Source organism: Lycium barbarum, chromosome 1 (assembly GCF_019175385.1).
Source record: "Lycium barbarum isolate Lr01 chromosome 1, ASM1917538v2, whole genome shotgun sequence".
In the NCBI taxonomy this organism is placed as follows: Eukaryota; Viridiplantae; Streptophyta; class Magnoliopsida; order Solanales; family Solanaceae; genus Lycium; species Lycium barbarum.
Genome location: NC_083337.1, coordinates 140,281,933 through 140,353,644, shown reverse-complemented (window position 1 = coordinate 140,353,644; position 71,712 = coordinate 140,281,933). Strand labels below are relative to the sequence as shown.

At 36.1% G+C, this 71,712-nt stretch overlaps 7 protein-coding genes and 1 pseudogene across 9 annotated transcripts; 4 read left to right on the top strand and 4 right to left on the bottom strand.

Annotated features, from left to right (window-relative positions):
- The first annotated feature begins 654 nt into the window (after positions 1-654).
- On the top strand, positions 655-9,672 carry LOC132640136 (phosphomevalonate kinase, peroxisomal-like). The gene is made up of 11 exons (XM_060356600.1): positions 655-804; positions 1,675-1,734; positions 1,826-1,976; positions 2,129-2,226; positions 2,429-2,538; positions 2,667-2,719; positions 3,695-4,081; positions 6,150-6,254; positions 6,904-7,131; positions 8,378-8,500; positions 9,143-9,672. Exons 2-11 carry the CDS (start codon positions 1,727-1,729, stop codon positions 9,407-9,409), a joined length of 1,530 nt encoding a protein of 509 aa, XP_060212583.1. The 5' UTR covers positions 655-804; positions 1,675-1,726; the 3' UTR covers positions 9,410-9,672.
- A 2,782-nt stretch (positions 9,673-12,454) lies between these two features.
- Positions 12,455-15,608, top strand: LOC132640129 (uncharacterized). The gene is made up of 2 exons (XM_060356589.1): positions 12,455-14,059; positions 15,231-15,608. The coding sequence occupies exon 1, from the start codon at positions 12,565-12,567 to the stop codon at positions 13,999-14,001; it is 1,437 nt and encodes a 478-aa protein (XP_060212572.1). The 5' UTR covers positions 12,455-12,564; the 3' UTR covers positions 14,002-14,059; positions 15,231-15,608.
- A 1,153-nt stretch (positions 15,609-16,761) lies between these two features.
- LOC132640121 (uncharacterized) lies at positions 16,762-18,970 on the bottom strand. Of its 2 annotated transcripts, none has more exons than XM_060356574.1 (3): positions 18,672-18,970; positions 17,860-18,050; positions 16,762-17,152 (listed from the first exon to the last, which is right to left on the bottom strand). In XM_060356574.1, exons 1-3 carry the CDS (start codon positions 18,735-18,737, stop codon positions 17,029-17,031), a joined length of 381 nt encoding a protein of 126 aa, XP_060212557.1. In that variant the 5' UTR covers positions 18,738-18,970; the 3' UTR covers positions 16,762-17,028. The 2 variants fall into 2 exon arrangements, with proteins under 2 accessions (XP_060212557.1, XP_060212548.1); XM_060356565.1 differs by having other exon boundaries at positions 17,865-18,050; positions 18,672-18,963.
- Positions 18,971-39,145: 20,175 nt separating this feature from the next.
- LOC132640093 (geraniol 8-hydroxylase-like) lies at positions 39,146-42,578 on the top strand. The gene is made up of 2 exons (XM_060356530.1): positions 39,146-40,204; positions 41,845-42,578. The coding sequence occupies exons 1-2, from the start codon at positions 39,323-39,325 to the stop codon at positions 42,469-42,471; spliced, it is 1,509 nt and encodes a 502-aa protein (XP_060212513.1). The 5' UTR covers positions 39,146-39,322; the 3' UTR covers positions 42,472-42,578.
- LOC132640112 (probable prolyl 4-hydroxylase 10) lies at positions 40,380-41,307 on the bottom strand. The gene is made up of 2 exons (XM_060356553.1): positions 41,015-41,307; positions 40,380-40,909 (listed from the first exon to the last, which is right to left on the bottom strand). Exons 1-2 carry the CDS (start codon positions 41,209-41,211, stop codon positions 40,834-40,836), a joined length of 273 nt encoding a protein of 90 aa, XP_060212536.1. The 5' UTR covers positions 41,212-41,307; the 3' UTR covers positions 40,380-40,833.
- Positions 42,579-42,642: 64 nt separating the features above from the next.
- Positions 42,643-43,868, bottom strand: LOC132640104 (solanesyl-diphosphate synthase 1, mitochondrial-like). The gene has a single exon (XM_060356542.1). The coding sequence runs from the start codon at positions 43,698-43,700 to the stop codon at positions 42,756-42,758; it is 945 nt and encodes a 314-aa protein (XP_060212525.1). The 5' UTR covers positions 43,701-43,868; the 3' UTR covers positions 42,643-42,755.
- A 1,557-nt stretch (positions 43,869-45,425) lies between these two features.
- Positions 45,426-50,917, top strand: LOC132640085 (geraniol 8-hydroxylase-like; annotated as a pseudogene).
- Positions 50,918-65,407: 14,490 nt separating this feature from the next.
- On the bottom strand, positions 65,408-70,973 carry LOC132640072 (geraniol 8-hydroxylase-like). 2 transcript variants are annotated; one of them, XM_060356500.1, is made up of 2 exons: positions 70,070-70,973; positions 65,408-66,204 (listed from the first exon to the last, which is right to left on the bottom strand). In XM_060356500.1, exons 1-2 carry the CDS (start codon positions 70,943-70,945, stop codon positions 65,578-65,580), a joined length of 1,503 nt encoding a protein of 500 aa, XP_060212483.1. In that variant the 5' UTR covers positions 70,946-70,973; the 3' UTR covers positions 65,408-65,577. The 2 variants fall into 2 exon arrangements, with proteins under 2 accessions (XP_060212483.1, XP_060212491.1); XM_060356508.1 differs by having other exon boundaries at positions 65,408-66,201; positions 70,070-70,972.
- Positions 70,974-71,712: the final 739 nt, after the last annotated feature.

Here is a 71,712-nt window from a genome sequence, read left to right as displayed (position 1 = left end):
TTCGATTCGTGAAAATAGAGTTTAGCATATTTATGTGGGGATGGGGTTGTTTTGTAGAAAATGCATGTGCTATGATAGCACTGCTTTTAAGCAGCCTCTCAAGTTTGAATTTAGAGCTAGCAGTTCATTTATAAAATAATGTATTCTCTTGTCAAAACTTCAGCAATGGAAGGCTATTAAATAGATGTCACATAAACAACTTATTTTCTAACATTTGATCAGTAAATCCTATTTTTTTTTGTTTGTTAAGGGTCGATTGGTAGCTAGTTAGGAGGTAAGCTATTCATGTGTTCGATTCTGCATAATTAAAATCTCCTTTGATAGTTGGTTCAGAGGCAAATTATTCATGTATAAAATTAATGTAATGTTTTTTTTTTTTCAATTTAGAAACCGCATCATTAATACCAATGGCGGAGCCACACTATGCCGAGGGTGTTCATCCGAACCCCTTCGGCGGAAAAAAATACTATTTTTATAAGGTTAAAATTATTTTTTATATATATATAGTAGACGTTGAACCCCCTCAGACTTCTTCGTATGTTTATTTTTTTTATATCTTGAACCCCTTCAGCGAAAATTCTGCCTCCGCCACTAATTAATACACTTATAAGTTATGGTGAAACCTGTATATTATTTTATGCAAGATATAAGATATCAGTGCCTGAATAACTAAATACTAATGATTCGATATAAAAAGGAAACTTTGAACACCATGAAATGTCAAAACTGGACTACTACTTGGACATCGTTGTTGCCGCCTTCAAATCCATTCAATTCTGCAGTTTCCTCTACACAACTGCAAAGGTACGTTTTTCTTCTTTCTCTTCTCTATATTTTTGCAGTAACTTTATCTTTGTAATACCAATATTGATGATCTCTTGTCAATCTGAACGCGATCTAATTTACTGTTATGGGTTTTTTTTTTCAAATTCATTTCTTCATAGTTGTAAATTGTGAAATATTTGCTTTTTTTCTTTTCTGATTTCAGTTTTCTAAAAATATTCTTCCATTCTTGGTTAGGTGGCACATGACTTTGTAGTTTTCTGATATCACTGATCTCTTGTCAATTTGAAGTTAATCCAATTTATTCATATGGGACTTTATAAATACAGAAGTGTGAGCTACTGAGTTCATTTGACATTGTTAATTTGTGAAAGATTTTATGTTAGTAGGTGTGTGTGTGTTTGCCACAACAGGTTCGAAGTTAGTACAAATATATTCATAAAAACTTTTTCAAGTATATATTATGCCGGCCCATATAATCAACAGATGATTTTGTAGGCAGGAAAGTTCAGTTTCTTTCATGATTTTAGTGGAAGTACATGTTAAATGATTTAAGCATTGGTTTCTTTATTGAACCAAACTGGAACTATTTGCTTTCATTTGAGTGAAATCAAGGATCTCCATTTCCTTTGAGTTTGTATCATACTTTAGTTGTTTAATGTTGGCATTAATTGGGTTTGCATAAAGGGAAATTGTTTTAGAGGATTCATATAGTCGACCTCCACTTTGTTTCGTGTTGAGCCATCGAATGAAATGATTGAAATCATATTTTAGTTTTCTTTTCTATTTACTTCTTCACAATCAAATATTAAGGATGTGTTCTTCTTTATGTTTCATATTGTCCTTATCTTGTCGAGACGATGAGTAAGATTTTGTAATTTGGAATTGCAGCTAATCTCTGTCAAAGAACAATTTCCCTCATCCAAGAGAGAAATATAAAGAAATGGCTGTGTAAGTGTGTGTTTACTTGATCTTTGAATGTGTCCTTTTGTACATAAACTTTTAATGTGTCTGATTGCAATTACTATTTATGGTTAAATAGTGTGGCCTCTGCTCCTGGAAAGGTTCTGATGACTGGAGGTTATCTTGTTTTGGAGAGGCCAAATGCTGGTATTGTACTGAGTACAAATGCTCGTTTTTATGCGATTGTGAAGCCACTTTACGAGGAAATTAAACCCGAAAGTTGGGCATGGGTGAGTGATATTTTCCGCACTAAACTGGATAATCATTTGATCAGAAGTCAGTTTGATAATTTCCTTTTTCTCTTCTCAAAAAGCACTTTTGTATAAGTTTTCCTTTGTAAAGTAGATTATAAACAACCTATGGCTTTCTTGTACTTTTTTAGGGATGGGCAGATGTTAAATTGACTTCTCCTCAGATGGCCAGAGAAACTATGTACAAATTGTCTCTTAACAATTTAAAACTTCACACTGTCTCATCCAGGCAAGTAGTGTCAATCTCAGAGCTCACACCTTTCCAATTAGAGGATCTATTATTCTTTCGTTTTGTTTCTTTCCAAATCCAATGGATTTGTTATTTAAGGAATAAGTACATTACTTAGATACTTGAATGATTCAATCTGTTTCCTTATTAGAGGATATAAGTGTCCAGAAAATCAATAATTATTATGTTTGTTTAATCTCAGTCAATCAAGAAACCCCTTTGTAGAACATGCAGTGGAATATGCCATAGCAGCAGCCCATGCAACATTTGACAAAGATAAGAAGGATATATTACAGAAACTACTTCTGAAAGGTAATGTCCGACTCTTTACTATTTTGCCTTTTTTTTCCTGAAGATAAGTCATTTTATTGATAATTGGATTTAAATTCCTCTTTTTAAAATAAAAAGAAATCAATATCTCAACATTATTACTCATGCAGGCCTTGATATAACAATCTTGGGATGCAATGAGTTCTATTCGTATCGGAATCAGGTGTTCCTCCTTTATAACTTATATTTGAATATTTCCAGTATATGTAATTTAGAGATATATGCTTATTTCTTGTGAGTTTGGGTTGTAATTTTTAGCACGGCCTAAATGTAAAATCTGAAGCTCTAACATTCTATACTGTAATTTGTGGCAGCTGTTAAATCATAAGATCATGTCCAACAAATTTCTTTATTATACCCTTGGATCCATTTGATGGAACCATGTTGACAGGAGCTTAAGATATTCGTTTCTTCTTGAAGTAGTTACAAATTTGATTGGATGATAAGGAAAAATCAAACCATTTCTTGAAAATAATATTTGAATGATTGAACGTTGTGAATGTCGCATAGCACTGACATATTGTCATATTAGTTATGCAGTCTGAGCTTTGCCGAATTGCTTGGATGGTTTTAAAGAAAAAATAATTACCTCGATCACTCAGTCTGAATTAAGTGATCTAAGCTGAACTTTCTTATTAAATTGACCAATTGCGAATAATGTTTGACCAAAAATCTTCTTATGTTTAGAAATGACAGACAAATCAAAACTAAGCAGAAGTGCTATGGAATAGTGTTTCAGTTACCTTTATCAAAATAATGGTGTTAGTTACATAAGACCAGATTGATTAAGTAAAAGTTGATGTTTAAATCACATGCATTTCACACCAGAGTCAAACTAGAATACTTAAATTTCGTTGATATCACTTGTGTCCTTCATCAGTTCTACTTAATACCTGAGCATAGGACAAGAAATAGCAGTGGTCTTCTTATAGGGATTTTACTGTGGCTGGGACTGATCAACTTCGAGTCTTGGATGCATCCTTTTTCATAATTCCACGACTGACTCAGTTCAAATTCTTTGCGGAAGTCTCAGTTGCACAAGATGTACATAACAAATGACATGGCCAAAAGCTTTTATTGCCTTATTTTATTTTTGTTCTAAGATAGTTGAGATTAATCTGTTAAATACTTCTTGTAGATTGAAGCGCGTGGACTCCCTCTTACACCTGAGTCATTGGCTTCCCTTCCACCTTTTGCATCAATCACCTTTAATGCAGAAGATTCAATTGGAGAAAATCGGAAGCCTGAAGTTGCAAAAACTGGATTGGGGTCATCAGCAGCTATGACAACAGCTGTTGTTGCTGCTTTGCTTCATTATCTTGGTGTTGTTAATCTCTCCTCTTTTTCTGAGGATCAATCCCACAGAAGGAAAGATGCTAGTAATCTTGATATCATTCACGTGATAGCTCAAACTGCCCACTGCATTGCACAGGGTAAAGTTGGCAGTGGGTTTGATGTTAGCTCTGCAGTTTATGGAAGCCAACGTTATGTGCGGTTTTCACCTGAAGTGCTTTCTTCTGCTCAGGTGTTCCTCATCACTCCAACTTATTTAACCAATTTAGAGTCATTGTTTAATTATAGAAGAAATGATGTTACCATTGTGAAAAGAAAAAAAAAGATAGAAGAAATGGAATTCTCTATTTCAAGCTTTGAGTGTAAGTGAGCTACGGGAAAAGTGATAAAAATAATGGGCCTAGGTTGCTAGATTCTTTAAATTTTAATCTGCCAAATCCTTCTTCTCCTTTGAAGCTCACGGCAAGTCCATGTCAATACTTAAATAGCTTTTGGTCATACTAGGAGAGATATGATTAGAAATGAAGTTATACGGGACAAGGTCGGAGTGGCCTCCGTGGTGGACAAGATGAGGGAAGTGAGACTGATATGGTTCGGGCATGTGAAGAGGAGGTGTGAGGATGCGCCAGTTAGGAGGTGTGAGAGATTGGCGATTGCAGGAGTTAGGAGAGGTACAGGTAGGCCGAAGAAGAACTGGGGGAGGTGATTAGACAGGACATGACATAGCTTCAGTTGACTGAGGACATGACCTTAGTTAGGAAGATTTGGAGGTCAGGGATTAGGATAGAAGGTTAGTAGGTAGTTGAGTTTTGTCGTGCTGCGTGTGAGAGAGGTGGGGGGCTAGCCTTTCCATCTCCTCTTCTCCTTTTCTTAGTAGTAGTATTTAGGTATTGCAGTGATTGTTATCCTTATGTGTGTATTACTATGTGTTGCTCCATTTGTTTTATATCTTGATATTTTGCTATCTTATTTTTCTTGCAATCCTGCATTGACTATGTTTCTTTTGAGCCGAGGGTCTATTGCTCTCTACCCCACAAAGGTAGAGGTAAGGTTTGCGTACATCCTACCCTCCCTAGACCCCACTTGTGGGATTACACTGGGTATGTTGTTGTTGTATACTCTTAGCAAATTGCGACAACTTCATATAAAAAGTATACATAAGTCACATCGTCTTGTAGCTGTTTCTATTACCACAAGGTGCTATTATCCTGTTTATTGTTAACTTCGATAGGATGACGCTGTTCTGGTTAGTGATGGCACAAATAAGGAAAATTAGTTCTGGGCTATGCATGAAGTCTGGAGAAAGTGGTATCAAACTATGAGCTGACAATAGTCCTTCATGGCAAAGTAAATCTATGGTGGAGCTAAGTTCAGAACAACTGCTATTCCTCTGGACCTTTAGCTCAGAGGCCTGATAAAACTTGCTTTAGGCTATTGAGATTGGTGCCAAGGCTAAACCGTTGCTTGGTTGCTTGAGGCTCTATTTGTGCCCAGAAGTATAACTATCTATGGTTATTTCTTGAATTAGAGAACAAAAAGGGTAAGAAGGGAAGCTGCAACTAAGATAGTTTCCGCTCTTCAAAATATTGGTCATCTGTATACATGAGGCCTAATTGTCATAAATTCACATGACCTACTCTCTAGTAAGTTTTTAGACAAAGTAATCATGCTAGAATCATCTCTAACCAAAACTGTGATCGGAATCTCAAATTTGGTTCTACAAAAGTACCTAATAGGTTAATCATTTTGGTATCAAGTCTAAAGCTAATGTTGGGTAAGGGGCAGTTGCATGATAAGTGAATTTTTTGCTTTATCTATTTGCCAAACCACTTTGGTTGAAGTTATCCATGTTGATCAATATTTTTGTCAGCAGCTCCAGAAGAGTTGATTGTCTGTTGCTTATTTGAACTCTCCTTTACTGAAGTTAAGGAATGACGGCATGGTCCCTTTACATACCAGACGAAACTCATGGGACACGTGATGCCTTCTCTTATTAGTAGTCTTCTTTAACTTTAAGGAAGAGGGTAGCTCAAGTGGACAACATCCGACCTCGATATTGGGGTTCGAGTCACCAAAAGAGTGAAGTGGGAAGGGACACTATGGCTCATGGGGTGGGTGGTTGGGCTGGTGTAGATGTAGGTTACCATATAGGAAAAAAGTTACTAATATAAAAGAAGAGCTCTAGTAGTGAAAAGATGCACTATATTATGGATTTAAGAGATACTGCAAACTTTGCATCTTAATTTTATTGAATCTAGTCTCCAAACTAATCTGACTTGTTGACTATTTTGGATTTGCAGAATGCAGGTATGGCAACACCACTAACAGAAGTCATTGATGATGTCCTGAAAGCCAAGTGGGACCACGAGAGGACCAAGTTTTCATTGCCTCCCTTGATGACTCTCGTGAGTCTGATAACTGATGTTCCATATTCTCATGAATGTTTGTCTGCTTAACTGTGATCAATTTCTTATCTGCTTCTAGTAAGCTGCATGATAAAAGAAATCTGATTTTACCTGCTAATCATGTCTTGTAAGTTTTAAATAACACTACTTCTAATTACACATCTTCACATCCTTTTTTGACTTCCAAGCTCATTGTTGCCTGGACAGAATATTGATTATCATGCAGTCATAGGGAACCACAAACAAGTTGCTTACCTCAACTGCTAAATATTGTTGTCATTTATAGATACTTTTTGTTGTTGCTAGGGCTAAACACACAAATTTTGCTGTGCTAAGATTAATTGATTTCTTCAACTGTGATGGTTATCTAACCTTTCTTGGAAGGTCACTGATGCAACTTATCATGCCTTTGCTGGCCCACTTTAATGGGATTCTTTGCCATGGCTGTATAAACATTAACATTGAAGATGTATCCTGTCTAAAAATTTCGATATGCTGGCCTACTGTTATGGGTTCTTTCTTGCTTTTGGAGGCACTCTACTAAACTTTGCTGTTACAGAATTTGACTTCTTATTATTATGTAAACTGTCTGTAGTGCATGGTGTTTCTTCCCTTAAGTTGCTGAAATTGATTGCTATGCATCTTGCAGGTACTTGGAGAACCGGGTAGTGGAGGATCTTCTACCCCATCAATGGTTGGCGCTGTGAAGAAATGGCAGAAGTTTGATCCTCAGAATTCTCTAGAAACATGGAGAAAGTTGTCAGAAGGAAACTCTGCATTGGAAATGCACCTTAATGCCTTATGTAAATTGGCAGAAAGGAACTATAATGTTTATGGACGCGTCGTCAGCAACTGCAGCCTGCTTCCAGCCGAAGAGGTAAAATTCTTTTGGTCAAAAACTGGAAAGGAAGTTCAAGATCTAGTATTATGTAGAAATGTTTGCTAAGTATCTGTATTCACAAATAAGTTTTTCGCTTTATTTTTTCCTTACGGCAGGTAAAATTATCCTTGATGTGCTTACTGCTAACTTGTTCTGGAAAGGCTTAATCTGCTAACTATCCATGGGGTGTTGAAGTGCTGAAAATTGGCTCAACTTTACTGAGTTGATTCCTAACCATAGCAGTGGCTACCTTCACCTTCTTGATAAGTCATGCAATAATAATTATGCCTCAATTGCAAGCAAGTTGGGGTTGGCTACCTTCTTGATAAGTCATACTCATTAAAAAACCACAGAAAAACTACTACTGCCTTAATAGCTGAAAAATGCATTACTAAATGGACAGCTAACACAAACATACTGCAATTGCAGGCTAAGACATGTAGAATAAGGGATTTCTTCCCCCTGTCTGGTTTTCTTTTCATTCTTTCAATTCCTTTTATTTTCATGATATAGTGCTACCAACCTTTTAAGTTCACCCCTTCTCTCTTTCTGCCCCCTCTTTCTTGTTCCCTTCTTTCTCCTGGAATAGCCAAATCAAGAAGTTTTATCCTTTCCTAGTGTTATCAAAAACAAATTCGAAAAATTCCTATTACTCGTTTCAATACTTCCCCATCCACTTCTGATCTTGAACTGTATTTTATCCTTGAATCATATCAATAAGGATCGAAGGATGACTTTCTAGTTTCACTCTGTCTTTCTGAGGCAGTGGAGCCCCCCTTTGAACTATCATCCAGTCAATCTTTAGACCCTCTTTCTGTTAAGAGTCGTAATTCTTCCCCTCAAGCATCCTTCTTCGAGTCCTTCAAATCACGTTTTGCAACCATTAGCTTAACTTCTTCTCCCTTAACACTTTTGTTGTATCATTTTGCTTACATAATATTGTCTCAATACCATCACGTTTTAGAGGCAAGCACCGGCGATATAAAAAAGTCATTCAATTCTTTTCTCCTGCCTGTGTGAATGATCATTTTCAAGATCAACCAGTTAGACATTTTCTAGTAACACTGGCTAAAATGTCAAAGAGAAACTTTTGCAAAGTTGAATTCCAAGTATTTCTTCAACAAATGTTTGTGTCTTAAAATTGAGTGTCATTATTTTTTAGTTGGATTATGTAATTTTCCTTCCGTAGTGTATGAATTTTCCTCGGAGAACTTTAAGTTTTTTCTGGTTTCACCGTGAACAGTGGCTTGATAGAGCAAATGAACCAAACCAAGCAGAAATTGTTCAAGAGTTATTAGGAGCCCGAGATGCCATGCTTGGAATCAGGTATTATATGCGTAAAATGGGAGAGGCTGCAGGAATTCCGGTATGTTTGTTGCTACCATGTAACTGAATGTTTCTATCCTATCTCATTTTTCGCATAGATATAACTTACTTCAGATGAAACTTTATTGGGACATCATTCTTAACTTGTCTATAAGCTTTGTCACTGAAGAATTATCCTCAAAGACTACCACTCTTGATGTACTGGTGTCCATTTCGTTATGGTTCATTTGAATGTCAAGAAAGTAAAAAAGAGAAAGCGCTCTAACGAAGTAAAAGAAAAAGATTAAGTTTTCATGCATGTTTTGGTATCTGCGGGAAAAGTTCTACAATGAGAAGAATCTTTTTTAAATACCCTTCAAAATCCTGCAAGTTTTACCAGACTTCATTTGCAGGAGAAATTGTAAGCTTGGGTCCTTTCCTGTCGACCAAGCGCCAAAAAATGGCTCTAGGATTTAACTTAGCCTGACTTCCTCTCTATTGATCGACCGGCCTTTCAGGATTTTTCCATCTAAAACTACTGGGCTTACTAGCCGTGCTTTCTGTTGCATGTTAAGGTTTGGCACGCTGCACGCCATAAACTAAGAATATGACTTAATAAAATCAAAAAATCTCTTAGGTGTCAGCTGCATCGCTGCCTTCTCCCTTGTTTTTGACCATTCTTCACCATGTGTCAAATTCACAGATTGAACCTGAATCACAAACTCACCTTCTGGATACGACGATGAGTATGGAGGGGGTTTTGTTGGCTGGTGTTCCTGGTGCTGGTGGATTTGATGCAGTCTTTGCTGTTACCTTGGGGGCTTCAAGCAAAAATGTGACAGAAACTTGGAGTTCGCTCAATGTTCTTGCTATGCTAGTGACGGAAGATCCTCGTGGCGTGTCTTTGGAAGACAATGATCCTCGAGCAAAGGAAATTACTGCAGCTGTTTCTTCAATCCAACTTCAGTAATGACCTGCGAGCATTTGATATTACACACAATGATTTTGTCATGCTATATGACTACAACATCAAATTTTACAACACAAAAAGGATATATTAGAGCTCTGTACTGTAACGTCAGAATGACCTTCATCAATAAGCACAGAATGAGAGCTGTTGTATTTTTACCCAAAAAACTTTGATCTTGTTAGAATTAGGTCCCTTTTTACTTCAAAACTCTGTATGCTTAATTGAAGTTTTGTGGAATCAAAAGGTTAGCTTCATTCAACTGATGAGTCTGTCTTATGGGATTATGTTTGGAGTTTATTGTCCATTCTAGTTGATCCCACCCCAAAGCATTGCCGACCAAGGAATAAACTTTATTGCTTAAGTTGCTTGCTGAAATTTTATTAGAGTTTTGGACTGCACAAAGTGAAAGGGCAGTTTCAAGGGCCAATTTGAAAGAGGAAAAAAGAAAGAATGTGGATTCACTACTCACCAGTAGTCTCTACAAGATCAAGTTCCATCTTTGAAATGGTGGAACCTATTCGGGTCCACAACAAGTTCTTTTACATAAATCATGGAAGCTTAGTTTATATATGCGTGGACAATCACTCAACGTTCTGACATTCCTAACTATCCTTGTAGGGGGGAACACACATGTTTGTGTTAGTGCAAAAGCATTTGCCAGCTTTAGGCAGCCACATTTACTGATTTACATACAAGACTTTTAAAGATCTACTGTAACATTCTTTTTATAATGGAGGTGCCAGCCAGTTCATGCACACCCTTGACTATTTCTTTAGATGCCCGTCAACTCCTACTAAAATAGTGCAGAGTTAACTCTACCCTCCAAGGCTTAAGCAGATGAGAAAAAATCACCTAATATTTTTTTTCTCTACTGAACTTTGGACCTTGATCTCCGATGATTTTCAAATCATTTCATTGACCACTCGGCCCACACCCCTTGAGTGCTATATCATAATATTTTCATTCATTCATGTTCCTCAAAGATATTCATGTGTGGCCATGCCTGAATCAAGCACAACCAACTAGTACAAGCTAAAAGCACATCAACCTATCCACTTTCTTCTGCCCTCCAAGATTCTTCAAAATTATTTAATCAAAAACATTTAAGCATTTAGACCATCCCCGAATTAGCATGAGCTGCAATAAATGCACTCCGAGAGGCTATTGTCTTCGGATCCATTTGCTTAAAACACGGCAAGATTTCCAAATTTCTCCACCCTTACTATACATATTGGTCAAACTATTCTGCACAAACCCATCTTCATCAAGTCCAAACTCGAAAATCTACTCATGAATCTGAACTAATCATCTGAATATACCATAACAGAGCTTCTTCTAGGTTAATATTCTTGACGTGGTGTCTAATAATGCTGTTTTATTTAAATGAACTTGGATAACCAATTCTCGAAGATTGAACAGGCATAATCCATGCTGCCCCAGTTTGAAAGAGTACAAGTAACCCGAAGATTGCCTGAATAGGCAGTTTCCAAAAACAAATCCAATTTTCAAGTTTTAGCCATGGACTTGCTTCAATTCATTCATATGTCTACGACAGAAATGCAAGGGGAATGTATAGCTGATATAAGATCCTCGTGGAATAGTATTTAATTCCGCGAGTTGTTCAGCACAACCAAAAACGGTCGAAACTCATAGGAAAGAAGACAAAAGGATTCCTTTATTACAACTTTTTTGAAACTGAAAATTGAGACCTTTATTACAACTTACCTCCGTAAAACTATACAAGTAGTGAAGAAGTATAGAGAATATCTACAGAAATGTTAGATTTGCTAAATAGGTCATGACAGAGATGATAGCAAGAATTGGAATTGCTACACTGAAGATGGTGCCACTTGGAGATCACTCTTCTAGATTTTATTCAGTCAGATTAAATATTTGTAGTATCTAATGTTCATGCAATTCAAATTCATTTATTTATTCCAATCCTTCAACTTTTACACCATGTCTTTCCTATCAAACTAATACTGTTTTTTTAGTAATGTTTTCCTTCCATTAACAATAATATAATATTATGCTAAAAAAAAAAAGTAAAAAAAAAAAAAAGGAAGAACTACAAGAATTGCTAATTCGGTTCGGATAGACTTCATTCAAAAATGCCATCATTCTAAAATCCAATTAAAAAACAACTAAACAAGTGCCAAGTTTCAGATCGGCTTAATATGATCAAGACGGATGGAAGTAAAGGGCCGTATACTACCTACATAAGAAAATGATGACTATACAAGACCAGAATGATGACTGCACAAGACCAGGTATACTCCCTCCATCTCACATGATCTGTCACCTTTTTGTTTTACATCAACAAATATTAATTAGGAGGGGTATTTGATTAACTTTACCCTTATTTATGTCTAAATTATAACTAAATTATAATTTTTCTCCATTAACAGGTTAGTCTATTTACGTGTCATCTTCATTAATACTCCATCCGGATCAAAAAGTGTGTCCACTTAGTTATTTGCTCACCCCTTAAGAAAATACTAACTCCTACATAAAAAGTTAATTTGACTAAACTGTCCCTAATTAAATAGGTATTGAGATTTAATCATATATTACTTAATAGGGATAAATCTGGAAATATAAGATTAAGTAGGCGTTTGGCCATAAAAACCAAATATTTTTTACTTTATTTGGTATTTTGGAGTTAAGTGAAAGTTAGAGTTGAAGATGAAGTTGTGTTTGATTATAGTTTTTGCAAAGAATATTTGGTTGTTTGAATGTATTGAAAGTGAAAAATAAGTTTTGGTTGTTTTTCAAATTCTAAATACAACTTCAAGTTGTATTTGGAATGTTTATGACCAAACATAATAAAGTGAAAAAATATTCTGGAAAAAAATGAATAATTCTCATGGACAAACGACTCTAATTCTTTCTTGATTCACTAAGTGAACACTTTCTTTGACCGAAGAAAAAAAGCCTAGGTGAACACTGTTTTTGATGATTAAGGTAAAATGAAAATAAATAAATTAACTGTGTGACTTGAACTTTAGATGGAGGGAATGTAGCAGTATTATTTATAGGCTAGTTAGTTTGGATACTCCGGATCCCTAATTAGCCTTTAATCACACTATTTATACAAAATTTTAAATGCTTATTCATTTTTTCCATTAACATTTACACCGCCAGTTAATTAAACCATGGAGAAAGAACACGCCGGCGACCTTAACCCTACGACGGCGCTTGCCGCCACAGTCACCGGAAACCAAGAACCAAATACTACTCGTCCACGTCAGCCAAAACGCTTCATTAAAAACCAAATCCCCGACACCATCCTAAACAACCCATCACTCAACTCCGCCATCTCTCTCCTCCCTCAAAACTACAACTTCGAAATCCACAAATGTGTCTGGCGCGTGCACACCACTAACGCCAAGCGCGTCGCCCTACAGTTCCCCGAAGGTCTCCTCATGTACTCACTCATCATCTCCGACATACTCTCAACATTCACTTCAGCGACACACGTCTTCATCCTAGGTGACGTCACTTACGGCGCGTGTTGTGTAGACGACCTCTCCGCGCGTGCGCTCAACGCTGATTTATTAATCCATTTCGGACATAGTTGCCTCGTACCTATCGATTCCACTACTATTCCTTGTCTTTATATATTTGTCGAGATTTCAATTGGTGTTAACAGGTTGTTGAATGAACTGAAATTCAATTTCTATGATAACGCTGATAATGAAACGTATGGTGATATCGTAATGGCTGGGACTATTCAGTTTGCTTCTGCTATTCGGGCTGTAAAGCCCGAATTGGAGAAATTAGGGTTTAGGGTTTTGATCCCGCAAAGTAAACCCTTATCGGCTGGGGAAGTACTCGGTTGTACTGCCCCGAGCGTTGGTAACAGGTTTAATGGTGTCGAGAATGTGGTTTTGGTGTTTGTGGCTGATGGTAGGTTTCATTTAGAGGCGTTTATGATAGCGAATCCGGGGATAAAGACGTACAGATATGATCCGTTTATAGGGAAGTTGTTTGTGGAGGAGTATGATCATAAGGGAATGAAGGATGAGAGGAGGAGAGCGATTGAGAAGGCGAGGAGGGAAGCGAAGAATTGGGGGATAGTGTTAGGGACGTTAGGTAGGCAAGGGAATCCGAGGATATTGGATAGGTTAGAGAAGAAGATGTCAGAGAAAGGGATGACTTGGACGGTTGTGTTGATGTCGGAGATATCTCCTACGAGGATCGCATTGTTTGAGGATGCGGTGGATGCTTGGATTCAGATCGCGTGTCCTAGGTTGTCGATTGATTGGGGAGATGCGTTTAGGAAGCCTTTGCTAACTCCGTTTGAGGCGGAGATTGCGTTGGGTGATTTGTCTGGGTGGTGGGAGAGGAAGAAGACAACTGTGAATTCAGACGACGAAGGTTTGAAGTGTTCAAAGAATGAATCTTGTGGTGATTGTGATAATGGTGGTGAAAAAGTGAAGGAAGGGGTAATTGCGGATTATCCGATGGATTATTATTCTCAAGATGGTGGGGAGTGGAATTCTTGCTACTCTAAGAAGCCGGCTCGACTTTCACAAAGAAGAAGTCAATCTTGTAATGGTAACAGTGCCGTCAAATGTTCCAATTGCTGAGCTGACTTTTTTTTCTAGCTGAATACATGCTGTATCATAAATGGAGTTGCAGTTCAAAGTGAGTACCTCCCTCTTAGCTGTAGTTTCTTTTGCCCGAATGGTTGTTATACATTCTACGTTGTAACAAGAAAAGCACATGCTTTCTTTAGTTTATATACTTTTACACGACTAAGTTGGAACATGACGTTTTCCTTACTTTTAGTGGTTGTATATGAATCCTTCTAGTGAGTTATATTTATGTATCTTGGTATCTAAAAATCTAATCAACTTATACAATAATTAAGTTAAAACAGAGCATATATCTTGCTCCTTCGCTTCATGTGTCTTTCTATTGACTAACCCCAGCAGAGAGTTTCTAACTTATATCTTACTATTTCATTTCATGCATCCCCTTGTTTAGTATTAATTTTTTTAATAATCATGGTGTCCAACAACAACAACAACAACAACAAGAAGCCCAGTATAATCCCTCCATCATGGTGTCCGGGCCAGCTTGCCCGCACCAGGGCTAATAACACGGTGTACCTTCGACCCCCCACCAACACATGACCCTTTATTTCATGCATCCCTTTATTGAACAACCCTAGCAGAGCATTGCAAGTCGTTTCATGAATCTCTTTATTGACAATCCCCAGCAGAAAGTTGCAAGCTTATATCTTGCTATGTCGTTTCATGCGTCCCTTTATTGACCAACCCAGCAGAGATTAAGTGTGACCTCAGCTATCCAAACTTTTTCCTATATTCAAGCACAAATTATATAAGCTTTCTTGGAGAACAACATCTCAGTTGTTGGGGAAAATTTATTCTATGGTTATCCAACTAGACGTTCATTGCAGTTTGTCACTTAAAATCATCCAACTAAGCCGGGTTTAACTCAAAAATAAAGTAGGTAGGAATTTATATATATGCCACATCAGCTTTCCGGTACAAAATATATAAATTCTGGCCTGTTTTATTTTGAGTTAGTTGAGTTCAGTTGGATGATGTTTAAGTGACAAATTAGAATAGTGACTTTTGTCCAATGAACCTTCAGGATGACCTCCGATGAGCCCCCCTCATTTCTTTCTACATCCCTGTTGTTGTAGCTTCCTTGCCTATAAAGGTTAAGAGATGTGAGAGAGAGGTTTGCTGAGTGGGCAAACTATCAATCTTATGTCTGTATATGGTTGATCGCATACAAAACCTGGGCTTGTCTCATATCTTGTCATCCATGTTATATGCTTGTTTAGGGTTGAAGGGCAAAGAGCAATCCGGAGGTTGCAAAAGTCTGGAGAAACCACCTGCGTGGCTTTGACCACAACCATGGTTTTCTGTTGTCCTAGAAAGGATCAGATAAATGTGGGAGTTCACTGAGGCACGATTAATGGAAGGCTGAAAATCAGCAACGAGAATGTAGTGTATCTGGTATCTTGCTTGGATATTCAACGAGTTTTTGGAAATGTTTGCTTTTCTCAGCGTCACCATTAAGCTTTTAACTGGTTGACGAAAAATGGTTCTTTTGATTTGTTTATCTTTTGGTAGTATGTACTAATATGTATCGTACCTTTCCAGAGTCTTGTAAGTACTGATATCGATGTCATTTCATTAACTGCCCTTTTCTTCTTTAATTTGATATGTTGCTCTTTCGTTATTTACTTGCAAGTCTTGAAGCCAAAAAAGATGGTACTCAAAAGGATTATGTGATTATGAGCACTGACCAGGACCGTAGCAAAGCCTTGAAAGTTATATCCTACATATATTTTTAAAATTAAAATTATGAAAGATCTACATTTGTCCCATTCTGAAGTTGGCAAATTCTGTCCGCATAACAAACGCATCATAACACTTTTGAGTGCAGTTATAAGTGAAGCAAATTCTTTCAGTACTTAACAATATCACATTCTTTAATACGTGGAGGCTCATATGGAAAAGAAAGCAGTTAGGCCCCGTTTGAAAAAATAAAGGCTCATAGTGATTTCTTCGATCAATCAACTACGCTTCTAATCTCCAGTCAATCGGATCTTCATTCCAATCAATCGGATCTTCATAGTTGCGAAACTTTAATCGTACCGTCTAAGGTCTTCGATGATCTTTCATATTTCCTGCTCAGGTTGCATAAGCCACTTTAGAAATAGGGGCGAACGGCATACTCTCTTGTAAGGATATACAATCTTATCCAACTAAATAAGAGGAAAATGTAAGTTAAACCTCACTCTTAACAAGTTGCTGGAATGAAGAATCCTGTATCGTGTACCTACACCAAATTTTATGGCCATGTATTGTCACACTCATGTTAAGATACCGGCACTCATGGGACATGAATCAGATACCCTTTTTTTTTAGCAGTAAGTAAAAGAGTCGGATACTATCTGGTTTCCCTCTTCTTTGAGAATTTCTTTTTAATCTTTGTACTCTTGGGAGCGTCCTTCAATTGGAAACCAAGAATGCGGAAAATGTGTCATTGTCCTTGTTTTATTACTACTATTTACTTAATATTTAAACAAGATTTTCATATCCACTCGTCTAAATGACTCATTTTCCGGAAAACACTTTTGGTGAATTTTTTACGTCATAACACCAAGTTCAAGCTTTCAGGCGTGGACAGAAACTTGACACATAACACAATAAACAGCCTGTGCGAGCATTTCAAATAGGTCTGAGCTAGACTTGAATCCTGTTTCTCCAAGAACCATCTACATATGTTATGTTTGTTGTAACATAGAACCAACCGATAATGATGTAAAAGATACAACACTAACCTAAAATATTACTATTGTAAACTGTACAAATGATTCTGTTAACATTATTATAAAATTTACATGCAACTGTGTTTGAATTTTCCTGTGAAATACATACACAATACCAAGCATTTAACTGAAAAAAACAAAGGGGGGAACTTCTGAAGAGGCGAGCGGAGAGTCTCAACTTTCTGCGGTATAGCAATAGTACCTCGACAAAGTAAACCAATCGATCAACAAATCCCTGATTCCTCCAGAAATTTAAGCAGACTACGTTCAGGTGCACTGATTGATGGAAGAATAACATGATTCATGGGAGGTCTAGGTATTGTTCGAGCTGACTCAGAGTTGGCAGCTCTTCCTTCCTGCACAACGGGAATATCAGGCTTTCTAATTCGCACAGCAGGGACTCGGTCCTTCCATATTTTTCCATCCTGTGGGAATAGTCAAGAAAAATACAAATTCGCAGTTAGCAATCCTATTTATAATCAATAGTGATTATAAATGAAAGAGCTGAGGGGTCAATAGCGATCTTGTACTATTAGCAGTCATCATATGCCTTATGTCCATTACCAACATAGCACTATATCAAACAGTTGAATTGGGACACCTATTACTAATCAGCAAAGCCAGCACCAAGCCCTTCCTTATAGATCGTAGAAGCAAATATAGCTAGTGAAATCGTCTAACCATTTTCCCCTTTGGCCACCATACTTTGAATCAATTCACAAACTGACCAATTTTTCATATGAGCCCTGCAATTTCATCTGACCATTTTATGTATGAAGGCATATGCATACACAAAAAAGGTCAACACGGGAAGCCATCAACTATACAAATTCTATATGATGAAATAGGAATATTATGCAGGCTGCGGATTACTTCACTGAACAAATTAGAGAGCATTTATCTTGACTATCACATTAGATCATTTGTCAAGTATGTGCTCGCGCTTCTTAATTAAACCCTTAAAGTTGCAATTCGGGTCCACCATTAATATAACAGAGAAAACTAACTAGGAAGAAATTTATGCCTACAAAAATAGTACTTATCCTCTAGGAATTCAAACACTTGCTCAAGATGAGACCATATGCACTTGTCTATAGAGCACAACTTCAGTGACATAGGGTGAGTTGAAGACCTTACATTCAGTACTGAAGGTTCTGGCAGCGGACATTGAGTTGGCCAATCAATATCAAGAGGCTCAGGTGGGTGTTCAACTGGCTTGAACTCGTATGCAAATTCAATACCATAAGGCACCACAGAGGAAGCTCCACCTATACTAGTTGCATCTGTTTCCTCTAAATTTGGGGGCAACACTTCCCTTTCATCCTGCATTTGAAATGAGAACACAAATTGCCATAACTAAACCAGATTTAAATCTCCACTAAGGAAAGAAGTCCAAGTTGACTTTTTGCGAAAGGGAAGATCTCAAGACATTATTACTATGTTTTCGAGTTAATTATGAGCAATTGTTGAGTGGTTAATGACAAGAACTTGGCCATTTATAAGCTTACCAAGTTATCAATCAATACAATGAGTTTAACCAATCAAATTCATGAGAAAAGAGAAGAATCAGAACCAACTTTGTTTTAATGATTTTGCAGAACAAAGACCAAATGTAGACACCAAAACAAACTTTGGGTTAGACTAAATTAGACACAATTGAGAGACTGAAAACACCAAAACGCCAAGAACTAGTCAACCTGAAATTCCAGTGTCTCAGAAAATTTGAGAACATAAAGATCAATCTAGTTCACCTCGGAACAAAAGCCAATTTGTTTCAAAGGAAACAAGTAAACAACAAAGTCGAGGAGGAACATAAGAAAGAAAAGCTTTTGACACCCAAATTGAAAAACAAGAAAATCAACATAAAGCTAAAGAATTTACGTAAAATGATGAAACAAATATATATACACACAGAGAGAAAGAGCGAGAGAGAGAGAAACTGACAAGTGCACTTTGAGTTCGACGATGGGCAGCTCTGCTCACAGAAAATCTAGAGAATAAGCCCACCATATTTGCCTCTTTGATCACTTCTCCTGCACCCAAATGGCTGTCTTGATTACACAGATTAATCTCTCTGTATATTGTAATCAGAAAAAAGAAAGAAAAAAAAGAAGAAGATACGTAACAAGGTTGCCTGGCTAGTTGAATTTTGTGTGGATTCAGTTCGTCAATACGTCCCTACTTGGGAGTTAATGAAGTGGAAAAGTTAGGAATAAGTACAAAAGTGTTGGTTAGGGAGAATCATTATTAATTTCTCCTTTAGTGGCCGTTTGTTTTATATTCCAGAATTATAATCTTAGCATTAAAATTACGATATAACCTAGATAACTTATCCACCTTTTACGGTGGATAAGTTAACCAAATTATAGTCCGGACTCTAATACTTCTTCCGTCCCAATTTAAATATTTTACTTTCCGATTTGTTCTAAAAAGAGTGTCTCTTTCTATATTTAATAAATTGACAATTCAAATATCAGCAAGTTTTAAAAACCAGAAGATTAAAAGGACATTTTAGTACATTACACACATCTTTAATTAGGATCATAAGATTCAAAAGTCTATTTTTATTCCTTAAACTTTGTGCTCAGTCAAACTAAAAGGGTATTTAGATTGACTTATTTTAAGTGCTTTTTGGTATCTTTTAAGCTAAGATGTGGTGTTTGATAAAGACAAAAAATGCTTTTAAGCACTTATTTCGGGCCAAAAAAAGTACAAAAATAAGCTAAAAGTTGAATATTTCGAACTTATGACTTTCAACTTTAGCTTATAAACTATTTTTAAAAAGCCAATCCAAACACCCTCTAAGAAACTTAGATTGGGATGGAGGGAGTATCTATTTTAACTTAAACCTCCAACCATATATGGGATAAATTTAGTCCCAAATTCTAAACCGGGATATAACACCTGATTCCTCTAACCAAACGAGGCCTTAGTTTCACTTTATATAAAACTACTTAATTAGACATAAGTTTATAGATAAAAGATAATATTTAGTACTCACGAAAAAAAACAAAAACAAAGACAGCGGATCAAGGAAAGGTCGGAACTTAGATGAACTGTCAGGTGATGTGTTTTTGTTTGAGTGGTGTAGACGATAGACTTGTATCTGTTGGACACGTAATCTTCGTTGTCTCTGTCTGCTCAACTGGGACCCTTTGGTTTCTCTGGCAGCAACAATCATTTCTATACTTCTATCTATGAGTATAATAATTTTCGAGTCAACTCTTTTTTGCAAGGAAGAACCACTTTTTGTAATTATTGTTTTCATTTGTGAAATAATACGAAGAAATTTGTATAATGCTCTTTTGATACTAGACAGGAAAAATCGTCAAATGCCCCTTCAACGTTTAGTTGGTTATGACACATTCAATCTTTACGGGTGTTAGGAGAGCTAGAGCTAAGGTTTTACTAGAGATTATGGGTGATCATGTAAAAGAGTTTGGAAGAATACTTGATTACAGAGATTGTAACACCCCGTACCTTTAACTTAAGCTTTGATCATGTTTCTAGACTTAGAAAACCAAATAGAGAATGTGGGAATTGGAAATTTCTCTTCAGTTATCAGATGGGGATTTACACCCCAGAATATGGACCGTATTTCAGTATACGACCCGTATTTTAAATAATATTTTGGCATCTAAATCACTGTGCATTGTGGAATTTGGCTTGGGGAATATATATTGTTAAAATACGGACTGTATTTGATGGTCGTATTTGGGAAGGAGGTGCTACGGTGTTTCTATCCTGTTGAACATGCTTAATTACAATCCAGGTTTACGGACCGTAATTCAGAATACGGATCGTATTTCCCACGTCGCACCAAAAACTATAAATACCTAGTTTCAGTTCTAATTTTTATTTTTACAAGTCCCTAAACCCTAGAATGACCTGTTCCTCTTCTCCAACACCAAGAACATTAAGGTCAGTCAATCCAAGCCCTTCCAAATCAATTCTAACATGTGTTCTCATAATCTAACCATGAAATCATTGTTCTTAACATAGGGTTTTCAAGAAAACACATTTAAAGGACTCAAGACTCAAACCTTCCAAGTTCAGATTTCTTCTTCCAAGTTCAGATTTTTATTTCAAGTTTGGAGTACTACCAGGTATGTAGGGTTGCTATCTACGTGTGGGAACATCACTGTTCTTCCCCACGCTTCTTCTTTCATAAAGTATGAAGCTTTACGAAAACTAAGGTTTTTAATCATGTTCATGATAATCCTAGGTCCATGCCCCATGTTATATTATGTATTAAATTGTTATAAATTCTTCATTGTGTTCTTGATACATCATTATGATTATTGAGAATCTGTCTGTAATCCATGAAAACCCGTACCTTGCATTCCATGGGTTCTTACATGCAAGTTTATGAACTATTATGATATTTTCAAGAAAAGCTATATATGTTTTATAAGTTCATGCAAGCATAATACGAATGATATCCATGTACATGCAAGTTATGATTCATGAAAAGCCATGGGCATCAAGTCCACTTATTTTCCACGTTCATGTTTTTGGGAGTTGCATTAATTACCGAGAAGGCTTCAAACAGCCTGAAATTACCTAGCCACCGTAGGATGAGGATCGCTCCACCCATGCTTAGGACGATTTCTCATAATGACTGGATCCTTTCATAATATTATTAAATCTAATGTCCCTGGCAAGGTATGAGTGTTCTGCTGGTAGGACGCAAATACTAGACTATGTTGTCGGTTATATTTACTACTCTCCCTACTCACGATACTTTACACATGTTATATATGTATATGTACTCATGTTCATGATCATGTTTCAGTTCAGTCTTTATTATGTTATTTCCATATCCCATGTTATTTTATTCAATTACTTTACATACCAGTACATTCAATGTGTTGACGTCTCCTTTTATTACCCCGGGGCCTGCATTTCACGATGCTAGTACAGATTTACAGGACGCCACATCTGCTCAGTAGGATTCGCTCGTATCAGCTTATTGGTGAGCCCCATCTCATTCGGGGTTATAGTCAATTATCTGTATTTTATTAGTTATGCATTTAAAGGTATGCTGGGGGCTTTATCCCAACAAGTACGTTTTCCAGTCAAGACTCATGATTAGAGGTTTCATAGACTAACCAGTTTAGTTATGTCAGACATGCAAGTTGTTTAGCCATCTTTGGCTCAATTCATGGTATTTTCACATTCATGTTTTTAAACGAGTATTTTATTAATTATTATGACTTCATGTGTTTTCTTAAAACCTATCATGTTTCATGTTATATTCCGCTCATGTATGCCTCATGATGATTCAGCAAGCCATGTGATTCGCTCGGTCACATGCAGTAAGGCACCGAGTGCCGTGTTTTGCCCAGACCATGGTTCGAGGCATGACAGAGATGAAGTGTTGAGAACAAATCCTGGAAGTACTTGTGTGGTAAAAATGTCTACTACAGAATTTGCTGAAGATGGTAGGCCTTGCTTCTTAGGTTTCTACATCTATTTTGATGCCTTGAAAATGTCATTTTTGAGTGGTTGTAGAAAATACATTAGGTTAGATGGCTGTTTCTTAAAGGGTTGTAGCAAAGGGCAACTGCTAGTTGCTGTGGCTAAGGATGGCAACAACCAGATATACCAATTGCTTGGGCTCTTGTGGAGTATAAGAACAAAATCACATAGACATGGTTTATGAAACTGTTGATTGAAGACTTGAACTTAGGGGATGTGACTGGTTACACATTCATTTCAGATATGCAGAAGGTACTAAACTCTTGATTTATATTGTTTATGTTATTATTTCTTGTTACACTTTGCTGATTTAAACTGTTCTTTTCAAGGGCTTCTTGCCACTATAAAAGAGCTGCTAGCACAAGTGGAGCAGAGGCAATGTGCTAGACACATTCTTGCAAACTGGTCAAAAGATTGGGGAGGCCTTGAAAGGAGGCTGATTTTCTGGAGATGTGCTAGAAGCACATTTGAGGAGAAATTTGGACAAATTGGAGCTTCTTGGTGGTAAGAAGATTGTTGAGGATTTACTCTACTACAAGGAACACTTTCTGTAAGGTATACTTTAATACTGAAATTAAGTGTGACATCATTGGCAATAATATGGCTGAGAGCTTTGATGCTTGGATTTTGGCTGCAAGACACAAAACCATCATAACCATGCTAGAAGAGATTAGGGTGAAGGATAGGTGTGATGAGGTCTTTTGCAAACACTTGGGTGACAAGAATATCTCCAATGGCATTAAAGACATTAGAAGACAACATGGGGAAGTCAATGAATTGTAATTTTCTTATCTTTGGACTGTACTATTGAATTTTTCTAACTTTGCATTTAACTTGTAGAATGGAACATGGGCTGGTTTTGCTGCTTCTCAAACCACTACTGCATCTCAAACAACTCCTGCTTCTCAAACCTTTGTTGCATCTCAAACAAATGTTGCATCTCAAACAGCTGCTGCTTCAAACAATGCTGGACCAAGTACTGTTGCCTCTACACCTGGACAAGCTGCTGCACCAAGGGCTGCTGCAACTCAAGGAGTAGAAACTGCTTTAAACAATGCCACAAGGCCAAGGGAGAGACCAAGAAAAGCACCTGTGGTACCTGAAACTCCTCCAAGACCAAGGGGTAGGCCAAGAAAGGAAAAAAATGCTTCTAATGCTCCTCCAAGACCAAGGGGAAGGCCAATAAAAAAAAAACCCGCAGTTGCTGCTAGTCCAAAGCCTAGAGGAAGGCCAATAAAGGTAACAAAGGTTACCGCTACTCCTAATTCTAACACTATGTCTGGAACAACAAGAAAGTCAAGTAGTCATGCCCTTGCTGTTCTCAAAAGAGTTGGTTTTGAGGGTCCCTCTACTTACCCAAATAAAAGATCAAAAACAGTTGGTATGAGAGTCTTTGTTGCTGAAAGTGGTTATACATCCCCGAATGTAAGTTTAATATTTTCTTTACAATAGCATTGGTATGTGAAGTTGTGAACTGACTAATTTTCAAATTTCTTTATTGCAGCATGGCATGCCTTCTAGAGAGTGCTGAATTTTGGTGGTAAACATTAAGCAAGCCAACCTATAAGATCTGTCGAAGTCACATGTGACCTTGGTCACAAGGCAAGACAAGGCAAGGGATGAGGTACAAAGGCAAACCATGCTACTGAAGAAGCATGCTTGATGAGATTAGAAGGGACAAACTCAACAAGGCCACTAGCAGCAAAGGAAAGGAGCCATGGAAGTGATGACTATTATTTGGATGACTAGAATTAAGATGCTTTTGGATATTAAACACTTTGTATTATTTGGATTACTTGAATTAGGTTGTTTGGAAGACTTGAATTAGCTATTAGAATGACTATTAAGCATTTCTGTAAGTGTAATGTTTTGTGCTCAATTAAGTATTTGGATGACTTATTAATCATACTTGTTAGTGTCCACTGTTTGTGCTCAATCAGTTGTGATACTGCATACTGCATTTTGGTAAACATATTTGAGCAGTGTTTGGATGACTTAGTAATCATACTTGTTAGTTCCATTTGTGCAGTGTGTCAATTGAGCAGTGATTTATGATTTGTGCAGTGTGTACATTGAACAGTAGAGTTAAAACTGTGCAGTGTGTGTACATTAAAATGTGGGCAGATTTCAGTGCCAGCTTGAATTCATGTACATTGACTGAAATGAATTCAGTCAGCAGCCTTCATTAGACGAATTCAATTCAATGTAATTGAATTCATGTACATTGACTGGTAGTTGGGAAGAAAGATTGGAATTGTAACAACACATTCAATGTCATCAGCCTATAAAAAGGCTATTAACCTTTCCATTTCAATTCATCCCTACATACAAACATCCTAGGAATATCATTCTTCCTCATTCAAACATCACATTTCATAGCAAAATGCCTCTTGGTGAAGATGACCTGGTTTATTTTGAGAAGAAACTAGCCAAATCATACGTTCACAACGATGATTTTGTAAGTGTTATTTTTCAAATTTATGTCAATTGACGTGTTTCATTATTCATAATGCCCCATGTATTTTATGCAGATCTTACCTTATGACATACATGATTTTCTTTCAAACACAAATAAACAAGTTGTTGTTCTCTATGAGGAGCGTGCATACTATATGACGTATAAGGTTGGCGTGCATACCTGCCTCTGTCAATGGTGGAAATATTTCATTGATGCAAACAGTCTAAGGGAGGGACATGTCTTATGTTTTAATGGTTGTGAAGCTAATGAGAAAGTACCTTCTTTGTTAATAACAAGAGGGAGGTTATTTAAATAGATTAGGTCTCTCCCTATTATGTAAAGTTTTGAAATTAATGAATGATCTATGAAATCTTTATCTATGGTTTTTGCTCAAAAATTGAATAAAGACAACTTTTTGATTGAACATCCATGACAAGAAACTCCTTCAACTTACAAACATAAAGTGAATAACAATCACTTAAACATCCTTCAACATACAAACATGTAATCCTACTATGGCAATCAACATTGGTAATGCTTGTTCAAGAACACCCAATAAACCAAATAACAACACCAAAGAACATACACAAAAAGAAAAACTTCTTAATAGTGAAGCATCTACCTTTCTTCTCTTCTTCAAGCTTCATCACTTTCATCTCTTCTTCAAGCTTTGACACTTTCATCTCTTCTTTAACCTTTAACACTTTCATCTCTTCATTCGTAGTGACATTCTCATTACCGATCGCCATTTCACTATTCTCATTACTAATATCTCCTTCAATGCAAGAAGACTCTCCTTCTTCCATTTCTTTTGTCAAACCAACTTCTTCCACCATTTTCTTCTTCAATTCCACTTCTTGCTCTTCCATTTTCTTAATCAATTTGTGAATAACAATCTTAGACATTTCATCAATATGATCATTCCTCCACTCAAAGAACTTACATTTCTTAACCTATAAAACAAAATCAACCCATATTATACACACTGTAATGTGTGGCAGAAATAAGACACGAAACATAAAAAAAATTATAAATTCGTACCCCATAGAAGGGGCATGACTAGGGCTGGGCGTTCGGTATTCGGTTCGGTATTTTTAAGTTCGGGTTCGGTAATTCGGTAATCGGTAATTGAAAGTATATACCAAATACTGAACTTTCAAACTTCGGTTCGGTAATTCGGTAATAGGTAAATCAAACTTCAGTTCGGTACGGTATGCGGTAATACCATTTTTTTTGCTAGCAGTTGCATTCATTCTGGAATGGGAAGAGAGTTCTGTGAACATTTATACTAATCAACTACATTTATACCAATCAACTAGTAACCCATGCTTAAGGTTAAGTCTTCATAAGCGTATGCTTTCATGTCTACCAACCAAGAGCCTTGTCAAATCTGGATGATTCATTAATATGATCATCTCCGCTGATGCACATTGAGTATCATTTGCAACATAAATGCCCCAACAGACAACGGTAGTTCATTCATGATGTGCAAGAGATATTTTCAATATTTCCACCTGCAAACAGTTAGGATGCTTCAATATCACCACACCAAGACATTAGATATCCACATGATAACATCTAAATGTCTAATGGATGGTACATGGTTTCCAAAAAAATCAAAGCTCTAACAGTTTGATTAAATAAACTCCAAAGTACAAGTCAATGAAGTCATCAGACAAATAACAACCAGAAGTCAAAATAAAAGTTGAAACAGGTGTACATATATAAAGCACAATACTATAATCAATTAGAAATTTGGCTAGGAAGTTATCAGCAGCTTGCTAGCTTCCAACAACAAAAGATAGAGAAATTATGAAGCTGTTGTACTGCTACTGCCCACTGTCCAGAAAATGGAAGCTCTAATATCATTCAAAGACAAATCCATTCCTTGCTCAAATTCGTGGATCAGAGAGCATTGAATTGCAAAACCTCAATCAGTAAACACATTTGACAGTTTTGCTACTAATACGCATTGTAATAAACAGAACAACTAAATTGTAGCTCAAGTTGCAATTAGTATATTGATCGGAGGCGTAATATATCAGTTATGAATATTTAGCTAATATTAACATATGATCTATTTCTAACTCAAATTTGTGGATCAGAAAGCATTCAACTGTTCGATACAATAAATGCATTCAACAGTTGCGGCATAACACACATCGCAATAAGCAAAGCAACTGAGAATTTTAGCTCAAATTCAGCACAAAGCATCTATTCATCTAATTATTTTCAATCGGATTACTTATCTTCTAGATACAATAAAATACGCAGAGAGATAGGTGACTGAACTCTTAATACAGTATCAAATTGCCTGCTTAAAAAAGCAATAGATTCAACTACATGAATAATAATTTCAGCAATCAATTTGAAACTAATATTCAACGATAAGCTTTTGGATCAGAGAGCATTGAAGTTCAAAATCTCAATCAAATAATAGAATATTGACAGTTGCCGGCATCAGAGCAGCAAAAAAATTAGCCCACAAAATCAAGGGCTCTATAATTCAAAAATACCGACTATCATAGAATATAAAATTCTTAAATGCTATCACATTTAAGGGCTCTATTAAATAATGCAAAACCTTAGACATAACAAAAATCTTACTTGAGCCATCTTGCGATTACAAATCAAGAACGAGGGAATCTTTTGAGCTATCAAACATATCTAAAGAGAATTTGAGATATGTCAATAATTAAACTAAGTAAAAATATATAAAACAAAATACAAAAACTGAAAAACATACCAAGTTCAAGTTTCATAAGATCATTAAAATCTTCTTCAACATTACGAGATAAGGCTCATTTCGACGCCAATCTTGGAGACAAATAACAGCTTGGACCAATTTCAGAGTCAAAGAACTTCTAAATGAATCAAGAATACGGCCCCCGATGTTAAATGCACATTCCAATGTCACAATAGAAATAGGAATTTCCAACACATCATGAGCCATCTCGGAAAGAATTTTATATCTAGGAGAATGAGCTTTCCACCATGATAAGATATCAAAATTATCCTCATCATCATTCAGCTCTAGTTCTTCACTAAGATACTTTTCCAACTCCGACTTACCACCCAAACCTGTACCATCTTGTTTGTTCCTCTTCATTTGGATCCTATTTCTCACTTTTGCTGATTTTGTGCTAGTGTTAGATCTAGATGAATCCAATGTCTGACCCGATAAATCAGAGGGAGAAGATGTGCGTCGAGATGCATTAGAGAATTTTACTACATACTCTTCAAACATAGATTTCATGTAAGTCACCACTTCATCTTTTATTTCACTCCCCTTTTCATCTCCAAACATATCCTCAAGTGCGGCGTCAACATACTCAAGTTTGTTACGAGGATCTAAGATAGAGGCAATAAAAAGCAGCTTATTCATTTTTTCAGGAGCACCCCAATACTTGACAAACTTTTCTATCATTTTTTCTCCCATTTTTGCCAAAGAAGGATCATCATCTTCCATACACTCTCTTAAATGATTGTGAAGCTCAACTATATCTTTAAAGTGACCATTAGAAGTGACATGAAGTGAACCTGAAACCTTCTCAATTAGATCATTAAACCTTTTAAGAAATATTACCATGTTTCTCACCTTTTGTCAATCATCACTTTCAAGTACACCTGCAATACTACCATCTTCACAAACATGAGTAGCAAGATAAGTTGACGATCTACCATCTTTAAGATCAAACCTATCAAATGCACTCTCAAAATGTTGTGCGGCATCCAACATCAAGTAGGTCGAATTCCACCGGGTCAAAACATCTAAAAATAATGACTTCTTACTGTCTATGTTTTTTAGTTCACAACATTCCGCAAATTTTCTAATCCTTGCAGCAGATTGTCTAACATATTTCACCATTTGCCTAATACGTTTGATAGATGGAACAATAAGATTCAAAATGTGAGCCATACATCTCACGTAAAGATGGTTACTACATTTCATGTTAGATCCCCAGTTAACCATTTGTTTGTGTAACTCTTTCACCATGACATCATTAGAAGAAGCATTATCTACAGTTATAGTGATTATTTTCTCCAATTTCCAATCAAGCAAACACTTACTAATACAACGGGCCATTTCGTCACCCTTATGACTAGTGATGACCTGAAAGTTTAAAATTCGTTTATGCAAGAGCCAATCACTTTCAATAAAGTGTATTGTCAAACACATATAATTTATTCTCTGTATAGAAGTCCATGTGTTTGTGGTTAGACAAACTCTTGGTGATGTTTCTTTCAAATACTTTATAAAATTTTGTCTCTCTTCAACAAAAACTACATAACAATCCCTAGTCACTGTTCTATTGGAGGGAACTCGGAATGAAGGTTGAGTTTTTTTCATAAACTTCTTAAAACCTTCCTTTTCAACAAAACGAAAAGGAGGCTCATCAAAGATTAACATCTCAACTAAAGCCCTCCGAGATACCTCTTGATCAAAAGTCCAAGTTTCCCCATCACCCATTTCACCTTCTAATGGAAAGTTTAAATTTGATTGTTTGTACTTAATATTGGAAGTGTTAATCTTATTTGGATTTCTAGGACAAGTTTTCAAATGTTTATTCTGTCCACTTGTTCCATTTTTAGTTGGATCAGCTAAGAGAACTTTACCACAATACTTGCACTTTGCTTTATTAATTCCATCTTTTATGAGCTTATCATAATGCGGCCAAGCAGCAGATCTTGGTTCTATAGCTTTCCTCTTCAAAATCATTGGATGTTGTTCAACTTCCGGTGTTGAATCAAAAGACTCAGTAATAGGTGCGCTTCCACTAACATTGGCTGTTCGACTTGCTTCATCTTCCATCTAAACATAGAAGAGATTACAAATGTTATAAGACATAAATTGCAAGGGATTAAGTATCATTTCTACTTAACATAACATGGTTCTATGTGCAACAAATATTTATCGATCTTTGAAGCAATTGCTTCATACTTGTGGAACACTTCTGTCGATATCTGAAGTTGAAGGTAAATTTCTCTTGTTTATACTCACTAGGACTGAATGTTAGGTCTTCTAGTTCTCTTTTGGTCTTCAGCTCTCCCAGTTGTTAACAGTTGAATTAATAAGGAAAACATAACACTTTGAGCTGCATTATCTTAACTTGAAGCTGAGCGACACTATTCAGAATTTAGTTACAGGTAGAGGGGACTTGGGATTAGAAGGGCAGTGGTCACTTTATTTTACTTGTTTTCTGCTTGCTGCGAAAAATGTCATGTAGCATGTTAATCCAACTGTTAAAGTATAAAGCTATTGAAGGCAAAAAAGAGCTTTTGAACTCATATTAGTAATGTTTGAGATTTATAGCTGGTAAATCTAGTCAAAATTGAATTTTTTGATGTCGAACTAATTGAAATTGGATTACAAAGACCAAGATATCTTTGTCTCTAATAGGTAGCTTATCACTAATCTGCTAGGTCAAAATAGAGTGCCTCTAATTTCAAGGAATAAAAGAAAGAACATTGCTAGCTTTTTCTATTTCTGTGACTATTAAAAATGAGTAAATCTACTTGTGGTACTCATTTCATCAAATTACATAATAATGTGCAGGACTGCTCCATGTGACTTATTAGCTGTTTTGACCACGAGTTCATTCTCAAAAATTTCTACGAGTTCTAAGAGTTGTTATTTTTGTAAATCTCCAGTTAACTATACACTGACACAATAACTCGTACAAACAGGGAAAAAAGTTTAGCATAAGCAGAGAAAAAATCATATAAACCGTTAAGTTACGGAGATACGATGACAAAATATATAAGTCGATTCACTAAAACATAAATGTAGTATTGGAAGGACTCATGCGTGTTCACATACATTGAAAAGAAAAGATATTAGCATTTATTTTATTATTTATAATAGACCAGTAAACGAGATAACTTTGACAAGCAACAGAAATCAATTCTCGACATGAATAAGCCATAAATTTGCACACTTGTTAGACTACTACCAAATAGATATTTTCACGAGTTTTAGCTCTTCTTTAACAGGGCAAACTTTCTAAGTGATAGATTAAGACTAACAAGCTAACTTGAGCAATTACATCAAACCAAAGACATGTTTTGAAGTAAAATAAATACTGTAATCAAGGAAATACTACTGCTACGGATACTATCCATTCATATCTTTCTCTCCCAAATATCGAATACTAAAACAACAACAACGAAATATTGGAAGTGTAAAACAAAACCAAATAATACAATACAAAAGCTATTAAAGAAGCTTAAATTAGTGAATCTCACCATTGTTTTCTCCTTGATTTAGCCTCAACAGGCGGCCGTGAGGAAGGAATGAGAAAAACCTAATGTGAGAAAAGAGACTTCGAAGTTGGAGCTGAGGTGATACCGTGATTACAAGACTTGGGGAGATTTTGTGTGAAGTAGAACTGATGGGTGATGGCCGATGGGTATACCGATTTACAGTGTTAGGGATTTACAGTGTTAGTGTGAAGCACTGAAGTGAACTGATCTATGGGTATTGGGATTTTTACTCCTTTGGGCTATTGGGATTTCCGGATTTGGGCTGGACTAGAAATGTTTTTACAATGGGCCTTTAGCCCTTTACTCCTTTAGGCTGTACAGTATTGGTATTAATTTCGGTATTCGGTATTTATCGAATTACCGAACGGTATAATTGTAAATACCGAATACCGAATACCGAAACCGAAATACTAAATTTTATATTTCAGTACCGAATACCAAACTGAAAACTGAATTACTGAATACCGAACTATCGAAATAGCCGGTTCGGTTCGGTAATTCGATTTTCGGTATTTTATGCCCAGCCCTAGGCATGACCAAAATCTTCTTCCGGGATTATTACGAGACCAAGAAATCTGCATTTTTAATAATACTCTGTGCTGGCATCACACTTGACGCTTCATCTTTGGATCGTCATTTTCAGTACAAAGATTGTTCAAATACGATTTGAACTCTTTCATTAAGAACCCTAGAAAATAAAATTAAGTGAAATTACAAGAAATCAGTGAAATATAACATACAAATAAAAGATGAGAATAATAATTTAGAAAAAATAATACTTACCACTAGAATCCATTGCACAGATTTGAAGTTTTTTTTTCTTTTTCTTGAAGCTATGGAAAAAATGGAGTTCAACGTTCAAAATGAAGAAAGGAAGAGAAAATAAGAGGGGGGGGGGGGGGGGGGGTTTACCTTTATATTCGATCCACGTGGCCAACAATAACACGTCAAACGTAGTAAAAATTTTTAGTAATGCACTGCTTGGTCGTGTAGTCACGCACAGTGCCACATCAGTAGTAAAAGGTCACTAAAATACTGTAAAAATAAGACTGGGGGGAGAGAGGTAATAGGTCACCCGTAAAAGTTGGGTGCGTCATAATTAATCTGACTAAATGTTGAGGGGGAATTTGATGATTTGGCCATACTATATGGGTTTTAATTTATGTGATTTTTTTTTTTTAAATAATAAGCTTTTCTAATTTTTTAGTTAAATTTTTCATTGAAGAATCATCGGGTTCTTTTTAATTAAATGCTATTAAAGTTTAAAGACATCTCTTATATAATAGTAACCCATTGAGCGGGCTAGGTCAAGAACTGAGTCTGCTTTTGAGTGGGTTGAGTCCTAAATTAATGTAATTATTGGTATAATTTTTAAAATATTTTTTTCCTAAAAATTTACAACTATCACGTCATTACTTAGGTATTATGTCATTGAGTAAGAACGACAAATATTTTGAGACTGAAAGAGCACGTGACAAGAATTTTATGTTATTTCTTAATTGAACAAATCAATAAAATGAAATGAAATGATGATAAGTCTAGGGTGACGAAGTTAATTATTACTAAATTTTATGGTTTCTGAGTACTATACTTCAAGCTTTAATTTATTTGTCGTTTAAGGGGTTGACATACCATTCGTAAGTCATTTAACAATAGTAATTACAAAAATATTAGATTAAATTATCTTTAGTTATTCAATAAATACTATACTCAATGACTATGTGCTTTTCTCAAGTAGTAAAAGGTGGATTTTGAAAAAATAATGAATGCCCTTTGATTTTCCAAAAGTCAGAAGTTACAAATATTTTGAATCAATTTTGGTTATAGGACCAGATATTCTAGATGTTGATGATGACCCTATAAATACTAACTAACATCCTAACACCACAGTTATAGTGGGTTATGTAAGATTTCTCCATCCTTAATTAAAGGTTTAGAGTTTGAACTTTGGAGTGAAAAAAATGTAGGATAGAGAGCGCTTACCCGGCCCTTTAATGAACCTGCTTACCCTTTAATGGATCTTACATATCACAAATTAGGATTAGTCAGAGTTGCAAAGCAATTACAAACACTAAATTGGGAACCAAAAAGCAAATGAAATCTGAAAAAAGTTGTTTCTTTTCTTTAGCCTCGTGGGCCGGAACCCATTGGCCTGATACAGATTTGTGTTACTTAAAATTTATTCAAGGGGCTAATACTCCCAATCGAAACAAATTTCATTCCTTATGCTCGAACATGAAACCTCTAATTAATAATGAACAGATCCAATACATCCCACTACATTCGATTCCCAGTTATTACCATCCAAGTGCCAATTGAAGAAATATAATTAACGCAAGAAAGAATATATTTTGTATTTCTCAGCAGATTATGTTACATAGAGATGGCGTATTTATAGTTCTCTTAGCCAAGAATCTTACTATACATGTTAGCTTATTAGCTTATCAACCTAGGATATTCATACATATACAAACTAGGAGTGTACATGGACCGGATTGGTTCAAATTTTTCAAATATCAAACAAAATTAATTGCGTTGGGTTTTTAAAATTTATAAACCAAACCAAACCAATAAAATTGTTTTCTCGGATTTTTCGGGTGTTTTCTGGAAAAGTCTTCAGACAAAACATATAACTTCTTCAGACAAAACATATAACTTTTACTTCAAGTATTTCTTTAGTTTTAGTAAGATACAACTATATAATTAAGGTGTTTCTTAAAAATATAACACAAAATGTGAGATGAGTGATGATATTATATTAAAATATTAAAAAAAAAAGATAATAAAATCGGTTAAAATAACTATGGGTAATTAATAAGTCATAAAGTAAATGATCATAATCTAAGAATACTAAGTAATGCTAAAATAAGTACAACTAATAAGAATTAATTACATGACAAATAAAAAAATAAAATTAAGTTATGTATTTTCACTCTCTAAACCAATTATGCAAAACTAAAGAATAGATATCTAATTGAAAGAAGTTATTTCCTTGCCCATTCACAAGCATATCAACAGTGATATATACAAGCTAACCTACGTAAGGTAAGGCTATCAACTAGGCCCTAATTACTTACAATTAAGGAGCTAAATATACAAAGTACATAAATAGCAAAGATACCCTAAACAGAATATATTGACAGATATTCTAACACTCCCCCGCAGTCGAAGCAGGAGGTCGTCGAACGCTTAGACTGTCCCGAAAATCCTCAAATAATACCAAAGGGAGACCCTTGGTAAATATATCTGCAATTTGATAACGGGGTGGGACATGTAGAACTCGAACCTGTCCACGAGCAACCTTTTCGCGAACAAAATGAATATCCATCTCAATGTGTTTAGTGCGTTGATGTTGAACAGGATTGCCGGCAAGATATATCGCACTAATATTATCACAATAAACCAATGTAGCCTTCTGGATAGGACAGTGAAGTTCCAAAAGTAGATTCCGCAACCAACAAGATTCTGAAACCACATTGGCTACCCCTCGGTACTCAGCTTCTGCACTAGACCGAGACAAGGTTGCCTGTCGTTTAGCTGACCAAGAGATCAAGTTATTACCAAGAAAAACACAATAACCAAAAGTAGACCGCCTGGTATCTGGACATCCACCCCAATCTGCATCTGTATAAGAAACAAGAGTCGATGTAGAAGAAGGATAAAGATGGAGTCCATGATCAAGAGTACCCTGAATATAGCGCAAAATGCGCTTGAGAGCATGCATGTGTTCATCCTTCGGGTCATGCATGAACAAGCACACCTGTTGCATGGCATATGTAATGTCGGGTCTCGTGCAAGTGAGATACTGAAGAGCCCCAGCAAGGCTCCTATAGAGAGATGGATCCTCGAACGGTGTGCTAGAGGTAGCACTGAGCTTCGGTTTAGTATCAACCGGAGTGGGTGACGACTTACATGAAGACGTGCCGGCATGATCAATAATCTCTATGGCATATTTCTTCTGTGACAAAAATAGACCACCTGCATGACGGGTCACAGCTATACCCAAAAAATAGCTAAGCTCACCCAAGTCTTTCACAGCAAATTCCGAGCTAAGAAGAGTAATGATAAACTTACGAAGCTCATCAGATGAAGCAGTCAAAATAATATCGTCCATATATAACAGAAGATAAGCCATAGATGTACCTTTCCGATAGACAAACAGAGAATGATCGGATGTATTGTGAGAAAACCCGAGACTATGAACATAATCAGCAAATTTCCTGTACCAAGCCCGTGGAGCCTGTTTAAGCCCATAAAGAGATTTCTTCAACAAACACACATGGTTGGGTTTTTCAGGATCCCGAAACCCCATAGGCTGATGCATGTAGACAGTCTCTTTAAGTTCACCATGTAAGAAAGCATTTTTGACGTCAAGTTGATGAATTGGCCAAGCTTTAGATAAAGCCAGGTTGAGAACTGTGCAAATAGTAGCCGGTTTGACCACCGGGCTAAAAGTGTCACCACAATCCACTCCAACCTGTTGAGTTTTGCCATCACCTACAAGACGGGCCTTATGCCTCTCAAAAGAACCATCAGATTTTTCTTTATGAGCAAAAATCCACATAGACCGAATTACATTAACATCAGATGGACGGGGCACCAACTCCCACGTCTTGTTTTTAATAAGAGCATCATATTCGGCGTCCATAGCCTTTTTCCAATTCGGGTCACGAAGGGCCGACACTGGGTTACGGGGCAGCGGGGATTTAGAGATCGTGGAAAGACGATTGAAGTTCTTTTTGGGCTTAAAAATCCCATTTTGGCTGCGTGTAACAGCAGGCTGAGGAGGTGGGCGAATTTGAGGCGTTGGGATTGGAAGATTTTGAGGAGATGGGCTGCTAGGGAAAAGGGTAGAGGCCTATAATGGTCTTGAGGCAGACGGCCCAGCTGGGGAGGGAGTTTGTGAGGCCGGCAGCCCAGCAGGAGAAATATGGACGCTAGTAGGGGCTTGCGTCACTGGGCTTGGGCTGGCAGGAGAGGGGTCTGACTCAGAAATGGGTCCGGTTTGGGCAGGTGGGGAAGTGGGATTAGTGTTTGGGCCATTTTGTGGAGTTTCATTTTGAGTAGTAGAAAAATAATGGATTAAAGAGGATGATAATCCATCATCAAAGAAACTATATGTGTTATTTTGGGGAGTATGTAACTTTGCAAACGGGAATTGTGTTTCATCAAAAATCACATGATGGCTTATGATGATTTTCCGAGAAGACAAGTCATAGCATTTATATCCCCGGTGATTAGACGGGTATCCCAAAAAAACACAAGGAGTTGAGCGGGGTTGGAGTTTGTTTATGGTAGTTGAAGGAAATAGATGATAACATAAACACCCAAAAACCCGAAGATGAGAATAGGTCGGGTCCTTTTGATAAAGAATCCGAAGAGGGGATTGATAGTTCAATAGCTTATGAGGAAGAATATTGAGAAGGTAAGTTGCCATTTGCAAAGCATGATGCCAAAATGAGGGGGGTAAAGAAGCATGTGCAAGTAAAGTACGAACAACATTGTTAATCGTACGAATTTTTCTTTCGGCTTTTCCATTTTGAGGAGAAGTGTGAGGACAAGACAAACGGAAAGAAAGACCATGCTTTTTACAAAAATCCCAAAAAGGCCCATTATCAAATTCCCTACCATTATCACATTGGATGTTCTTTATTTCCCGTTCAAATTGAGTTCGGATGAAAATTCTAAAATTTAAGATGGTGAAATAAGCATCGGATTTATTAGACAACGGAAAATTCCATAAAAAATTAGAAAAATCATCCAACAATAAGATATAATATCTATGACCAGAAGAACTCAAAACAGGCGATGTCCAAAGATCAGTATGAACAATATCAAATGGCATAATAGTAGTAGAATTTGAAGAAAGAAAAGGCAAATTAATATGTTTCCCAAGAGGACATGACTGACAAATGCTAGAATCTCCAGTTTTATTACATTCAATAAATTTAGTCTTCCTAAGAGAACTCAAAATATTAGATCCCGGGTGACCCAAACGCTCATGCCATAAGGATGGAGCTAAAGCAGCAAAAGTAGAATGAGAAGAGACATGTGGCTTGGTGATGGGATAGAGCGCGCCTCGACTCTCACATCTCATTAGACACATCCCCGTCTGAAAATCCTTCACAGAAAACCCAAACGGATCAAATTCAATTGAAACAGAGTTATCAGTTGTAAACTTTCTAACTGAGACTAAATTTTTGATAAGGTGAGGGGCATGGAAGACATTTTTAAGAGCTAAGGGAGGATGGGGAGGCTTTAATCGTGTATGACCATAACCACAAATTGGAATAGACTGACCATTACCAATAGTTATACCACGATTATTGCTCAAATTAAAATAAGACGTGAGATTACCTTGCCCGGATGTCATATGAGACGTGGCACCGGTGTCCATGTACCAGTTTGGATCCGGAGGAGTAATACTGAGGGTGTGCATCGCCGCCTCTATATCAGTTGGGGTCGGTCCAGTAGCCGAATAGGCATGCTGCGGTCTAGGCCCAAGAATACCAGGTTGCTGGCGCTGGCCTCGTTTGAAATTAGGCCTGGCCCATGGACCAGCGGGAAATGGGCATGGTGGAATTGCCCACTGCATCCATGGCCAAGGCCACTGCTGTGACGGCCACTGATTTGGGGTTGGCTGCTGGCCACCGTTCCACTTGTTGCTGCCGCCACCTTTGCCCCCACCACCGACGCTACCACCAGAACTCCCTTTGCCGCCGCCACGACCACCGGATGAGGAATGATTTTTCCCAGAATTGCTTCGGTGTTGCTGCCGTTTCCCACCATTATTATTACGGTGGGTTGAATGCTGATCAACATTCTCTTGAGAATCATCCGAATCCCGAGCCACCATGGCAGAAGAGGTGTTCTGAGTCGCCTTCTTCAGTCCGGCTTCTTCAAGAACGAGCATTGATCGGGCTTGATAAAATTGAGGCAAAGGGTCACTTTGACGAATTAATGTGGCCACCCCCTTGTATGACTCGGTGAGGCCCGAAACCAATTGGAGAACTAGCCGACTATTGTCCACCGGAGAGCCGGCGTTCTTAAGTTGATCCGACAACGACTTGAGATGTTGACAGTAGGCAGAGACATTTGGGAAATTCTCCATTTCTGTGTGGGTGAAATCATACTCAAGTGTAACGGCACGGGAGTGTTTGTTATCTTGGAATATATCACGCAACCTATTCCAAGCCTCCATTGTCGTGGTGTCAGGTTCAAGAATTGTGTGTAACAGATCATGAGAGATAGTGGCGTAAATCCACTGAAGAACTGTAGCATCGAGAGTCGACCACAGTTCCTTCTCCTCCTCGGTCTTAGGCGTTTTCTCCTTGCCCGAAGCCGAAGGAATGATATGATCAAGTACCTTATGAGATCTTGCGTGAATTTTGAAAAGCTCCGCCCATGTCGCATATTGAACGTTCTCCATCTCAAGAGTGATGGGAACAAGATTTTTGATATTCGAAACAGCAAGAGCAGGGTGAAAAGAGGACTTTGAGTCACCCATGGAGATGGAGAATTCAGAGAAGAAGATGAAAGAATGCAACAGGAAGAGAAGCGGCTAGGGTGCGAAAAAGTGAAAATCTTTCCCTAGAAATCTGATACCATGAAAGAAGTTATTTCCTTGCCCATTCACAAGCATATCAACAGTGATATATACAAGCTAAGCTACGTAAGGTAAGGCTATCAACTAGGCCCTAATTACCTACAATTAAGAAGCTAAATATACAAAGTACATAAATAGCAAAGATACCCTAAACAAAATATATTGATAGATATTCTAACACTAATATTATTATCATTTCCAGTGTTAGAATTAAATTTCTTTTGTTAGCATTAGTGTTGAGTTAGTCTATAAAATTTATTGATATTGAAAATTCTAAGTTCAAGCTTGAAATAATATGATAAAAGATAAAAATTTAAGAAATATTTATGAATTACATACAAATGAATATTTATATGTATAAAATATTTCTAAAAATTAAATATATAGAATGTCAGGTTAGTTTGGTTCGGTTTGACTTTTTTTAGTTAAAATCAAATCAAATAATTATAATCAGGTTTCTTTTTTCAATACCAAACTAAGTTAAACCAGACTACTAATCGAATTTGTTTCTCGATATATCGATTTGACGCGTTTATCGATTTTTTTTGTACACCATAAATTACAAACTCCATCAATTAAGATATCTAGAGGTCTAGTCTATCCATAAGTACTGTTGGCTATTTTAGGAATAGAGTCAGACGGTTATTGTGATTATCTGAAGCTTATCTCTATTGTTGAGAGCTAGAGCTAAAGCTTATCTAGAGACATGTAAATGTAAATATGGATATATCCACAACTACATCCAGGTATCGATTCCCTAGAAACATGTAACAGGAAGAGACAACAATGGAACTTCCCATCATTCTCTTCTGCATCTCACTAATTTTCTGGTGGTTCATCATCAAACCATATGTCTATTCTAAATCCAGAAAGCTACCACCAGGTCCAACTGGTATCCCAATAGTCGGCTCACTATTAGAACTAGGTTCAAAACCCAACCAATCACTAGCCGAGCTAGCTAAAATCTACGGCCCTCTGATGACTCTAAAACTCGGTTCGGTCACAACCATAATCGCCTCCTCCCCAGAAACAGCCAAAGAAATCCTCCAAAAACACGACAAAACATTCTCAGCGCGCACAGTTCCCCATGTCGTCGCCTCCCAACCAAACCTAGAAGCCACATTAGCATGGGCCCCAGCCGACAACATGTGGAGGAACAAGAGAAAAATATGTAACACGCAGTTGTTCACTAACCAAAGACTCGATTCTCTCCAAGAACTCCGCCACCAAAAGGCTGAACAACTTGTGAGTCATATTAGAAAACTGTGTGAGAGTGGCTCGGCTGTTGATATAGGACACGTGGCGTTTGCGATGACGTTGAATTTAATATCGAACACGATTTTCTCGATTGATATGGTGGACCCGGAATTCGAGACGGCTCAAGAGTTTAAGGATTTGGTCTGGACCATTAATGAGGATGCTGGGAAGCCTAACTTGTCCGATTATTTTCCGGTTCTGAGGTGGCTAGATTTGCAAGGAGTGAAACGTCATATAACGCCAGCGTATTTACGATTGCATGAGATATTTGAACAAGAAATCGAAAAGAGACTAGAATCAAGAAGTAACTCCGGGATGAAAAAGAAAGAGGATTTCTTGGATGTACTTCTTGATGAATGTGAAGATGAAGGGTCCGGGTTTGATCGCAAAACTATCAAGCCTCTTATCCTGGTAAGTTTTTTTTCTTCTCCTCTTGAATTAATGAGTTTTTGTTATCAGTTATCACTACTGTAAATAGTTTTTAGACCATTAGTCACATTTTAACTTTTCTTAATTTCAAGGTTTCATATTCTATATTATAAGGAGGTTGCCTCTAAATATCCTTTGAATGACCCGCCGATGTAAAATTATTTACATTGACGATGTGTATCAAATTTACATTGACGATGTGTATCAAATTAAACTCTTAATTTATATGTACCTGTTTTACATATTGGTAATATGTGTATGGGAAAAGGGCCTGACTTGTCCCTTTACTTTGAGAAATGGTTCATATTTACTTCTCGTTATACTATCAGTCCATTTATATCCCTATCGTTAGAATAGTTGTAATATTTACTCCTATATTTAACCCTTGTCCATTGTGGCCAATGTTGTGGGCCAGGCCTGTCCACTGTGTCCCATTACATTACCACATAAGAGGCCATGTCAGCAATCCCAATTAAATGAGTCTTAAAATTAAAAGACCAAATGATGCCTTCTTCTTCACCATTAAAATGCCTTCTTCTTCTTATTAAAATGCCATTAAAATGCCTGCTTAAAAAACAAATAATGAAATCTTTAAGAGAGATACCAAGAAGTTATGGTAAACATAGGCTCTTGGTTCTAAAGAATTCAACCCACTGATCTTTTTTTCCATCGTCATCATCATCTTGTCTGCACCCAAAACAAAACAAAAAAATTAGCTATCAGATCCCTACACCAATTGCCATAAGAAAAAACAAAAAACAATCAGCAAAATTCAACTCAATTGAATGGTACCTTTGAACAGTGTTGTATGCTATAGAGCTAAGATCATGTGCTTTCTGAGAACCCTTTGAACTACTAGGAATGGAGATAATTCGGAAAGCAAGAAAAATGAGACCCACAAATGACAACAAAATAAATCCACCAAAGATTAGTGTAGAATTTGAGGATTTTCGAGGCCCAACTCGGGAATGTCTCCCTTTAACTGCCATTGCTCCTCAAATCTGTAGTAACAATCAAGAACTGAATTTGCAAATCTTGAATTTTTTGAAGATCTGAATAAGACTTTGATTCAGCAGCCCATGGGACTTGGGATCACAGCTTGTGGGTGTTTTTTAGGTGAAGAAAATGGTGGGGTTTTTTATATTTAGTGGAGAAATGGGTCGGTTTATGGGTGACATGGCCTTTTATGTGGCATAGAATTTCCACCGTGGCATTTATTTAAAAAGCCATTGGCCACGGTGGGCAGGAGGTTAAAAATAAGGACAAATGTTTCAACTATTGTAATGGTAGGGGTATAAATGGACTGATAATATAACGGAAGATAAATATGAACCTTTTTCCAAAGTAGAGGGGTAAATCAAGCCCTTTTCCCTATGTGCATTTAGTTAAAAAAAAGTTTGACAAAGTAGCGTCATGCGACGATATACGTTCTAAAAGTGTAACGAATTAGTAACTTTTACTGTATCTCGTATGTTAACTCATAATAGCAAGTTATTTACCTTATAGCAATTACAAAATTAAACTAGCTAGCTATAGAACAAAAAATAAACTTAGGATTTATATAAGAAGTTAATAATAGGTTTTAGAATTTGAATGTCATGGCACTCATCTGATGATGATAGGATTTATTCATTGCCGGAAGTGACACATCCGCCATAACAACAGAATGGGCAATGGCAGAACTTCTTCGAAAACCTCAAGAACTCAACAAAGTACGACAAGAAATTATTGAACAAATAGGCTCAGAAAGGCTAGTGAAAGAATCGGACATCGACAAACTTCCATACCTTCAAGCAGTTGTAAAAGAAACCTTGAGACTTCATCCAGCAGTTCCATTACTCGTACCACGTAAAGCTTTGAGCGACACAGAAATGTTCGGTTACACCCTGCCCAAAAATAGTCAAGTTTTCGTGAATGTTTGGTCAATGGGAAGAGACCCAAAGTACTGGGAAAAGCCACTAGAGTTTCTGCCTGAAAGATTCATTAAATCTAGTGTGGATTACAAAGGTAGGGATTTTGAGTATATACCGTTTGGCGCGGGCCGGAGAATTTGTCCTGGAATGCCACTTGCTATAAGGATGGTGAATTTAATGTTGGCTTCTATTGTTCAACCATTTAATTGGAAGTTGCCAAAAGGGATGGCACCAGAGAATTTGGACACGGTGGAACAATATGGACTTACCTTGAGGAAGGCTATTCCTCTTGTTGCCATTCCTAGTATGGAAGAAAATTACAAGGTCATGTTTTAAGTCTCTCTCTATCTATCTATGTAAAATATGGATGATATGTACATGTCCTTAACATTTTGATTTTATGGCTACTCATTAGTTAAGAAGGGGGAAATATCATTTGCTTATTAATCTTGTCAAAGATTTTCCGCTGTAACTTGATTTTGTCTTTCTTTTATGAAATTTTATCAGGCTCTTTTCGGAACATGAATGAGTCTGCATTTGACTTAATTTGATGTTGAAAATAAAATTTTCGTACACAAATCAAATGTGTGGCTGCACCTGAAAGATTCCCTTTATTCCCCCTATTTTGTTCTTGTGATGACTCTGTGAGTAAGTTCTACAAGCGCCCGTCTTGATCTCTGCACTTTCTCGTCATCGCTCTCTGGGAGAAAGTCAATTGCCACTGAGGCAAGGCTAGCATGCTTTCTTGCAAGTTCTCTTGTTCTCTGTATCCCTCTGCTCTTCCCGAGGTAGTCGAGAGCGATCTCCACATTGACAGGATCATCAAAGCCTCGGTCCACCAGCGTATGCAGTTGAGGAAATTCCTCCATGGCATGCAATATTGGAGCAGTTATAATCCCATGAGGAATATCAGACAATGAACCCTTGCCAAGGGTTGCAGATGTGCCCGTGAAATCAAGAACATCATCTATTAATTGAAATGCCAATCCCAAATTTTTTCCATAGTCAAAAGCCAACATGGAGACTTGAGCAGTATGCCCAGCAAGTAGTGCGGTCGATTGGCAGCTATTTGAAATCAATGATCCGGTCTTGTAATATGTTTTCTGCATATAATACTCCATGCGACAGCATTCATCAGAAGACGTCGTAATCTGCATTGTCTCTCCAGTAACAAGCTGTTCCAAAGTAGTTGCCATAAGGGATACAACCTCTGTGTTGTTCAAAGAGGCAAGTGCGACACATGCTCGGGAAAGTAGAAAGTCTCCAGCTAGTACAGCTTGCTTATTTCCCATCACAAAGTTTAAAGAACCTATCGCGCGTCTTGTGTCAGCATCATCCAGTACATCATCATGAAGTAGGCTGGCAACATGGTACATCTCAGTGATCTCAGCTATACACTGCTGCCTTGTACGCAAATCTCTGGACAAAGAATCAACATCCATTGGTACGTTCAATGCAGTTGCCATCAATAACAGAATTGTTGGTCGAAACCTCTTTCCTTCTACTCCCATTTTGAAGAAATACTCAGTAGTTGAAGCCAGCTTTGGGACCTCAGCAACTACCATTGATCTCAGCCTGTTTGTCACAAGGGATAACTCATCTGCAACAAGGGAAAATGGATCCACTTGCTCCTCTGCTACAGCAGTGCTTTGACGATGAATTTGTTGCCTAAGAGCATTAGAAACCCATGAATGAATAATTTGTGAGGCAAAGTGATTGGACTGTTGTAATTGCTGCTGGGGACGTAAGGAAAATAGCCATCGACATCTACTGAAGTGGTTTCTTGAAATATGAAATAAACTTATCGTTTTTATTTTCTATGTATGTATAATTTGTGTGTGTTGAGTATATATTTCGATAGACTAGAAAAGAAAGAGGAGAAATGCCAAAGTATAGGACAAGATTTTTAAGGACGAGGCTCATCTCCAGTACATGATCGTTCAGTTGGCCCAATGCATATTTAAGGGGCTTCTTGAGTTAAATAAATGATAGCACTTAGATCTAGAAATAGACAGATGTCACAAAATTAAATATGCACTGGACCAACTGGAGGGATGGTGATTCATGCATTGGAGATGAGCGTCGTCCGATTTTTAACGGACTTTACATGTGCAATGACGCGGAATAGGAGCCATAATATTGAAATCCCTAATTTGTCCTTAAAGTTAGATTTACTTCATTTAATATTTTGGTGGATAAAGGTGAGAGGACGGTGAGCTCTGATGAGGTTTTAATGGAGTTTTGGTGGCTGAAGATGGTCGAATAGTGGAGGAGATGAGGTGTTTTCTGTTGGCTTATTGGATCAGAGTATATTATTCACACTACAAGGTGTAATTAAAATGTCTCATATTGATTGAGAGAATATATTTGCCCCGTAATATGATTTTCGACGATTCTCAAATAAACTTATAGTGTTGAATTAGACCTAAAGAATTGATTTCCTTACAAGAACACTAGTCATAATCATTCAGAATAAATTATAGAAGAACTAAACTTAGGTTCTAAACTTTCCAAATTACACTTACCCTGGATTTTTCGTAACTGATAATTGAACTCATTAAATTCATGTCTAATAATTTCTAAGAATTTTACTATTTTTTGACTTCGAGTCTTCAATTTGAGAACTTCAAACTTTGATGGCCACAGCTTTAAGGATAACACAACTCAACAAGAAGTGATCAACCCCTGTTCTCAAGATCAAAACTAAACTACTGTTTTCTCTCTGATTTGTAGTCACGCAGTGAGCAGAAAATGAACTATATATGATTTCCTTTACTAAAGAAAAGCTTGTCAATGTAGTTCTAATCTGGAGGTCTATTGGATGTAGGCAAATAATTTAGTATCAAGTTATTTATTTTACAGCTCTTCACCTATTAGAACATAAAGCAAGTAATAAATTTCATGCGCAAAAGAGTTCGGTTTTTGTGATTAAACACAATGAATTGAGGAAATTGGCCACAACACTAGAGAAGGAAAGCGAAGAAGACGGACCTATAACGACATTGACAATTTACCCTAATATTTACAAACCTTTTGATAGAAAATTTTGTAGTGGGACGGCATAATCTAACTTTACGTGACGAAATTCTTATGTTTGCTAATTCTTTTTTTTTAGCAGCGTAGTGCACTAAGCTCTCGCTATGCGTGGGGTCTAGAAAAAAACTGGGCCACAAGGGTGCCCTTTTTGATTTTCAAAAGTTATATGGGACCAATATTCTAGATGTTTTATGACTATTACTAAAGTGATACGCTAGATGTTGATGACTACAGGGTCGGTTTTCTTTCAATGGGATAGACTTGTGAAGAAGTAAGCTTATCACAAAAAGGACCAAAACACATATTTAAGAGATATCTACACAATAACACAATTCCCATCTTTGTAATCTATTACCTAGACAAGAATTGAAGAGAGAATAATGGAACTTCCTATCCTTCTCTTCTGCATCTCACTAATTTTTTGCTGGTTCATCATCAAACCATTTCTCTATTCTAAATCCAGCAGAAAGCTACCACCTGGTCCTACTGGCCTCCCAATAATCGGCTCACTCCTCGAGCTAAGTCCAAGACCCAACCGATCACTAGCCGAGCTAGCTAAAATCTACGGCCCTCTCATGACTCTAAAACTCGGTTCGGTCACAACCATAATCGCCTCCTCCCCAGAAACAGCCAAAGAATCCTCCAAATACACGACAAAACATTCTCAGCGCGCATGGTTTCTGATGCAGTCGCCTCCCAACTGAACGTGGAAGCCACGTTGGCATGGGTTCCGCCCGACAACATGTGGAGGAACAAGAGAAAAATATGTAACAAGCAGTTGTTCACTAGCCAAAGGCTTGATACGCTTCAAGAACTACGTCACCAAAAGGTTGAATGTCTAGTGAACCATATAAGGAAATTACAGTGCGATAATAATAATAAGAGTTCACCTGTTGACATAGGACGTGTTGCATTCGCGACGACATTGAATTTAATGTCACGCACTATTTTCTCGATTGTTATTGTGGACCCGCAATTCGAGAAGGCTCAAGAGTTTAAGGATTTGGTGTGGAGGATTATGGAGTATAGTGGGAAGCCTAACTTGTCTGATTATTTTCCGGTTCTAAAGTGGCTAGATTTGCAAGGAGTGAAAAGTCATATAAGGCCAGCGTATTTAAGGTTGCATGAGATATTTGAACAACTTATTGAGAAGAGAATAGAAGCTAGAGCTACAGGGTTGAAGAAGAAAGGGGATTTCTTGGATGTACTTCTTGATCAATGTGAAGATGATGAGTCCGGATTTGATCGCAAAACTATCAAGCCGCTTATCCTGGTACGTGTTTTTGTCCCTCTTTTAATTTGCTTTTTGGTTTTGACTTATATTCAAGTTAAAATTGTCACGACCCAACCCCGTAGGCTGTAACTAGCGCCCGATCTGGGCAACCAAACACATCTATCAAACTCTATCTCAAATTATATCAAACACATTCAAGTATATAACAGAAGCCGACAAGGCTGTGTTTCAAATTTATATAATTTCCAGAAAAATTTCGGCAGAGTTTCCTTTGTTTTACGGACTATCCCAAAATAACCTTGCGCACAGAAGTACCAACAAAGGCCACACAGGGCCAACAAAACAACATGTAAACATATGCGGACTGGCCGCCGCGGCGAATGGGATCGCCCAAACACAACATATACACACGCATCCGAACAGAAAGGCCCTAACCCACAAACATGTCCACAGACCTCTAAACAGACCGACAGAATCATATGACGGGACAAGGCCCCGCCGTACCCATGAACGAATATATACAAATGCACTAATAAATATATATACCAAAAGTATAAGCTCCGGAAAGAGAGGAGCACTCCGAATAGCAGAAAGGGTGTCCTAAACAGGTGGATCACCAGGCTGTGCGTCTGTACCTGCGGGCATGAAACGCAGCCCCCGGAGAAGGGGGTCAGTACGAAATATGTACTGAGTATGCAAAGCAGAAGGTACAGAAATAAATCTGAATAATAATCGCATCAGATATATAGAAAATAATACATATAAAAAAAAAATATCAAAATGTTTATTTCCCAAGTATAAATTATGCATAGGGCACTGGAAAATGTGGTCGCCCGCCTGTCGATGGCGCCACAACACAGCATAACACCAGAAAGTTTCAAATCTCCGAATCCCCGTCACACATCACAACACAGCATAACGCCAAACACAGCATAACGCCAAACATAAGTGGAACCCGGCCCTCGAGCGAGGAGCACGGTGAACCATAATCACAGCATAACACCGGAATGTATCACAAAGCGCACGACAACAGAACCGGCCCGGGAACCGGCGAACGATAACATAGTAGGCACGAGCGGAGTAGTGAGGAATCATATGCATAAAATCATTATTATAAATCCGAAGGATAAGTAAAATAGTCATATTCGAAATCGGAATAATAATTATCACTTTTTGATTCAAAGTTGTCGAATTTACATAAAGGGCGTCGCGGGACCCACGGACGAGTATAGACCCGAACTGAGCCCGCCTATGAAAAACATACCCATTATACATCAAGCAAACTCCTATAAAAATTATTGGAGCGATCCGAGCCTCTATGCGAAAAATATGGCATTCCGAGATTACAAAATTCCCTAAAGTGAACATTTTCTATGCGAAGTTCGGAAAGCGATTACTTCAAATACATCATGGTTCATATTTCATAAAAACATACATAAGAGTGCCAAAGAATATATATATGGATCATAACATGCTCGGATCTCGAATTTGGAATTCCCTTAAAGCTCTAATCTAGCCTATGTGAAACTAAGGCATGCCAAAAGAAGGAAGGTTGCTTTACATACCTCGTACGCACCCCAAGATCGCCAATCTAAAGTCAATCCCAACCTACGCCTCGGGCTCCCCAAGGTCTACAAATACGCCAACGAATACCAAACATTAGCTAAGGGGACTTAAACCATTCATTCAAACTATTCATTAAATTCTACAGAAAATTCGGCAGCATTTCCCCTGTAAATAGGCTACCCCGAGAATTTGATTCGGCCATATCAACCAAAAACAACAACAACAACCAACCTAACAACATCAACAACCAATTCGAAAAGCAAAATAATAATGGTAGCTCTCCTTTACGCCATTCGACAACTTCCCAATTATTCAATTCTATGGCTTACTTTAAAGCCACAATATCGTTCGTACATTTGATTATTAACCCAAACCCATACTAACAACATTCAAGAACATTCTAAACAATTCACATAATAATTCCAACAACCCAAAAAAAAAAAAAATCCATTTTGGGCCGAAAACAGTCCCTAGCCGAGCAGCCCTCTTTTCATTTTTCCTCATTTTCAAGTCATGTTTTGCGTCACAATCCACAATATAACGATGTCATTTTCATAAAATATACAATTCATGTCAAATGCACGACCAGCCTCAAAACAGCCCGCAACAATTCACCATATCACTTTGGGACATTAAACTTTCATTTCTAAACTAGAAGTCATCACAACAACCATTAAAACGCTAAGCGACATTAGTGTGTTCTTTGGCATATAGCATGACCCATATTCATCTATCACTACACATATACATATATTGATGATTCTTAGCCATCCTACACACTACAACAATTTAACATGCTACAAGGAATTTATTCAACAACCCAATCACAATACCCATTTACACGGCTAGCACACCCATCACACAACCCACTTCCAATCATACTATATTTCATGATTTCCAACCATTATAAGATACTACAACATGAATATAACCTTCATAACACAAAAACATAATGAATGCTTACCTTTCTTCTTCAACTTTCCAATAGCCTAGGGTTTCCAAAAGATGAAAATAATGGGTTGATCGCTCCAACGATGCTTCCACGCTACTTAGGGACCTCAATATAGTGGGTTTACATCAATGGAATAATTTTAGAGGAGCTAAAAAGAGGGGATGATTTATTTTTTTTTGCCTTCTTAGCCGTGAGCTTCAATGGAGGGAGTTTCTTTCTTTTTTTTTTTTTTTTGTTCAAGCTTTTGAAATGTTGGATATGATGACTATGGTCATGTTGCTAATATAATATATGCATTGTCTAGGCCCTACACGTGCCCTTCTAAGGTTGCATGCATTTGATGCCTTCACTTTTGTTTTTCTGAAACTTGCTTTGCAAAGTGTAAGATGAAATGTTCATCCACTTTTCATTTAACTATACATATATTGTTCCCAATTTCCCTACACGTGCTTTTCCCCATGTTGACCCACTAACTTAGCTTTATTTCATTATTATATTTATTTATCATAATTTTTAATAACTTTTTTTTTTTGAAGAATGATCGGGTGGGGCCCACCAAACCTAATTAAGCTAATTAATTTTTAATTAATCACTAAGTATTGTCTAATAATCTAATCACAATTAATTAATTCTTAATTTCCAATAATAATATTTTTACCCTAAATACAATTTATAAACAATTTATGTTCTAATTGAAAATTAAAATTTCTATTTCGTATCCGGGAAAGGTTCCGTCTTTATCTCACGTCGATTCTTTTGCGAATAGCTCGACGTATAAAAATACGGGGTATAACAAAAATCTCTTTTTATTATTCAAGCGAAAAAGAAACTGTTTATTTGGGTGCATGTGGGAGGCAAGTATTACCATATTAAAGATTAAATTCCTTATAAGCAAATTCATATACACTTCATATTGGTTTAAATTACATGAGTGACATTTTGTAAGTATTTTTCACATTGTTAGTGTAGTTTAATCTGTAAGTGTAGTTTAACCTGTAATGGTAAGTAAGTTATAATTTGTCTCAATTTATTAGTTAACGTTTGTCATAAAAATTTATCAGTAATTATCGTAGAAGGGACATGATCTAATGTGTACATCTTTTAGACCATCTAACAACTATAACTTAATTAAACTCGGGATTTATATGAAGTAGCTAGGAGGTTCTTATTGCATGTGTGTGCCATTGACATCTGATGACAGGATTTATTCATTGCCGGAAGTGATACATCCGCTGCAACAACAGAATGGGCAATGGCAGAACTTCTTCGAAAACCTGAAGAACTAAACAAAGTGCGACAAGAAATAATTCAACAAATAGGCACAGAAAGGCCAGTGAAAGAAACGGACATCGACAAACTCCCATATCTTCAAGCAGTTGTAAAAGAAACCTTGAGACTTCATCCAGCAGTTCCATTACTCTTACCACGCAAAGCTTTAAACGACACAGAAATGTTCGGTTACACCGTGCCCAAAAATAGTCAAGTTTTCGTGAATGCTTGGGCCATTGGAAGAAACCCGAAGTATTGGGAAAAGCCACTAGAGTTTATGCCTGAAAGATTCGTTAAATCCAGTGTGGATTACAAAGGCAGGAAGTTTGAGTATATACCGTTTGGCGCGGGGCGGAGAATTTGTCCAGGGATGCCACTAGCTATAAGGATGGTGAATTTGATGTTAGCTTCTATTATTCATCCATTTAATTGGAAGTTACCAAAAGGATGGAACCAGAGAATTTGGATATGGAGGAACAGTTTGGAGTTACCTTGAGGAAGGTTGTTCCTCTTGTTGCCATTCCTAGCATGGAAGAAAATAAGATTATATTTTAAGTACTATATGTTTTATCTTAATGGGATTGTCGTTATATTAGCTATGTATGAGATCGTGAATTGCGATGGTGAGAACTGAGAAGCCACTATATTTATGTAAGACATGGGTGATATGTAAGTGTTGAAAAATCAACCATTAAGTTAATACAGTAATAACGAACTTCAGCATCTTGGATCAACATTTTGATTTTTATGGCTACTCATTTGTTAAGACGGGGCAAATATCATTTGCTTAATCTTGTCAAAGATTTCCATTACTTGGTTTTGTCTTTAAGAAAAAAATAAAGATTCTCTCAAAATTTTAGGGAATAGAACACCAATGTCCACTACACACAAAATAATTATCCTTCCATGCCTACCTTACTTTTGTTGGAAAGAAACAAGCAATAACCAAATTGCACGACGAGGTAACAGTGGAAGAAATACCCAAGTCGAAACTTTCCACACTATTTGAACCAAGAGAAGACAATAAACACTAGCACAAACGGAAATCCGGGCAGCAGCTATACCAACAATAAAATAGCAAAGCAAGTAAAAATAAATCGAATGGAAGAGACACCAAATTTACGTGGTAAAACCCCTTCAAGGTGAAGAGGAAACATCCACAGTACCTCCGGCCCACAAAAGCTCCACTATAATCAACAAGAGTTACAATATTGTTCTCCAAATGGCTACAATAAAAAATCCAAGCACGGAGCAACAATACATAAAAGATAGCACCAAAACTAGTGAAGAAATGAGAGAAATCACCCCAAAAAAGGAGCTACTGTTCGTAGTCGAAAACTGGATCTACAGAACACAAAATACGATCTTCACCGTTGAAATCGCAGAACCAGATGTGGAGAACCCCCAGTTAAAATTTCAGCACCATCCAACGGTTAACGAATCCGAAAACGCAATTTAAAGTGGACTGCTGTAGTAGAAAATTTCTGGACGAAAATCTGCTTTCTCTCTCACTTTTTTCTCGGTTGCTATGAATTCACTCTTTTATTGTCAAAATAAGATCTAAATTGGTCCTATATATAGAGGAAATTTTGGGTAAAATTGGCCTCGTCCAAATTGGATTGGGTTTTATTAATCCAACTCCACATAGAAAGGAAAACCCAAAAACCTAACAATTCTCCCCCACCTCACTATGTGGAGGAAACCGTTATCCTGGCGATTAAGCAACACTCTAAATCTAGACTCGCAGCCAAGCCTAGGACAACCTGAATAAATGACATCTTCATAAATGGAGAAACGATTTCATTAAAATCAACTCCCTTCTTCTGATTAAAGCCCTTGACGACCAATCTAGCCTTGTACCGTGGAACTGGGTTACCATCTTCATGTTTCAATCTAAAAATCCACCTGTGTTTTAAAGCTTTTCTATCTCTAGAAAGCTTAACCAGATCAAATGTATGATTATCATACAAGGATTTAATCTCATTTTGTATAGCATCAAACCACCTGTCTTTTTCTTCACTCTCCATGACCTCATCAAAACTTTCAGGTTCTCCCCCATCAGTTAAGAGTGCAAACTCATTGGGAGAATAACGAGATGAAGGTACTTCCTCTCTAATAGATCTTCTGAGAGAACTTTTTGGAACATCAATAGCAACTGGTTGCTGGACAACCACATCATCTTCCACTGGAGCATCAACAACATCACGCTGGTCATTCTGAACATGATCACTATCTTCATTATCAACTTGATCTTCATTATTTTGAAGATTTTCTTCAGGTGAAATAGTCACAGGAACTGGATCAACATCAACTAAGCTTTCATTTCTCTGGCTTTGTCAAAATCTTCAATTGTCGGGTCTTCAAAGAACACAACATCACGGCTTCTAACAAGTTTCTTCTCAACTGGATCATAGAAATGATAGCCAAATTCGTCTTGACCATATCCAATGAAGATACACTGCCTAGTTTTAACTTCCAGCTTTGACCTCTCATTCTTAGGAACATGCACAAAGGCCTTACACCTAAAGACTCTCAGATGAGCATAAGAGACATCCTTACCAATCCAAACTCTATCAGGGACATCACCATCCAAAGTAACAGTAGGAGATAAATTGATAACATAAGCAGCAGTATTAAGTGCTTCTGCCTAAAATGAATCTAGCAACCTAGCATCTGAAAGCAAACATCTAACCCTCTCAACTAGAGTTCTGTTCATCCTTTCTGCTAAACCATTTAACTGAGAAGTCTTTGGAGGAGTTTTCTGATGCCAAATAAACCACTATCAAAGGGACCAACGTATTCACCACCATTGTCTGAGCGGATGCATTTTAGTTTCTTCTCTGACTGTCTCTCAGCCAAGGCCTGAAAAGTCTTGAACACATCAAGTACTTGATCCTTGGACTTCAAAGGAAATACCCATAGTTTGCGAGAATGATCATCAATAAAAGTCATAAAGTAAAGTGCACCACCACGAGAACTTACTTTAAAAGAACCACACAAATCAGAATGTACCAACTCCAGCAAATCCAGCTTTCTTGAAGGTGAATGACTCTGAAAAGAAACTCTTTTCTGTTTCCTGGCTAAGCAATGAACACATCTCTTTAACTGTGCTTGTTTCACTCCAGAAAGCAAATTCTTCTTAGCTAAATTATCAATCCCCTTCTCGCTCATATGACTCAACCTTCTATGCTATTACTTTGATGAAGTATCATTCTCCACCAAATTTACTGAGTCTCTACAAATGGAGCCCTGAAATAAGTACAAGTCAGATATCTTGTTACCTCGAGCCACAATCATTGAACCTTTAAGAAGCTTCCACTGGCCACCACCAATGGTTTGATCATAACCATCATCATCAAGCTTTCCTACAGAAATTAATGAATATCTGGAGCATGCTTGACATTGTTAAGAACCAACCTCGAACCGTTCTTACTTTTCAAGCAAACTGTGCCAATGCCATGTACCTCAACCTCACTATTATTGCCCATTCGTAACATTTCAAAATTACCAGGAGTATAAGAAGAAAATAATTCTTTCTTTGGCGTGACATGAGAAGTGGCACCTGAATCCACAAACCAGGTAGACTCATCACAAATAAGATTGATATCATTTTTACCACAAGCAACAAGAAGATCATTTTCAGCAACACGATTTTCATTATCGCCTTCTTTCTTTTGCTTTTTTGGTCTCTCTTAAACTTGTAGCAATGTTTCTTAATGTTCCCTTTCAAGTGACAATAGTCACATGTAAGATTATTGTACCTGGATGATCTTGACTTGCTTCTACTTTTGTCGCTGTCATTCTGACCTCTGAAGTTACTTCTCCCCCTATCTTCAGTAACCAAAACATCGGAGTGTGAAGTTGAAGAAGACGAAGCTTGAGATCTTCTTCTCATCTCTTCATTCAAAACATCACTCTTAGCATATTCCATAGTTACACCATCACTGGGAGCAGAATTAGTCAAACAAACTAGAAGAGTTTCCCAAGAGTCTGGCAGAGTATTAAGAAGCCAAAGTCCCTGTATTACTTCATCAAACTTGAAACCCATTCCAGACAGTTGATCAAGAACACCCATTCCATAGTTACACCATCACTGGGAGCAGAATTAGTCAAAGAAACCCGAAGAGTTTCCCAAGAGTCTTGCAGAGTATTAAGAAGCCAAAGTCCCTGTATTTCTTCATCAAACTTGACACTCATTCCAGGCAGTTGATCAAGAACACCCTGAAAATCATTGATATGATCAGAAATAGGGTTGCCTTCTTTGTATCTAATATTCATCAATTGTTTCAGTAGGAACAACTTATTATTGCCAGTTTTCGAAGCATAAAGTGTCTCGAGCTTTTCCCACAAGCTTTTAGCATTTGCCTCATTTACAATATGATTTCGAATATTATCTTCAACCCATTGCCTGATATAGCCACAAACCTGTAAGTGATCAAATTCCCACTCTTCATCTTTAATAGACTCGGGTTTCTTAGAAGCAAATACAGGTAAATGCAATTTCTTTACAAATAGAAGATCTTTCATCTTGCTTTTCCAAATATGGTAATTACTGCCATTTAAACAAACCATCTTGCTCATATTTGCCTCCATCATTCAAATAGACAATCAACATAACCAAATACAACCACAAGCTCTGATACCACTTTATTGGGCAGAAACAAACAATAACCAAATTGCACGACATGGTAACAACGGAAGAAATACCCAAGTCGAAACTTCCCACACTATTTGAACCAAGACAAGAAAATAAACACTAGCACAAACCGAAATCCATGCAGCAACTATACCAACAATAAAATAGCAAAGCAAGCAAAAATAAATAGAAATAAAGAGACCAAATTTACGTGGTAAAACTCCTTCAAGGTGAAAAGGAAACATCTACGGGACCTCCAGCCCACAGAAGCTCCACTATAATCAACAAGAGTTAAAATATTGTTCTCCAAATGGCTACAATAACAAATCCAAGCACGGAGCAACAATACATAAAAGATAGCATCAAAACTAGTAAAGAAGGGAGAGAAATCACCCCCAAAAACGAGCTACTGTTCGTACTCGAAAAATGGATCTACCGAACACAAAATCCGATCTCCACCGTTGAAATCGACGAACCAGATGTGGAGAACCCCCAGTTCAAATGTCCGCACGATCCAACGGTTAACGAATCGGAAAACGCAATTTAAAGTGGACTGCTGTAGCAGAAAATTTCTGGACGAAAATCTGTTTTCTCTCTCACGTTTTTCTCTCTATATGAATGCTATGAATTCACTCTTGTGTTGTCAAAATAAGACCTAAATTGATCCTATATATAGAGGAAATTTTGGACAAAATTGGCCTCGTCCAAATTGGATTGGGTTTTATTAATCCAATTCTACATAGAAAGGGAAAACCCAAAAACCTAACAGTTGTTGGGATAAAACGGTCCAAAGATACTCTCAACATGATGTGATATTGTCCGCTTTGGGCCAAGCCCGCACGGTTTTCTCCAAAAGGCCTCATTAAGAGCCCGTTTGGATTGACTTATAAGTTGCTTATAAGCTGTTTTCAGCTTTTTTAAGTGTTTGGCTGACCAGCTTAAAGTCATTTTGTGCTTAAAATAAGCCCAAAAAATTAATTGGGTCTGTTTGACTTAACTTATCTAAAGCAGCTTATAAGCTGAAAACAGCTTATAAGCCAAAAAAAATAAGTTGGGCTACCCAACTTATTTTTTTTTTGGCTTATAAGCTGTTTTTTTTAAGCCCATCCAAACAGGCTCTAAGAGTATCCAACTCCTTATAAGTAGCTCCTTTTTATTTTCAGCTACCAATGTGGTACTTTGTTCGCATACCCAAGAATCTACCCCTCGAACTAAGTTCCAAGCAGCTCATTATCATACCACGGGTCAGAGATTCAACATGTCTGTGTGCCACCTACATTGTCAGAGTATTTACGGTCACCAAAGCCCAAGGTTGTGTATGCTTCTTCAAATCTACGGGTAAAGGTGCAAACCGACCCATAGACGGGAAAAAGCACCAAGCCGGGCCCCACGCCACACCCCGCCATCTTCATAATTATCCCGCCAAACCATTGGCTCTGATACCAGTTGTTGGGATAAAACGACCCAAAGATACTCTCAACATGATGTGATATTGTCCGCTTGGGGCAAACCCGCATGGTTTTCTCTAAAAGGCCTCACATCATTAAGAGTATCCAACTCCTTATAAATAACTCCCTTTTCTTTTCAGCTATCAATGTGGTACTTTATTCGCACATCCAACAATCTCCCCCTCGAACTAAGTTTCACGTGGCTCATTATCATACCATGAGTCAGAGATTCAACATGTCTGTGTGTCACCCACACTGTCAGAGTATTTACAGTCACCGAAGCCCAAAGGCTGTGAATGCGTCTTCAATGCTACGAGTAAGGGTTGTAAATCAGCCCATAATAGGCAAAGGCGCTAAGCCGGGCCCCACGCCACACTCCGCCATCTTCATACTCGTCCCTCTAAACCATTGGCTTTGATACCAGTTGTTGCGATACGATGTGATATTGTCCGCTTTGGACCAAGCCCGCACGGTTTTCCCAAAAGGCCTCACATCATTAAGAGTACCCAACTCCTTATAAGTAGCTCCTTTTTATTTTCAGCTATCAATGTGGTACTTTGTTCGCACACCCAACAACTTTCATACCCCCAAAACTACTTACCCTTTCTACCCATTATAGCTTTTGTAAGTAATTGTCTCTTTTTTCTATTTTCTTTTTTATTTCTCTATTTATTATCTTTTTTTCTTCTTTTCTCCTTTTATTATTTTTTTCCTTTTTTCTCCGCTTTTGTTCATAATTTTTTTCAAATTATATTATACTTTATTTTCTTTTTTCACCATAATCTAATTCCAAATTTAATTTTAGCTCCTTTCTTTTTATTTCTTTATTTCTTGTTCCTTTTTTATTTCATTTAATTTTTTTTACTTTTTTCTACATAATCTAATTTCATTCACTTGAGTTCATTTTTCTTTTATTTCTTTTCTTTTCTCCATAAATTAATATCATTCACTTTTTTTGCTTTATTTATTTTTTAATTTCTGGTGATTTTCATTCACTTTTTTCTTCTTTTTTTATTTTTTTTAAGATTATTTTTTTAATTTTTGTTTTATAGTCTAATTCTATACACCTTTTGGCTCCTTTATTTTGTTCTTTTTTTCGTTTTTTTATGTCAATAAAAGAGAGATTCGATATAGTACGTTTATTTATTATTATTTTTTTTTCTATATCTCAAAAACGACTTATTCTAGCATATAGTACCAAATCAATGCCAGTCGAAGTATACTGTTACAGTATACTATGATACTCATATGATATATATCCATATCCAGATTGCGAATTTATTTCTTTACGAACGCCCTTCAGTCCTCTATAATACCCATGTGGTACGTGTCGTACACTGACATGGTATCATAGAGGACTGAGGAGTATTTTTTAAGGAATAAATTCATGATCTAGATACTCTATCAGTATAGATATATACTATGTGGGTATCATATACGACAGATTTATCCATTACTCAGTCCTCTATGATGTCCACATTGTATCATAAACTGATAGTGTATCATAGACGATAGATTTATTCTAACATTACTCGGTCCTGTATGATGCCTACATGGTACATTTCATATACTAACAGAGTATTACAGAGATATAGTTCATTCTTCAAGAAAAACACTCAAATCCTGTATGATACTCATATGATATATATGATATACTGACAATGTATCATAGAGAATTGGCCCGTTTTTTGAAGAAAACAAAACTCAATCCTTTATGATACCCATATGCTATATGACATATATTGATAAGGTATCATAGAGGGATGATTCATTCCTTCAATAAAAACACAGTGACGATTCATTCCTTCATGAAAAACACAACTCAATCCTCTATGATACCTACGTCGTATGTATCGTATACTAACAGGATATCATGAATGACTGAAACCACATGACAAAACATATACTGACAAGATATCATAGAGGACTGGTTCAATCCTTCAAAAAAGAGCTTAGTCATCAATGATACCAACTTGGTATATACCATATACTGACATGGTATTATAGACGACATATTTATTCCAACATCACTTATTCCTTTATGAAACCCACATGGTATATATCATATACTGACAAAGTATCAAAGAGATTCGGTTCATTCTTCAAGAAAAACACTCTTCAATCCTCTATGATACTCATATGGTATATTCATATACTCACAAAATATCATAGAGAATTGATTCATTCTTTCAAGAAAAATACTTCTCAAGCTTCTATGATCCTTACATGGTATATATCATATACTGACAGAGTATCATAGAGATCCGATTCATTCTTCAAGCAAAACACTCTTCAATCCTCTATGATACTCATACGGTATATTCATATACTGATAGGGTATCATATAGGATTGATTCATTCTTTCAAGAAAAATATTCCTCAAGCTTTTATGATACCCACATGGTATATATCATATACTGACAGGGCATCATAGAGGACTGGTTCACCCTAGAAAAACACAACTCAATCTATGGTATATATCATGTACTGAGAGGGTATTATAAAAGATTGATTCTTTCCTTCAAAAACTACTCACTCTTTTATGATACACACATGGTATATCATATATTGATTGGGTATCATAGAGGACTGTCAGTTCATTCCTTCAAGAAATATATATATATATATATATATATATATATATATATATATATATATATATATATATATATATATATATGGGTATCATATATACAGGGTATCATAGAAGATTGATTCATTCCTTCAAAAACTACTCACTTCTTTATAATAGCCGCATGGCATATCATATACTGAAAGGGTATCATAGAGGACTGTCAGTTCATTCCTTGAAGTAAAACGTTCAGTCTTCTATGATATCAACCTGATATATATCATATACTGATAGAGCATCATAGATGACATATTCACTCCAACACTACTCAGTCCTCTATGATGCCCACATAGTGTGTGTGTGTGTGTGTGTGTGTATATATATATACTGACAGGGTATAATAGATGAATGGTTGGTTTCTTCAAGAAAAACACTCCTTATTCCTTTATGATAACCCCGTGGTATATATCATTTACGGACAAGGTATCATAAAGAATTGATTCATTCCTTCAAAAAAAAAAACTCTTCAATCTTTTATGATACCTATATAGTATATCATCTACTGACAGTGTATCATAAAGGACAGGTTCGTTCATTCATTCAAAAGAATTTTTTTTTATAAAAAACAAACAAACAAAATATAGATTAAACTTAATTTTGATATTTTTTGTTTTGTTATTATTTTTAGCAAATTTCACTTGTGGAAAAAAAATAGTCATATTTTAAATATAAATTTTGTTTTATTTGCAAAAGGTAAAAATTTCATAAAAGTATATTTTCTATTAATTTTAATTTTAATAGATAAACTAATGACTTTAGTATTTTTCTTAATTACTTCTTTTTGTAGTCTAATTGTTTAATTTCATATATATTTTTATTAGACTAAAAATAAGTAGCTAATATTTTTATCTTTTGTATTTTATATTTATCTTTAAAGAAAAACTAAAAGAAAAAAAAAAGATAAAACACAAATATAGGAAAAGGACCAAAAAGGAAGAAGATAAACAACCCATTGCTTTAAGGCGTGACCAGCCGTGCCGTGCGTTTTTAAAACTCAGGCAACACGGGTAAAAATTTAGTAGCGAGAAGGTATTTGGTGTAATTAATTTTGCTGGAGGCAATGTCGCGTAATTAACTTTCGGTCAAGGGGTATTATGCGTGCTTTTCCCAAAATTTTATTTGGGCTCTTTTCAGGCTGAATGAGTCGGGGGTGGTCTTTAAATTTTGCCCCTCATATTTGAAATTTTTAAATTTTGCCCTTCGCTAAATCCCATGAGTTTCAGGTTCGAACCTCCACACAGTCAAAATTTTAAAAAAAAATTGCAAGGCAAAGTTTAAATTTCGCTATGCCCCCATCGGCATACACTTATGAAGGAATTAACAAAGTTATGCCGGACCCGACATACTTATGCCTTATGGGCAGACTTGGCATAAGTATGCCGGTTCCGGCATAACTTTGATAATTCCTTCACAAATTTATGCCGGATCCGGCATAAAAGTTTGCCCATTAAAAGTATGCCTCCATCGGCATAAACTTGTTAAGGAATTATCAAACTTATGCCGATGGGGGCATACTTATACCTTATGGGCAAACTTTGCCTTGAAGCATATATATGTTTTTTTTTTTTTAACTTTTCAAGGTAAAACTTTAGTGATGCATTAACTAAAAGTGTGCCCATAAAACATAACTAAAAGTATGCCCCATAAGGCGTAAGTTTTCCTTAAGGCATAACTAAAAGTTTGCCTTGTAAGGCAAAGTTTAAATTTTGTATGCCCCCTCCAGCAGACTTTTAGTTATGTTTAACTAAAAGTATGCCGGATGGGGCAGACTTTGCCTTAAGGGGCAGACATTTAGTTATGCCGGATCCGGCATAACTTTAACTTTTCTTAAAGATTGTATGCTGGATCCGGCATACACTTCCCCAGTCCTACCTTGCGAAATTATTTTTTTATTTTATGCCTGAGCGGGGGTTCGAACCCAAAACTTCATGTATTCTCCCATCTTTCCAAGCAAAGGGCAAAATTTAAAGACCACAAATTTGAGGGGCAAAATTTAAAGACCACCCCAAACGAAGGGCAATCCACGCAAAAAAATGGAATGAGTCTGGATCTGACTTTGATATTGCGCAATAAGGGTATAATAAAAGTCCAATTTTGGAATTTTCTCTGTCTTATTCTTGGGCCTTCTGATGATCTGTTTGTTCTTGGGCGGAAAACAGATATACAATCTGCTTATGATGGGCCTTAAGGATTGAGTTTAAAGCTTCTCTGAACCCAAAGACAGCAACCATCACTTCACAGTTTTATAAGGAAAAGTATTTATTTTTTTTGCGCGGATTGCCCTTCATTTGGGGCGGCTTTAATTTTTGCCCTTGAAATTGGTGGTCATTAAGTATTGCCCTTCGCCTAATACCCTGAGGTTATGGATTCAAACCCCAGCTCAGTTAAAAAAATAAAAATTCACAAGCCAAAATTGCGCTAAGCAGAATTTTTGCAAATCTGCCCATGTGGGCCTTCAGGCAGAATTTGCATGGGCACAAGCATAATTTCAGCTCATGCAAATTCTGCCTTAAGGCAGAAATTCTGCCTGAAGGGCAAATTTTAAAGACCACCATTTTGAGGGGTAAAAATTAAAGACCACCTCTAGCGAAGGACAATCCTGCAAATTGCCCGAAAAATATTAAGAGGGATGTCATCAGTTTTTGAGGAAAAAATATTTTTTAAATGTGAAAATAACATTTGATTAAAAATATTCGTAGCTGAAATACAGAAAAACTCAGCATAGGATGCTGGAGTTTGAAAATTTGACAGCACAATGTGCTGGAGTTCAAAAACTCTTTGGAATTTGAAATTCCAAGAACATTTGATGAAGTTTGAACCTATAAAGAGTTGAAATTCTAGGAACTGACAATTGACTAATGATTCGAACCGTAGGAACTACTTATGGAGTTTGAATCTATAAAAATTCAAAACTCCAAGGATTTTTCTGTGTGTTAGAAATAGGTGTTATAAATGAAATAATGATAAAATTTTACAGTGGTATATACCATGAGTGAAACAATGATAAATATAATTAAAATAAGTATCTTGAGTGAAATAAGTACGTATGATTATAATTTGAAAAGGGCAATTCACATATGATATCTCTTTTCAGAAGTTGAAACTCCATCATTGTGTCTAGGAGTTCAAAGAAGATGTTATATGTGAAATAATGTAAGAAGGATTATTCCACTGATGATACCTCCTTTTAAGCTCAGGGACAATGTCTTAAGTTTCAATTTGTAGAAGTTGAACATTCCTGATTGTTAGTAGGGTCTTTTTTTTTTTTTTTTTTTTTTTTTAAATAAGTGTATATTTGTCCAAATACTTTCTGCGTATTAAAAAGTGACTAAACACTTAATTATTTTGAGATATAGCTAAATTTGATTAACGGTCCGGAGAATGGCTATTTGTCAAAATCTCCCTTTTGTGAGTCACTTATTTGCAAGGGAGTACCATTTTGTCGTTATTATTATTAATTATTAATTATTTTTCCCTTTTGTGAAATACGTTAAAAAAAGAGAGAGAGAGAGAGAGTAAATCAATACCTTTTAAGAAAAAAAGAAAACAACATTATCTTTGACATTCAAACCAGTTTTAATTTAGCTTTTGTAGGACGGATTGTGGTTGGGTTTACCAAAAATAAGAACCCGAATTATAAACGCCTAGTCTACCGAACCATAATGAGCTTAGCTAGTGCACTTCTGCCAACTTTTAATTAAACACAGTTGTAGACGCTAGACAACATTAATGCCTCATTATATGGAAAGAATAAGAATAAGCTAACTTCATTTCCTCCACAACATATTCCCTATCCCAACCTAACGTACTATTCCTATCTTCATTAATTTGACACACGTCTATTAACGTACTATTCCTATCATCATTAATTTGACACATGTCTAATACTCCCTCCGTTTTATATTAGCTTATGAATTGTTCACTACTAAAAAATTATGAGTGTTTTTATTAACTTAATCCTAATTATATTTTACCTCTTTCTAAGTTATCTCTTTCTTAGAAAAGTTATTTAATAATTCTTGATTGATAAAGGTAATTTTAGAAAAATAAGATTAATTTGTTCTTGAAATCCTAAAGCACCACTTATTTTGAAATAAAATAAAAAGTCTAAAACATTATTTATTTAGAGACAGAGGGAATAACGTATTATTCCTATCTTCATTAATTAAACGCTTATATAGCGACTCTTTAAATACAAGGCTTTCCAATATAAATCTGATTATATAATCAACCTTCTGTCATTGGATGGAAACCTGTCAGGTATGTATTAGCAGGTCTGATTTACAGACTTTACGTCTTCTACTAAATTAGCATTCATTTCTATCCTGTTGCGTTTGTCAACTTGGATATCTTTAATTGTTCTTAGATTTAAGGCGCCCTTTAATTAGCGAGAAGATCTAATGTCAAAATAACCTTATTCATTTAATTAAGATGTAGACTTTTTGAACTATATCGTAGTGGTATTATATAATTGAGACCATTGCTCTCCTCCAGTTTAGTACAGCAGGCTAATAAGTTAATCTTTTGTAAAGGAAAAAAATTAAATCCTCCATTTTTATCAACTTATAAAAATAAAATATAGCAACTTACGTTTGATTTCCCATTTGGCTTATTAACTGGCCAATACAACACCCCCCCCCCCCCCCCCCCCAAAAAAAAAAAAAAACAAAAAACAAAAGGAGAGAGAAAACTGAAAAAGCCTAATATTCCAAAATCGTAGGTCTTCTTATTTGTAAAGTTATTTCCTATATATTGAACTTGAAAAGCATCAAAAATTTTCAAGAAAGGAAAAAAAAGAAAGAAGCAAGTTAGAAGAAGAAAAAGAGAAGACGACTTCTATCTTCTGAAAAAGAAGGGGAAGACAGTTTCAGTTCAATGAGATTAATTAGTAAGTAACCAAGCTATAAGGAGTTTTAGCCAAACCTATTGCTAATGATGTTAAAGTTAGCAAAACTAGGAACTACATGAATGGATGACATGCCTGCATCTCTATAATAGGAGAAAATATCTCATCAAAATTAAATCCCCTTTTTTGATTAAAGTCTTTGATAACTAATTTAGCGTTGTATGTATGAGGTTCTTTAGAATATCAAACTCAGTTAACAATCACGTATGAGAAGGTAGCACATAAAAGCTAATGTCCACGTGCTTTGGCATTTTGGGTCACGCCCATATCTACAACGTACATCACTACTTGGATTGTCATCTACATGCTACACTTGGGACGTTGTAGAAATAGTGAAACAAATAAATATTGTTTATAAGGAGAAGAAAAGAATTTATTATTCTACCTTTTGAAGCAAATTTTCATTATTTTTAATCTACCATAATAATTTAATCAAAGGGTAACAATTTTTTAGTTTTGAGTGTCAGTTTTAATTTAGTCGCTCTAAGGCATGATACCAAGTTTACCGGTCCATAAGTTCGAAATTGTGCCACATTACGGTGCAAAACGCGAGTTTGTATTTGGAGAGACACAAGCAGATAAGGGCAATAATGTCAAGAAGTCCAAACATATGCTAGCATTCACTATCTATATCCTTATTTGACACAGGTATATCAAAGTGACATTTGGGTTTTTTTTTTTTTTTTAATATTAAAATGGACCTACCATAAATATATGAAAACTTAAGAAATGGGAATCAACGAGGAGCTTCCGTCAGCCTCAGCCACGTTATGGTCGGACTTTTTGTCAAAAATTTCAAATTTCCTACAGATACGATTATTCTTTTTTTTTTATTATTCTTTTAGTCTTCATACATGTTTTTCTGGAACCAGTCTAATATACCTGGTTTCTGTAGTGTAACTGGAACGTAATATAACTAATGTAACAGTTAACAAAAAAAGTGTAGTCAATAGGGATATATCCCAAACTGGCTGATTTCCTTGCTAAATTGGCCAGCTCTTGATTATAACTTACTCTCAATCACAGCTTTAATCAGATTCCGACAGGGGAGCTAAAGGTCCCTATTTTTTCACTACAAAAAAAATGGTAATTTACGGAGGTTGAAAGTTACAATTTAGAAGGATTTTAGCGTCCGCTAATTGCTTGAGGAGGTTAAAACCCTGCGAATAGAATTTTTAACCTCCACAATTTTTTTTTTTTTTTTTTTTTTGTAGTGCTTGGATAGAATGCAGTTGCCTAATGTTAGGATCACATATGATGAGGCCTACTTCTTTGTTAGCTAATTGTATAGCCTTCATGTTTGGTGAGAACGTGTAACATGTGGAGTTAAAATATTCCCCTTTTTGTCCCAGATTGCTTGCAATTTGTGATGTGGTACAAGGTGTAAGGTGTAGTCCCCACCCTTTTTTTCTAAAAAAAAAAAGTATACATCACCCCAGGACTTAAATCCTGGAAAGTTTTTTTTTAAAAAAATCCAAAAGTGTTACCTTTGCACCAGTCTATTGACAATAATTGCTACTGAAAGCTTGTGTTGACTAACTTGTAATTTTCTCTTCCTTTACAAACAAGTAGCTCGAAAAATAAAAATATTGATTCAACAAATCAAAGTTCTTTATTGATTTCGAGTTTCTTGTCTCCAACTAAATGTTTATTTTTAGAAAAATACATAACCCACCTTACATAAATATACTTCTCACAATCACATAGCTCATAGGAACAATCCCATTAAGGTAAAAAAAAAAAAAGGAAACAGTAGCAAATCACTAAAAGATGACCTTATTTTCTTCCATACTAGGAATTGCAACAAGAGGAGTAGCCTTCCTCAAGCTAACTCCAAACTGTTCCTCCATGTCCAATTTCTCTGGAACCATCCCATCAGGTAACTTCCAACTAAATGGTTGAATAATAGAAGCCAATATCAAATTCACCATCCTTATAGCCAGTGGTAATCCAGGACAAATTCTCCGACCCGCGCCAAAGGGTATAAACTCAAAGTCCCTACCTTTGTAATCCACACTAGATTCAATAAATCTTTCAGGCAGAAACTCCAGTGGCCTTACCCAGGATTTCGGGTCTCTTCCAATCGCCCAAGCATTCACAAAAACTTGACTGTCCTTGGGCACAGTATAGCCCAACACTTCAATGTCATTTTGGGCTTTGTGTGGTAAGAGTAATGAAACTGCTGGATGAAGTCTCATTGCCTCTTTTACAACTGCTTGAAGGTATGGGAGTTTGTCGATGTCTGATTCTTGCACCGGCCTTTCTGTGCCTATTTGTTGAATAATTTCTTGTCGTACTTTCTTGAGTTCTTGAGGGCTTCGAAGGAGTTCTGCCATTGCCCATTCTGTTGTTATGGCGGATGTGTCACTTCCGGCAATGAATAAATCCTGCTACGTTACATTATTTTCTTATTAGTCAATTTTAAAAAAAAAAAAGTTTGGCGCACTTTTAAATTTGAAAATAATATACTATACACTTCTATATTTTTAATGAGAAGCTTTTATAGCCAAAAAGACATGCCTAATTTTTCTATAGCATATAAATTCTAAATGTGCTTAATGCTATAAGTTTTAAAAGTATTAATTTGTATCTTGAATTCGTGGCTATTCAAACTATATAAAATAAATTAGAAACATTTGTTAGGTATAAATTGATACAGAAATTTATTTGCAATAGTATAGTTTTGTAAATGTGAGTTTTACAACGAGTCTGGAAACTAAATGACCCAAAAAAATAAAAAAGTGAACTAAAATATCCCACCAAAAAAAGTTGTTACCAAAGTATCTTTAACGCAGTAATTTATTGCGTTATTGGACTTAACTGTAACGGCTCAGTTAAGTCCAATAACACAGTGAATTACTGCGTTATTGTGCTTGTTTTTTTTTTTTTTGGTTTTGGTTAATTACTCTCTTTCGTTTTAAACCTTTTCCGTACTTTGGCCAAAATTTCAATATTTTATACAGAACCCGATTTTTTTAATTTTTTTTGCGATTAATAATGTAGGCTCAATATATCAAGGATACGCAAAACTTTGGGTCATCGTTTTAGTGGTTGAAAAGTGCTCGAAGTAAGTTTTTGTTTGAAAACTTGTTATCATTAGCTTTAAGTTTTTTATTTTTGAGGGTTTAGATTTAAGTGTGTTAATTTTTAGTTATTGCGTAACTTTATTCGAATATGTTGCGATTTTTTTATAAATAATTTAAAATGTCACATGAGTTAGTTATAAACGATAACAAAGAGTAAAATAAAATTTATCATTAAGAAATAGATACGCAAGAAATATAATATTTACTTAATTTATTTATTAATTGTTTATTCTATGCTAATTTGTTAATTAGAAAATTAATCTCTTATTATTTATTTACTCAATTGTTTATCATATGTTGATTGTTAATGTGCTAAGTAGTTATCTAATTTATGTGTTAATTATTTTATTAATGATTAATTAGTTAGTTAATATAATTTCTCGTTAAATGAATTAGTTCGTTATTACTTTAATTGTAGGTAGAAGAATAATTAGTTAGCTATTGTTAATTATGAATTTGTTAGTTAATATATTCCCGATAAAGGATTACTTAGTTAACTTAATTTCCTATTTAATATAAACTTATAGTTAAGAAATTATAAAGTAAGTAATAATTCATTAAAAAATAATACAACATGGTTCTCATAACTTTTCTAATCATAAAATGAATAACGAACGATAAACTAAATTTCGTCGGTATACAGGTTTGATTTTTAACAAACGTTAATGTATTCAATAGAATTAAAAATTTAATTCTATTGAATAATTATATTGATAGGACACCGTTCCAGCTTCAACCTCTCAACATCCCGTCTATGAGACTAATTCAGATTCTGCACCAGACCCACCTTAAGGGCCTTCTCAGGAGCCTACTCATGCACCCGCCGATACATAGGTTTGATTTTTAACAAACGTTTATGTAGCCAATATAAATTAAAATTAGTACTAATTTTTATATGTTTTTTCACGTTCATCCTTCGGCGCCTGCAATCTCGTCTCCCGATGAGGATGAGCCCATCTGACCAGACGTTCTGAGCGTACCGCAGTGTGAGATCCCAAGAAGAAGCACTTTATCGTCAAGAGCGCAAAAAAGGGAAGGGCAAATGATCATGAGATAGAGCATTCTTTTATTAAGAGGAGAAAGGGGGACAGAGACGATGACGAGGGTGATGGGGACCGTATATGCCTGAGGCCTCAAAGGTATTCTAAAGTCTACTATATGTGGGACCGATTGACGATTGTCTATATGTAATAAGTTATATAGTTTAAGTAAATATTATATTTTTTGCGTATCTATTTCTTAATGATAAATCTTAATTTACTCTTTGTTATCGTTTATAACTAACTCGTAGGGCATCCTAAATTAATTATAAAAAAAATCACAGCATATTCGAATAAAGTTACGCATTAACTAAAAATTAACACGCTTAAATCTAAACCCTAAAAAATAAAAAACTTAAAGCTAATGATAACAAGTTTTCAAACAAAAACTTCACGTAAAACGATGGTATGTAGTTTTGCGTATCCTTGATGTATTGAGCCTACATTATTAACCGCACAAAAAAAAATTGGGTTTTATATAAAATATTGAAGTTTCGGAGTCTCGAAGCATGATTAATCTATGACCAAAGTACAAAAAAAGTTTAAAACGAAAGAGAATAAACCAACAAAAAAACTCAATAATGGCTTAACTGAGCCTTTATAGTTAAGTCCAATAACTCAGTAAATTACTGCATTGAAGGTAGTTTGATAATAATTTTTTTTTATTGTGATATTTTGGTTCAGTTTTTTTTTTTTTTTTTTTTTTTGATCATTTAGGTTCCAGACTCTTTTAGAACCGGCTAATGCGTTATCATTTCCCCCCGTTCTTTAGGTAAGAAATAAGCTTACTGTAATTATCTGCTCCGTTCCAGAAGAACTTTACCACTAATTAGATAATGAATTAATTAGTCACCGCGCTTATTTTTCAACTCTGACGAGTGATGTCTATAATAAAATAATATGATTTGATTAATCTGGGACCTTATCTAGATCACAACTTGCATTTCTTTATTAGATAAATATTTATCTTAATATCCTAATTTACTTCCATTTTCCAGAGGTTGAGAAACAATTTGTCCCACTACTTTGTCGTTTTTCCATCTTTTTGGTGATTTATGAAAGGAACACGCCCCATCATTCCCATCCGTCGAGATGAACGTGAAACTTTCCACTAATCATTTAACAAAATGATAATATTTGTATATATTTAACATCCCTATCAGAGGTCTTTTTTATTGAAGTTTTACATATGGTCAAACCACCAGCTATATGACGAAGAAACATGTGCTCTTTCAGACTTTTAACGTACTAGTTTTAACTTGTAACATTGCTAAAAAACAATGCTAGTACTATGACCCCACTTAAAAAATATCTGCGAGTAATCTGTCTTGAGATTTAATATATATATATATATATATATATATTTATTTATTTATTTATTTAATTTTTTGAAGAAACACATCACATCTACAAATAGAAAATTTTGATGAGATAATATTTTGGCACAAATATGTCCATAACATATTTTAGCTTATAAATTTCACAAAATTCCTTATTTTTCTTAAATTCAATGCTCAGTCAAATATTATCGTATAGTAAGTCATGATTGATGGGTTAATACTTTCTTCTCACATCCAAAATCAACATAAAAATAAACAATTTCTTTTCATGTGATCAATACAATCAAACTTCTCTATATAACGATATTTTTCGAATTCTTCTGGAATGCTATAGCGAAATGTTGTAATATAGAATATATAATACTCCCTCCGTTTCAATTTATATGAATTTATTTGATTGGGCGCGGAGTTTAAGAAAAAAAAGAAGACTTTTGAACTTGTGATGTAAAATGAGTCACATATATAGTGTATGGTTATAAATGATAGTTTGTTTCCAAATATGGAAAGAAATCATTCTTTTTGTCATGGACTAAAAAGGAAATATGTTCACATAAATTGAAACGGAGAGAGTATAACATAATATTGAAAATCAATTTCAAGAAAAACTTGATAGTCATAGTGAATTAGTGTTATAATTGATGATCATTATAGAAAGATTAGACTGTATAAGGGGAGTTCAAAATTCAATTTTAAAGAGCAAAAAAAAAAAAAATTGATATATGGATGATTATTATAGAGAAAGAAACTCAAAATTCAAATTTAAAGAAGAACAAAAAAAAAAACACTTACCACCATAAGAGGCTTGATAGTTGTACCAAATCCAGACCCATCATCTTCACATTGATCAAGAAGTACATCCAAGAAATCCCCTTTCTTCTTCATCCCTGCAGCTCTACCTTCTACTCTCTTCTCAATAGCTTCATCAAATATCTCATGCAACCTTAAATACGCTGGCCTTATACGACGTCTCACTCCTTGCAAATCTAGCCATTTTAGTACCGGAAAATAATCAGACAAATTGGGTACCCCAGCATCCTCCATAATCGTCCAAACCAATTCTTTAAACTCATGAGCCGTCTTGAATTCCGGGTCCACCATATCAATCGAGAAAATCGTGTTAGAAATTAAATTCAATGTGGTCGCAAACGCAACACGTCCTATATCAACAGCCACACCATCCTCACACTGTTTCCTTATGTGGTTCACTAGTTGTTCAGCCTTTTGGTGACGTAGTTCTTGTAGTGAATCTAACCGTTGGTTAGTAAACATCTGAGTGCTAAGGAATCTTCTCTTTTTCTTCCACGTGTGATCGCCGTTGACCCATGCTATCGTCCCTTCAGGGTTAGGTTGAGCAGCAACAGCGACAGGTACAATTCGTGCTGAGAAAGTTTCGTCGTGTTTATGGAGGATTTCTTTAGCTACATCGGCTGAGGAGACTACTATGGTGGTGAGTGAACCGAGTTTTAGGGTCATGAGAGGGCCATGGATTTTGGCTAGCTTGGTTAATGATTGGTTTGGTTTTGAACCTAGTTTTAAGAGTGAGCCAATTATTGGGAGGCCAGTAGGACCTGGTGGTAAGTTTTTTCTTGATTTAGATTGGACATATGGCTTGATGATGAACCAGAAAAATGAGAGGGAGAAGATAAGAAGGATGGGGAGTTCCATTTTCCTATTTGGAGTAAAGATGCAAGGGATATTACATTCCTTATATAGATTTAAGGCCAAACCCATCGCCAGCCCATGTGGTCGTCCAGTTCTTTCACTTGAACACCTCAAGTGACCTTTGTTCTATTTAGACACTTTAGGTGGGCAACTGATGTTCTATTTAGACATTTTTTTCGCAATCAGCTAAAATTGCAAAATGGGTGTCATACACTCGCAAATGACGTGATATGGTGACTAATTAAAATAGGACATGTGGCAAAGGGTGTAAAATAATAATTTAAAAATCAATTACAAGAAAAAAGAAAAGAAAAAAAATTATTTTTCACCAAAATAAATAAATAAATTACCTACTTTTCTAAACCCTCCCCCACCTCTCCTTCCTCCTTTCTACACCTCTACCACTGCTGGGCACCATTTTTTTTTTTTCTAACGGCTCCATTTTTATTTGTTTGTTTTCATTAGATTTTGATCCATTTTGGAAGCATATAATTCAAAATTTGGCACTAATCTATAGCCCCAAATCATTATTTGTTTTTGTTTTTGCAGTCCTCCAATTCAGAAATTCGATTTTCGAATTTGAAACTTTAAGTTATGTTAATGGCGAGTTCCTCAAATCTCAACCAAACAACCTCAAATTTCGAATTCGAACTCCTCTCGATGTTCCGGTTCTTTTGAGATATCACCCACTCAAAATGGAGCCCGTTTGAGGCAACCCGAAAATTCAAATTGAAAGCTTTGAGCTTCAAAAATGGCGGCTTCAACTTTCT

Bases quoted from the DNA above. Each gene is read 5' to 3' on its own strand.
- LOC132640136 (XM_060356600.1), top strand. The intron at 6,255-6,903 runs GTGAGTCTGATA...TGCATCTTGCAG, and splicing joins TGCCTCCCTTGATGACTCTC to GTACTTGGAGAACCGGGTAG. The intron at 8,501-9,142 runs GTATGTTTGTTG...TCAAATTCACAG, and splicing joins GAGAGGCTGCAGGAATTCCG to ATTGAACCTGAATCACAAAC.
- LOC132640129 (XM_060356589.1), top strand. From the start codon at position 12,565: ATGGAGAAAGAACACGCCGGCGACCTTAACCCTACGACGGCGCTTGCC.
- LOC132640121 (XM_060356565.1), bottom strand. From the start codon at position 18,737: ATGGTGGGCTTATTCTCTAGATTTTCTGTGAGCAGAGCTGCCCATCGT. The intron at 18,051-18,671 runs GTCAGTTTCTCT...TTTCAAATGCAG, and splicing joins GTCGAACTCAAAGTGCACTT to GATGAAAGGGAAGTGTTGCC. The intron at 17,153-17,864 runs GTAAGGTCTTCA...CTATTCCCACAG, and splicing joins CAGAACCTTCAGTACTGAAT to GATGGAAAAATATGGAAGGA.
- LOC132640093 (XM_060356530.1), top strand. From the start codon at position 39,323: ATGGAACTTCCCATCATTCTCTTCTGCATCTCACTAATTTTCTGGTGG. The intron at 40,205-41,844 runs GTAAGTTTTTTT...TGATGATGATAG, and splicing joins CTATCAAGCCTCTTATCCTG to GATTTATTCATTGCCGGAAG.
- LOC132640112 (XM_060356553.1), bottom strand. From the start codon at position 41,211: ATGGCAGTTAAAGGGAGACATTCCCGAGTTGGGCCTCGAAAATCCTCA. The intron at 40,910-41,014 runs GTACCATTCAAT...TTTTGGGTGCAG, and splicing joins GCATACAACACTGTTCAAAG to ACAAGATGATGATGACGATG.
- LOC132640104 (XM_060356542.1), bottom strand. From the start codon at position 43,700: ATGGTAGTTGCTGAGGTCCCAAAGCTGGCTTCAACTACTGAGTATTTC.
- LOC132640072 (XM_060356500.1), bottom strand. From the start codon at position 70,945: ATGGAACTCCCCATCCTTCTTATCTTCTCCCTCTCATTTTTCTGGTTC. The intron at 66,205-70,069 runs GTAAGTGTTTTT...AATGTAACGTAG, and splicing joins CTATCAAGCCTCTTATGGTG to CAGGATTTATTCATTGCCGG.